Source organism: Triturus cristatus, chromosome 5_2, assembly GCF_964204655.1.
Source record: "Triturus cristatus chromosome 5_2, aTriCri1.1, whole genome shotgun sequence".
Taxonomy (NCBI): Eukaryota; Metazoa; Chordata; class Amphibia; order Caudata; family Salamandridae; genus Triturus; species Triturus cristatus.
In genome coordinates, this window is record NC_140588.1 from 1,086,375,896 (window position 1) to 1,086,447,984 (window position 72,089).

Sequence of the window (72,089 nt, forward strand, 5' to 3'; positions counted from 1 at the left end):
CAAGGGCCAGTCTGGAGCAACCAGACCAGCAGTGTATTTCTTGAAGTTCGTCGCCAAGATGGCCACTAGCCAGCGGGTCAGCAACCGGTTAGGCGCGTCGAGTGGCAAAATGCAGAAGGGCCCCACGCAGATCATGGAGATGCTGGAGGGCTCACCTTTGGTGCAGATGCTGCTCGGGTGTTGGGCTTCTCAGATCCCAAAGCACAACTTGGAGGGAGCCTCGGTTGTTGTGCTTCCAGCTTGTCGTCGTCGTTCCAAGATGGCTGGCTCCACGTGTCTCGGTGCCTCCACGGGTCTCCTCTTTTCAGGGACTGTGGATCGGGCGGTGAGAGGTCTGGAGGTCCAGGTCTTGTCAGTCTCTGGGCTCGGGCTCCGGCGGGAGGCGGCGGCAAAGCAGACGTTGATTCGCTGGATGGTGCTTGCGTTAGCAAGGTGGTCACTCCCTGACCACAGGGGAGATTTCCTTCAGTCTTCTGTGCAGCAGAATGTCGAAGTTCCTGTCTTCTTCTTAGTTTCAAGTTGATTCCAGGATGTCTGAAGTCTTAGGACACAGCTCCTACCTTTAAGCGGATTCTAGGGGCCGGACTACCTGCTAGGTCCCTCCCTATGGGTGGGACCAGGAAGGGGGGTGGTTACACCCCCAATCCTTTGTCCAGCTCGCCCCAGGCCCGGGACTGGTGTGCCCCAGGACCGGTTTGAACTGGCATGTGCACCGATGCTCCTTGTGAGCCACAGGCATGTTTGGTTTCTTTCAAGCCCTATCTGACCAATACACAAAATCCTGTCTGGGGTGGTGCACGCACCTCCCCTGGCAGGAAACCCTTTGTCCACACCTCCCAAGCTGGAAGGACTCCCAGCAGCAGGAGGGCAGACTTGTGTCTGTGGTGGCAGCATCCATTTTGTGGAGCGGAGGCTATGTCTGATTTTACCCGGGTTTCAGGTACTGTACATGTCGTGTCCCTCTAGAAGGGTGGAATGCTAACCCCGTCGCCAGAATTGGCGAGGGGTTAGTATTCCAATTCGTATGACACCTTACTCGACATGTTTTGATAAAGCCAAACCAAAGTTAGCATTTAACCGCGAGGTTCATAATGCACTTAAGAGTATATGGTATGACGATATCTGGAAACAGTAGAAGGAAGTTGTTCCGACCACTGCAGACAGGCTCAGCTCATGCCAGAGCACCATCTCACATGGAACCAAGCACTCTGCCTTCAGGATTGTTAAGGCCTGCTATAGGAGTGACTTATAGGTTAACATGTGTCCCATTTAAGGTTAGGTATAGGTATACTACACCTAAGTAAGAGGTGGTTACACCAACTTACCCCAGCTGAGTGATCAGCCAGTTGTGTCAAATTTGTTAGGCCAAGCCTGGGGTGGCATAATACATGCTTCAGCCCCTGGCAGGCCTTGGGTACACCAATGCCCTGGGTACCTAGTGTACACTGGTACAGGGGCTGACAGGGTGATCCACTTCCAATTGGTTATGCACCTAGGGTGCATAGTGTAAATTTAGTAGAGAGAACAGCAGGCTGGGGGTCTGATTGGCAGGCCCACAGCCTCAATATGTCAATAACCAGTGAGGCAAAAAGCAAAAATTTGGGGTGACCATAGGATAGCAGACCCTACTCTCCTACACAACCCCCCCCAAACGCAGGGACATTAAACTAGCCTTGACCAGTCTCGTCTTCATGTCCTAAGTGGAAGTACCTGGAGAGACCATCTGCATTCCCATGGTCAGTACCTGGCCGGTGCTCCACTGTAAAGTCCATCCCCTGTAGGGAAATGGACCACCTAAGCAGTTTGGGGTTTTCACCCTTCATCTGATTTAGCCACAAGAGGGGCTTATGGTCGGTCTGAATCTTGAAGTGAGTGCCAAACAAGTATGGCCTCAGCTTCTTCAGGGCCCACACCACAGCAAAGGCCTCCCTCTCAATAGCTGACCAATTCTTCTCTCTGGGGGTCAACCTTCTGCTAATAAAAGCAATGGGTTGGTCTTGACCATCTACATTAAGTTGTGACAGCACAGCTCCCACACCCAACTCAGAAGCATCTGTTTGGACAATAAACTCTTTGGAATAGTCAGGACTTTTCAGGATAGGTGCAGAGCACATGGCCTCCTTCAGGTCATCAAATGCCTTTTGACAGCTTACTGTCCACTGAACCTTTTTGGGCATCTTCTTGGATGTCAGATCATTAAGAGGAGTCACAATGGACCCATAGTTCTTAACAAACTTCCTGTAGTACCCAGTCAAGCCCAAGAAAGCTCGAACTTGAGTCTGGGTGGTTGGAGGGGACCAGTCCTTGATGGATTGTATCTTACTCTCCAGTGGTTGAACTTGGCCTCCACCTACAAGGTGGCCCAAATACACAACCTTACTCTGCCCTATCTGGCACTTGGTAGCCTTGATAGTGAGGCCTGCCCTTTGCAGAGCCTCAAGAGCCTTCTTCAGGTGGATCAGGTGATCCTCCCAGGTGGAGCTAAAGACAGCAATGTCATCAAGATATGCTGCGCAAAAGTCATCCAACCCAGTAAGGACTTGATTCACCAACCTTTGGAAGGTGGCAGGTGCATTCTTCAGACCAAAGGGCATCACCACAAACTGGTAGTGCCCACCTGGGGTTGAGAATGCTGTTTTGGCCTTAGACTCCTCAGCTAATCTGATTTGCCAATAGCCAGCTGTCAAGTCAAATGTGCTCAAAAACTTAGCAGAAGCTAGTTTGTCTATGAGCTCATCTGCCCTTGGAATAGGGTGTGCATCTGTCCTGGTGACAGCATTGAGTCCTCTGTAATCCACACAGAACCTCATCTCTCTCTTGCCATCTTTGGTGTGAGGTTTGGGGACCAGAACCACTGGGCTAGCCCAGGGGCTCTCTGAGGGTTCAATGACACCTAATTCCAGCATTTTATGTACCTCAGCCTTTATACAGTCCCTGACGTGGTCAGGTTGTCTGTAGAGCTTGTTCTTTACAGGCAGACTGTCACCAGTGTCCACCACATGGGTACACCAGTCAGTTTGGCTAGGTATTAGGGAAAACAGATGTTGAAATGATTGTAGAACTTGTCTACATTCAGTCTGCTGATGGGCAGTGAGGTTGCCTCCAAGGGTCACTCCTTCAACTGAGCCATCTTCAGGGTTCTGAGACAACAGGTCTGGGAGAGGGTCACTCTCTTCCTCCTGTCCCTCATCTGTAGCCATGAGCAAGCCCATGTCTGCCCTGTCAACATATGCTTTTAACCTGTTAACGTGGAGTACCCTGTGGGGACTCCTGGGAGTTCCTAGGTCTACCAAGTAGGTGACCTCTCCCTTCTTTTCCAGGATTGTATGGGGTCCAGACCATTTGTCTTGGAGTGCTGCTGGGGCCACTGGCTCCAACACCCATACCTTCTGTCCTGGCTGAAACTCAACCAAGACAGCCTTTTGGTCATGCCAAGCTTTCTGTAAGGCCTGGCTTGCCTCAAGGTTTTTGGATGCCTTCTCCATATACTCAGCCATCCTGGAGCGGAGACCAAGTACATAGTCCACTATGTCTTGCTTAGGCTTTTTGAGAGGTAACTCCCATCCTTCCTTCACTAAACACAGTGGGCCTCTTACAGGGTGCCCAAACAACAATTCAAAGGGGCTGTAGCCAACCCCCTTTTGTGGGACCTCTCTGTAAGCAAACAGAAGGCAGGGTAGAAGGATGTCCCATCTTCGCCTGAGCTTTTCAGGTAATCCTTTGATCATACCCTTTAGGGTCTTGTTGAATCTCTCAACAAGCCCATTGCATTGTGGGTGATAAGGAGTGGTGAACTTGTAGTTGACACCACATTCCTTCCACATAGCTGTCAAGTATCCTGACATGAAGTTGGTACCTCTGTCAGAAACTACCTCCTTAGGAAACCCCACTCTGGAGAATACTCCCAGCAGGGCCCTGGCCACAACAGGAGCTGTAGTGGTCCTAAGGGGAATTGCCTCTGGATACCTGGTGGCATGATCCACTACCACCAGTATAAATCTGTGCCCAGATGCAGTGGGAGGATCCATGGGACCCACTATATCTATTCCCACTCTTTCAAAGGGGACCCCCACCACAGGTAGTGGTATTAGGGGGGCCTTTGTTGTGCCACCTGATTTGCCACTGGCTTGGCAGGTCACACAGGAGCGACAAAACTCCTTTGTATCTTCATTCATGTGAGGCCAGTGAAAGTGAGGGACAAGCCTGTCCCAAGTCTTGTTCTGGCCTAAGTGTCCTGCTAAAGGAATATCATGGGCCAAGGTAAGAAGGAAGCCCCTAAATTGCAGAGGTATAACCAACCTCCTGGTAGCACCAGGCTTGGGGTCTCTAGCCTCTGAATAAAGGAGCCCTTCATCCCAATACACTTTATGGGTACCTTGAGCATTCCCAGCAGCCTCAGCAGCAGCCAGCTGTCTGAGGGGTTCAAGAGAGGGACAGGATAACTGAGCCTGCCTCAAGTCAGCCCTTGAAGGTCCCCCTGTCCCCAGAAACTCAACCTGATCAGGTTCAAGCTCTTCAGGGACAGTTCCTTCGGGGTCCTCTAGATCAGCTTCCTGGGAAGGTTGATCATCACTCTGAGGCAGGGGGGAAGGCACAGCCTTGACCCTCCTGTTCTTCTTCTTGGTAGGTGCTTGGTCCATTGTTCCAGGATCCAAGACCTGAGGTTCAGTGAGGCACTTTTTGGCCTGTGACCTGGTCACAGCAAGGACATGTGATGATATACCTAACATCTCTGCATGAGTCCTGTACTCCACTTCTGACCATAGAGAACTCTCTAGGTCATTGCCCAACAAACATTCTAATGGGAGGTCTGCACTAACCACAACCCTTTTGAGGCCAGTTACCCCTCCCCATGAGAAGTTGTGAAGTAGTGGCATTGCTGGCATTGGTCACCAGGTAATTCTCACCTGGTATGTACTGTCCAGGGTCCACAAAGCCTGGTGTCACCATAGTGACACTGGCACATGTGTCCCTGTAGGCTTGAGCCACTTTTTCGTTAATTAAAGGAGTCTGTCTGTACTTGCCCAGGTTACTGGGGCTCACAGTCAGGGACAAATCAATGTCCCCATCAAAGATCAAGACTGCCTGTGTCAGGGTTCTGTCTAAGTCAGAATCTCCTTCAGTTCCCATAGTGATTCCCACTACACCCTTTGTCTGGGGACCAACACTGCTAACAGTAGTACTGGGAGCAGGTGCCTTAGGGGCAACAGTGTTGGGGGCTCCACCCTTCTTACAATCACTAGTCCAGTGAGTTGTATTCTTGCAATGATTGCACCAGTGTTTCTTTTGACCTTCTTTCTTCTTTCCCTTGGATTGTTGTTGGGACCCAACCTCCTTAGCAGTAGTTTGGGGCCCTGTTGAAGACTTCTGGTCTTTAGGTTTCTGATCTCCACCCTTTTGGTCTGTTTTCTTCTGATCACCCCCTTGGCCCTGGTTCTGGTTCTTTTGCTTAACCCTGGTTCTGACCCATTTGTCTGCCTTCTTTCCCAATTCTTGGGGAGAGGTCAGATCAGAGTCAACCAAGTGTTGATGCAGTTGCTGGTTTTGACAGTTATTTAAAATCTGTTCTCTCATCATCAAATTGTACAATCCTGTATAATCAGATACCTTACTTCCCAGCAACCAACCCTCCAAAGCCTTAGTGGCACATTCAATGTATTCAGACCAGTCCTGAGTCTGTGTCTTCTGGGTGTCTCTGAACATTAACCTGTACTGTTCAGTGGTTAAGCCTAACCCATCAACTAGGACACTCTTCAGGACTCTGTAATTTCTGACATCCTCTTCTCTAGTAGTGAGGAGTCTGTCTCTGCCTCTTCCTTCAAAGGAGAGCCAGAGGATTGCTGCTCACTGGTCTTCAGGAACCTGCTGCACTTTGCAGGCTCTCTCAAGAGCAGTCATCCATTTGTGGATGTAGTCCCCACTTTTTTAGGGGGGCACAACCTTAGACAGGTTCCTATTATCAAAGACCCTATCTTTGTCCTTAGGGACAATGCTGCCACCAGTGGGTATAGACCCACTCTCTCTAGGTTGCCTAGCCTTACTCAGTTTCTCTTCCATCAGGGCTACTTCTAGCTCCTGCTTCCTGATCCTCAGCTGGGCTTCCTGCATTCTGGCCTCATGTTCCCTCCTCTGAGGGGTGGTCATCCTTTTCCTGGAGTGACCTTGAGAGCCTCTAGAGGCATGAGAAGCATTAGAGTCACCTGAGCGATTCCTTTGCCTCCCAAGCCCCTGGTTAAGTCCACTGGGGAGATCCAATGGGATGATCCCATTGTCAGTCCCCAATAGCCTTAGTTTAGCTGGGCCAAGTATAACACTTGGCACTGGGCTAGTTCTCCCTTCATCCTCACTACTTTCTGTATCCTCACCACTTTCCTCCTCTGTAGTATGATTCTCATCTAAGGGATGGCTATTGGAAAGGGGTACTTCTGTAGCATCTTCAGAAGGGGGGCCTCCTGTTCCTGTCCCTAAGGGGCCTAACTCGGAAGCTTTCTTGAGCTCTCTCTGATTTTCATCATTTTGCAAGAGTTCTCTGAGCTCAGCAGAGGTAGGGTTCTTGGGCTGTTTAAGGCCTCTAAGAGTTGCCAAATGCCTGAGCTCATTCTGATTTAGGGTAGCAAAGATGGATGGTGCCCTCTTGGGGTCACTCTCAACAGAGATGGGTACAGTGGACCCCTCTGCCCCAGCCATTGCTCTTAAGTGTGGGTGGATGTGTTGCAATCTACCTACACTTGGGTTTACCTACTAAACCTATCTAGTAGTTGTAGTCAGGGTGTGCTACTCCCTTTGCTCTACAACAACTAAGTTCAGTAGAACTTATGTATATCTAATCTTGTTTTATATGTACCTACAGGTACCTATGTGATCTTTCAATTGGTAACCAAGAGATTACAATGGTAAAACACAGCAAGCTCAAATCCAACCGCTGCTCACCAATGTGAGAAGTTGGCCTGGTATATGATGCTCACTAGTTAAAGTGATCACCTTGTACCATGCCAAGCAACCCTTATGGTGTGGTTGTAAGTCAACCTTTTCGGACTAGCTGCCCTAGTGGTAGCGTAGGCTAAGCAGTCTTTGAGGCTAAACTCGTGAAGCGTGTTAAGCCAGCTGTTTTACCAAATGCAACCCCATTTTATACCAATGAAAGGACACCACACAGATATATATTCAAAATATATATGTATTTATTTCTCAAAGTAACCCCTAGTCTCTTTATGAGCACAGGAGCACAAATCGTCAAACAAGATTACAGTAGAATACACAGAAGTTGCACTTTATATGGATAGGCCCTGGTGGCCGCTCAAACCATATACTAAAATAGTTGTATAAGTACCACAAACAGAAAAGGGAAAAGGCCTAGGGCCTCTAGAATCGCTGGGCCTACAAGGAGCTAACTTCAGTTAGTGACCAGGAGGTCCACGGGTGGCGTGTGCAGAGCAAATAGTCACACGCGTGCTCCCATAGGTTTCAATGGGTGCGTAAAAAGTACAAAGTTACTGCAAAAAGGATCTTCCGGATGGACTAGGAACTCAAGATTGGAAACACAGACACTAGAGATGATACTCTACACTTGGGCACCGGAGTGCCAACTTTACCTCACCCACAGGAAGCGGGTGCTAGGTGTCGACGTGCGTCGGGTTTCTTCTATCTGTTCCGTGGAGCCTGAAGACAAAGATGTTGCAGGTGGTCGGTCCGGGAGAGATGCGGTGGATCCAAGAGTGGATCGGAGATGTTGAAGACCTGTAAGCAGAGGGGACAGTGTTCACAGTCACTAGCCAGTGACCAGCGTGGCACCAGGTGGGTACCAGGCGATGTCGGGTGCAAACAGGAAGAAAGGTGTAGCTTGTCTCTGCAGCCACGTGGTCCCTGAAGGTCGACGACGTCCAGGAGTCGGTTCACGAGCTGTCCCACGCAGGCTCTCGCTGTCGGCGGTGTCGGCGACTTGATCGAAGCAAACAAGCCTTGGCAAAAGCAATTGTTGTGGAGAACAAGATAAGCTGATTGTTCTGACCAGCAAGGTCAGAGGGACTGCTCCTTTGGAGGGGAGCAAGGGCCAGTCTGGAGCAACCAGACCAGCAGTGTATTTCTTGAAGTTCGTCACCAAGATGGCCACTAGCCAGCGGGCCAGCAACTGGTTAGGCGCGTCAAGTGGCAAAATGCAGAAGGGCCCCACGCAGATCGTGGAGATGCTGGAGGGCTCACCTTTGGTGCAGATGCTGCTCGGGTCTTGGGCTTCTCAGATCCCAAAGCACAACTTGGAGGGAGCCTCGGTTGTTGCGCTTGCAGCTTGTCGTCGTCGTTCCAAGATGGCTGGCTCCACGTGTCTCGGTGCCTCCACGGGTCTCCTCTTTTCAGGGACTGTGGATCGGGCGGTGAGAGGTCTGGAGGTCCAGGTCTTGTCAGTCTCTGGGCTCGGGCTCCGGCGGGAGGCGGCGGCAAAGCAGACGTTGATTCGCTGGATGGTGCTTGCGTTAGCAAGGTGGTCACTCCCTGACCACAGGGGAGATTTCCTTCAGTCTTCTGTGCAGCAGAATGTCGAAGTTCCTGTCTTCTTCTTAGTTTCAAGTTGATTCCAGGATGTCTGAAGTCTTAGGACACAGCTCCTACCTTTAAGCGGATTCTAGGGGCTGGACTACCTGCTAGGTCCCTCCCTATGGGTGGGACCAGGAAGGGGGGTGGTAAATAATTTAATTACCGGGACTTAATTTGATACAGAACATAATAAAAATAGCTCAATAAATAAGAGGCAAAATCCGTGGTATTAGAGGTTCGGAATGGGCTTTATTCCAGTGGACGATTCGGAATCGTGGCCTCCAGGTTCCATCACCACGGAGGTTCAGGAAGTGAAGTACATACATTATTGATAATTAATCACTTTTATACAATAGGCATTACAGTGAAGCAAATGCGAGAGGCGTAACAATTGATAAGGAAGATAACATTATTCATGCGTAATGAAAATGGACGTGATTGGGCGTAACAAAGGAACGTCATCAGGTATGATGTCATAATGGGGTGGTTCCATGAAAGAATTTCACAATGTCAGCAGAAATACTTGGCAGAAATGCGCGCGCAGCAGCATGACGTGTGATTGACGTGCAGCTAGGGGGTGAAGGGGACTTGACATTTAGCTCTACATGTGGCGACAGATGTCTGGAGGGTCAAGTCAACCTAATCCCAAATCATATCTAACATCCTATGTTTAAAGAACTATGTTATCCAAAAGAGAGGTCTTCTTGGAGTAGAATCTTATTCTATACTGACTATACTGACTGTTAGTGCGTGTACAAGCGTCTAAGTGTCTACACTAGATGCGAGGGCAGAAGTCTTCCATGGTAATAGGGCTATGAATTACTTGTATAAAGACAGAGAAGCCGGGCCTTTGCTCGGTAGCTGGCAGAATGTTTACTTAAACTACTAGACAGGAATGCATTGGGCAGGGAGCGGAGCAGATAATTTCGAAGGTGAAATACAGTTCTTGGCAGGCAGCAAGCTGATGTCAGGCATCGTGAGCCGCGCAGAGGATGAGACAAAGTTCATGGTCACAGATGCAGGCTCGGACTGGAGCTTCAGAGACAGAAAGCAAGAAAAGCTTGATGACAGAATCAGGGCCTACTTGCCTGGACTGTAAAATGGCATAAGTGAACCATATAAAGGCGGTGGCCTTTCGTACTTAGGAATGGAATATCCGGCCCATTCATGGCGGATCTGAAAGAGGACATGTTAACGGTGGACGCACATGTATTTGCGTCTTCATAACTGGAACTGGAGGGAACATACATGTACTTGTAACATGCACATAGAACCGTTGGGGTCCAAGATAGGGGACATAACTGACCAGGAAAATCCATATTTCCACATTCCCTCCTTGTCCCCTACTTGCCCGTCAAGAGATATCAATCTTCATCAATCCATGATCTGTTCATATAGTATCATTTGTTCTTCTTTCTTCTTCCAGGATCTTGAACGAAAATCTTGATGTGGAATACACGATGTGGCACACAGACCACAAATCGCTGGTCCACATTGCAGGCATAAGCAGCAACTGAATAGTATGAGAAGGCCAATACCTAGGAAGGATAGAACTCTCCATCCCCAGGCTGATAACACGCTCCAAAACCACCCGGACCAAGTCCAAGTGCCTGGATTCTGGTGTATCTGGCTCACAATCTTATGAAGGCGGGTTATAGCTTTATATACAGATGGCGAATTTTCTGGTATGAATACGCAGCAGCTTGATCCGATGACCCTACAAGCTCCGCCCCTATCGGCCAGGATGACGTCAAGGACAAGACGATTTTGAAGCACAACAATCCGCATGGCAGACTGCTCTTCTGTTAAATTGCCTAAGGCGGAAATAGTTTCGTTCACTACTGCTTCAAGGGTTCTAGTTAATCTACGTATCAGCTTACTATTAGTAACGGTACCTATATAGGGAAAGAGACCTTTATTGAAATCTGTGTATTTTTCCCATGCTGTTTCAGTGTAATCGACTATTGGGAGATCTCTCCTTTCTCTATTGTGTACTAAATGAGTATTTCTGTGATAATCAGGAGGAGCTAGAAAAACAGGTGGCAAAAGGAATCCAATGTAGCAGGTACCATCCCAATCTAGAGGCAAACGTACATATGCCGTCTGACCACACATAAAATAGGAATGGCGGGAAGCTCTAAATGTCGACTTGCCTTGATCACTGAATTCTATTACAGTGGTGCATCTACTATGGCCCATATGTATGGAACCATTCTTTCTTACACATAATTCACCTTTTACTGGAAATACTGACATGGCGGGCAAACTTGGAGTAACTTCGGATTCGACGTTCAAGATCAAGAGATTAAGCGTAAAATTACCTAATCCATATACTTCATTTTCTAGATCAGTTCCTGTTCTTTTGGGAAGTCCCTCCTTGTTGGGGTGGCAGACTTTAAGTAAAACTAAGTTCAGATTTCCCCATACCCAGTTGTCTTGATAAACTGCAGAATTTGAATCTAAGGAATTAATTAAGCTAAACCATGCTCCACAGGAGCCGTTGTGTGTGAACGGGTATGGAAAAAGAGGTAGAATTCCTTTATAGTTCTGATAGGGAGGGAGTCGGCCACATATCCAACAATTTGTAGCATTGCTAACCTGATGGGAATGATGTAACATACTAATAAAAGTGTTATTGCGCAGCGCAAATCTGTATGACAATTCATGCGGAGGTAATTCACCAAAAGAATGTTCAGCAGTAACATTATAAACGTGTCTAGAAATAGGATAATATATGTGCAACAATATACTTGCAATAATTATTAAAAGACTTAAGAAGAACAAAATTAATAACGTCACTGTGCAATGACTACGCAATGATTTACAGTATGCATGTCGTTTCAACATTTTTCGGGTTTTTTCTCTATTCAGATCTAAGGGATACATGTCAGAGACAAATTCAACCGCTTCACCTTGGAGAGGACTTAAACAATCAAATTGCCCGACTGATTAGATCTGAGTTTTAGTTTATATTGTTCGTGACTACTTAATTCAACCAAAGGAAGTTTTGAGTCAATGGGTGAAGACACGCGAGGTGTAGTTTTTACATCCGATGGTAGTCCATAAAATTTCTTGATATGACTTGAATGTACCCAGCCTTTCCTGCCTTCGATCTTCACGGCTGTCCTTGTGGTGAGCAAGACCAATTGCGGCGACCTCCACCTAGGATCCAGCTGAGTCTTTCGATCAAAGTTCCTCACTAAAACGAGATCCCCCGGAATTACGTCATGGGGTTTCACCTCAGTGTTGTCAGGAAAAGCTGCAGCTACCTGTGAACGACAAGATTGTAGTGCAGACATCAAGGAAGCCAAATAATCTGTCAGCATATTACAGTCAATATCAGTTATTTTACGTGGTATAGGCGTCCCCCACATATTTGGTGGTCTGCCAAAGATCACCTCATACGGGGATAGCCCTGTTCGAGAGTGTGCTACCATTCTCATGTAAAAGAGTGCAACTGGTAATGCTACTACCCAGTCGACACCTTTCTCCCTGCATATTTTGGACAATCTAATTTTCAGGGTCTGATTATGTCTTTCCACGAGACCTGCTGCCTCGGGGTGTCGGACACAGTGGAATTTCCACTGGTAGCCTAACAAAAGTGAAACGTGTTTCATTAGTTCGGATGAGAACGGATGGCCGTTATCTGAGTAGACAGCACGTGGTAAACCGTATCGTGGGAAGAATTCTCGAACTAACTGTTTGGCAGTAGTCGGGGCAGTGTAATCTGAAACCGGGTATGCCTCTGTCCAACGGGAAAGAGCACAGACAACTACGAGAACATATTTGAATCCTCGACATCGTTCCATCTGGATATAATCCATCTGGAGGATTTCAAAAGGGTGATCAGGAGGCTGAAATCCACCCTGCTCTACGGGGATGCTTTTTCCTGGGTTGAACTGACAACAGATCATACAGGTACGAACTTTTTGTTTCGCTGCTGCTCGTAAATGTTTGTTGAACCAAATGTGTTGAATGCTGTCTAGCATAGCTTTCTCTCCTAGATGCGCTGGACTATGGACAGTGTTAATAATGACTTGGACCATTGAATCAGGAAGGAACCACACAGATTTTTCCTTCGTCATCCATCCTTGATCCGTTTGGATCCCTCCTAATTCAGTCCATTTCCCTATTTCGTCTGGAGTAGCATGTGTCTGTATGTCAATTACATCAAGAGTGGGATCCTTAACCATCATGCAATGTGTTGGCGTCTGGACTATTGTCTTTGTCATATCGGATGTTTGAGTTTGAGCAGTCTGTTTAGCTGTTCTGTCAGCTAGATCATTGCCTTGAGAAATGATATCAGTAATTTTCGTATGAGCTTTGCATTTCATAATCGATATTGCAATGGGTAGATGTATTGCATCTAATAAGTCATGAATGAGGGGTCTGTGCTGAATGTGGGCACCGTGAGAAGTTAAATAACCTCTCTCTCGCCACAGCACGCCGAAGTCATGTACAACTCCGAATGCATAACGTGAATCAGTGTATATGTTAACTCTTTTATTTGTGGCTTGAATACAGGCCTGTGTCAGAGCGACGAGCTCTGCTGCTTGAGCGGACAAGGTATTTATACACTTGGTTTCAATAATTTCAGTGTCTGTTGTGACTGCGTAAGCGGCCACTAACTCTCCTGTACCTGTTCTCATACATGAACCATCTACATACAACGTCAGGTCTGGATCTGACAATGGGACATCTGTCAAGTCTTGTCTGGGTTTCGTCGTTATTGTAATATATAGTATATGTAAAAGTGTGGCAGGATTCAATGTGTTACAACGTCTGATTTCTATATGTGGCTGAAACAATGTTAATTCGTAACCTGTAAGTCGCGCTATAGTCAAGTGTTGTGTTTGCGTTCGATTCACAAGAACCTCTACTGCATGTGGTACTTGTACTGTCAATGGATGTCCTAACACTATGGCATCGCTTTGTCTGATTGCTAAAGCTGTCGCTGCCACTGATTTCAGGCACGCAGGCAGAGCCTGAGCTACGGGATCTAATGTACTAGAAAAATAAGCACACGGTTTGTGTGATCCTGCTTGTTCCTGTGTGAGTACTGACAAGGCAGTACCTTCTCGTTCTGTAACAAAGAGTGTAAAATGTTTTCTGTAACATGGTGTTGCTAAAACAGGTGCTTGGCATAGAGCTTTCTTTAAGCTTTCAAAAGCTAGTGTGTGTTCCTGAGTCCAAGGGAGGACAGTCGATGTGGCTGCCTCCTGTGTTGTTAATTGAATAAGTGGTTTTGCTAAAAATGCATACTGAGGGATCCACTGCCTACAATATGAAGTGAGGCCTATGAAAGCCCGCACCTCCTTTTGTGTCTTGGGTATTGGCATATTTGCAATTAACTGAATGCGGTCGGGTGTAAGCTGCCTTCCCTCCTTGGACAGCGAGTGACCAAGGTAAATAACTCTCTGGACACAGAATTGCAGCTTAGAAGGGGACACCTTGTGCCCCTTTTTGGCTAGAAATTGTAAAACCGTCAGTGATGCTTTTTCACATTCAGGTTCGCTTCGGGCGGTGATCAGCAGATCATCGACATATTGAAGCAGAGCAGTGTTGACTGGCATGTGTATACTGTCAAGTTCTCGTTTCAGTGCTTGGCTATAGATGCTGGGGCTTTCTGTAAATCCTTGAGGTGCGCGTGTGAATTTAAAGCTACGTCCATTTAAACTAAATCCGAACAAGTATTGGCTTTCCGGATCTATTGGGACGCTAAAAAAGGCATTCTTGAGATCAATTACAGTAAAGAATGTTGCTTCGGAATCAATAGCTGTCAGTAATGAAGAGATGTCTGGAACTACGGGGTATTGTGGTACAATACATTTATTTAGTTCGCGCAGATCAATAACCAATCGATATACTGGGGGAGCCTTTGGATCAGTTCGTTTAAGAATCGGAATTATCGGTGAATTACATACATTGGAGTCGGTCTCCACAACCACTCCTTGGCCAATAAGCTCGTCAATGATTTGCAGTAAAGCCATTACAGCATCTGGGGGTAACTTGTATTGTCGCATTCGTGGTAGTACCACTCCTGCCTTTAGTGTGACTCGATATGGTGTAATGTTCATGCAACCAACATCTGTAGGGCCTTGTGCCCATAAATGTGTGGGTAAAGTCTGCAGTCGGGAATCCATATCTCGAGACACATAGTGACCTTTGAAATCACGTAAAAACAATCTTACTCCTTCCGGAGAACAACATATTATAGCTCCTAGAGCTTTCAGTGTTTTTATACCTAACAAGTTTTCTGGACATGATTTAGTAAGCAATAAATCTGTAGTTCTGGTCAAGGGTCCTATCGTAAGTGGAAGAGGCTGTGATACTTCATTAACAATAGGTTTTCCTGAAAAACCAAGGGAAATATTCTGTGAGCCTGAGAGGGGTGCCCCTGGAACTTCACTACGTTTTATAGTTGTTCGACTTGCCCCTGTATCAAGTAAAAATTTTCTATCTTGGCCTAATAATTCACTATGTATATAAGGTCCTTCTTGGTCTACAGGGACCTCGATAAGGGGTAAGTCAACTTCCCTCTCTAGGCTGGTTCATGCATATCGTTGATAATCAGGATAGTCATACTGTGCGGTCTGGTACAGCTGTCGTGTCGTGGTTTGTGTGGCAGCAGCAGGCAACGCTGGTGCGGCTGGCACAAACTGTATAGACTGTTGTGGAGCTGGCATGGCCTGTGCATGCTGCGGTGCTCCTTGTTCATTCTGATCCTGTCTAGGTGGCCGTGGTCTTTCTTTTGTAATACCTGTGGCGATATTACGCTTCAGGACTGGGCAGTCGTGTATGTAATGTCCTGGCTGTTTACAATAGTTGCATGTCCCTTTTACAGGTCCTGCTGACTCACCAGAATGTGTCGTACCCTTTTTATGTCCTTCAGCTGGAACTGTCTGAGAGACTAGCATTTTCATTTTCGTGTCTTTCATGCGTCTTTGTTCATGTTCTTGTTCTTCTCTAATTCTATTGTAATGGTACTGTAACATTTGTAACATTTGTGATGGGGTATTACCTTGCCAGGTACTCTCGAATTTTAATACTCTATTTTTCACTTGGGGCAAGGAATTTTCAACTAATTTTGTCACAAACAGATGTGGGTATGACTCGCTACTTGCTTTTATACCACTATTTATACCAAAACATTTTTCGAATCGGGCATAGAAATCACTAGTGTCTTCATCTTGCTTTTGTTTACAGGCTGAGATTGCACCCCAGTCTTCCTTTTTCGTGGTTAATAAACGTGGCAGTACCTGTACTAGTAAACCTGGTAGTGCTTTAGTTTTGTCCCCAAGCCCCGAACCTGGACCTCGGGCCTTTTCTTCATTTTCTAATGCTGTCCAATCTATCTTTTGGTCTCCTACCTCCCACTCTTTTTCCTTGAGTTTTTCATAAATGCCAGCAGGCATTAATACCTTTAATATTGTCATAATGTCGGGATAGGTATACTCTCCCATGAGTAACATGTCTTTAATTTCTCGGTGGAAACCCGCTGGGTCTTTGTCATGACTGGGTACCACTTTCTTCATTTCTAACAATTCTATTTTTGAAATGGGCGTATATACAAATACACGTTTAAACTGATTGTCCTCGCCCTTTATTGGGTGTACTTCTCGTAAGGGATTCTGTCTGTCCATGTAATACATCGGTCTTTCCTTGATGGGCAATGAAACATGTTCTGGACATACAAAAAGAATGTACTGCTTTCTGGATTCTAGTATTTCCTTAATTAACTTAGTACCTGAACCTTTCCATCTATTCGTGAGTAATTCAGTCAATATATCAGGTAAGGTACCAGGATCTGAATGTTGGCTTTTATATAGTATAAGAAGTTGTTGAATCATATAAATCCCAGCTAAACGCTGTTCATCTGGGGTGAGGTTCAAAAATGTGTGTGCTACTGTATCATCATCATATTTTCCGGGACTGTCAACCCAATGAACGGCTGACCTGGCTAATTCTTGTTCATCCATAGAATCGAGTAAATGATAACCCCTTCGTTCTCGGAGTAATTTATCAGCGGCTTGGAACGAATGCTCGGGGGACCTCATATTTATTATAGGTGTTTGGAAATTCCTGTTATTATCTGGACGTATCGGGTCAGTAAAGCATCTAGTACTATTACAAGATCTTCCTCTACCTACATAGGCTATGGTTTCTGACTGTCCTGTGGACAGTCCTGATCCTTCCTCCTCCTCGTTTTGTTCAAACTGGTCTACCGCTAATCTCTCTTCGTGTAGGCGTTCTATTTCTTTACGGATCTTTCTGCACATGGCTATTATACATTTTTGCCTATCATGTCTCCCTTCTGATATATTCTGGCTCCATCTGGTAAGAGTTTCCATTGTTTCCGGGTCTACCCCCGGTCTGTCTTGATTTCTGATCACACAATTTATGAGGAAACGTAACAGTTCCCCCTGTATCTCCACTTTCTGGTATTCCATAGCTCTGTTAATACTTTCAGAATCTCGCCCTGTTTGGACAAAATGATATATATTATCTAGATGCACAGTCATTCCTGGTAACTTCCCTAAATACACCGCGGCTCGTCTGATACGTAATGATGCCATGATCATTTCGTCCTCTTTGCCGGGCACAGGGTCATATCTACAATCTATAAGAAGTTCCTTAAGCGTGCGGGCATTTATGAGTTTGGGGGTACGTGGATGTGCTGACTCTTGAAAGGTAAGTTTATTTATTCTGGGTGGCGTAGAAAAAATGTTGGTAGCACCTCCAGTAGCCCCGTCTGGGGTATCGGGCGTGAAAGGATTCGTTGAACGCGATACAGCAACTATAGGTGTGGACGACACAGCTATAGAAGTAGCTGTAGGAACAGATGTGGAAACGGACGTGCTTGCCGGAACTTGTGTCAGGATTTGATGCTGTAAGGATACAGATACAGGATCTTGGCGTTGAACCTCCCCGGCCGACGGTCTATGTGGGGCGGGGTTAGCATACTCGGGAGCTGCGTCATCTAAATATGAGGAAAGAAAAACATCTTCTGCGGTTCTAGGATGCCCCTTAGGATGTACCTTTATTGGAAATAACGGGGGTGGCAAGTCTTTTGGTATCCCCGGAGTAGCCTTAGGTAATCCCTCGGCCAGAAGGGGATACATACCTTTCATAAGGGCATTTCTTTGTCTGTCTACTTGTTCTGATTTTACTCGTGTACCTTCTTCAATTAATAGATTTTCTCGAACTTTATTTGAATTCTCTTTACTCTTCTCTTCCTGTCTACGTGCTTTTTCTGTGCGTCTATACGATTCTTTACGCCATAATTCAATGGCGTCTTTCTGTGACTGTCTGGCTTTCCTTTTCCATAACTCTTCCTCTACTTTAACGATGCAATCTGCATCCCAGGTCCCAGCTGCGGGCCACCTCTGACTTTCTGGTAATTCCTTAGTGTAGTCTACCCATAGATCAAGAAATAATATAGCGTCTAGGCCGTGTTTATGATACATGAAGTACCCTGGAGTGTCCCTAGGAGGAATGGGAACAGCTTCTTCGAGTACCCCTTTTCTAGTTGTGATCTGTCTTAGTTTCGAAAAGAGCGGCATATTGAGAACTGGTCTGATACTTGATCTTGAACAAACTTAATACAATAAACCACGATAATGAACAGTCATTCACACCACAATATGCAGGACGTATTAATACATTTAACATTTAACATTTAATGAGCAGCGATGATGATGATGATCTAAGAAAACTTAATTACAAAACATAATTCTCGACATTTAACGGAAATTATTCTGAATTTATATACTTGATATACTAGATATACTGCTAAACAGTACAGATACACTGCTAAAACAGTGCAGACCGGATTTGTGTACCCAAACCCGTCTGGACCGGCACAACTTATGTGCACGCCAGAACGCCTCCCCAGTAATGGTACTCACCGGGTAGCTCGGAACGGAAGGCCTCGGAACGGAACTGAACTGAACTGGACCGGACTGGACTCGACTCGACAACTTCGGACACTTCAGGACATCGGAAACCTGGTGGGCCTCTGTATACCTCGGATCTTGCTCTCTCAGCTAGGCTCTGGTCGGGATACTTCGCACTTCTCACCGCCTCGTCTGGGTGTTGATCGCAGCCTCAGTCGCCCCCGCTTGACCGGAGGGAGATACAGGAAATCCTGCTGGTACGCGTTGTTGTCCGTCCAGCTGTGGCAGGAGACCGGGCCTGCAACGCACCGCCGGCGCGTGAGATGAGAAAGTGTCCCTGTTCGGGCGCCATTTATGTGGTAAATAATTTAATTACCGGGACTTAATTTGATACAGAACATAATAAAAATAGCTCAATAAATAAGAGGCAAAATCCGTGGTATTAGAGGTTCGGAATGGGCTTTATTCCAGTGGACGATTCGGAATCGTGGCCTCCAGGTTCCATCACCACGGAGGTTCAGGAAGTGAAGTACATACATTATTGATAATTAATCACTTTTATACAATAGGCATTACAGTGAAGCAAATGCGAGAGGCGTAACAATTGATAAGGAAGATAACATTATTCATGCGTAATGAAAATGGACGTGATTGGGCGTAACAAAGGAACGTCATCAGGTATGATGTCATAATGGGGTGGTTCCATGAAAGAATTTCACAATGTCAGCAGAAATACTTGGCAGAAATGCGCGCGCAGCAGCATGACGTGTGATTGACGTGCAGCTAGGGGGTGAAGGGGACTTGACATTTAGCTCTACATGTGGCGACAGATGTCTGGAGGGTCAAGTCAACCTAATCCCAAATCATATCTAACATCCTATGTTTAAAGAACTATGTTATCCAAAAGAGAGGTCTTCTTGGAGTAGAATCTTATTCTATACTGACTATACTGACTGTTAGTGCGTGTACAAGCGTCTAAGTGTCTACACTAGATGCGAGGGCAGAAGTCTTCCATGGTAATAGGGCTATGAATTACTTGTATAAAGACAGAGAAGCCGGGCCTTTGCTCGGTAGCTGGCAGAATGTTTACTTAAACTACTAGACAGGAATGCATTGGGCAGGGAGCGGAGCAGATAATTTCGAAGGTGAAATACAGTTCTTGGCAGGCAGCAAGCTGATGTCAGGCATCGTGAGCCGCGCAGAGGATGAGACAAAGTTCATGGTCACAGATGCAGGCTCGGACTGGAGCTTCAGAGACAGAAAGCAAGAAAAGCTTGATGACAGAATCAGGGCCTACTTGCCTGGACTGTAAAATGGCATAAGTGAACCATATAAAGGCGGTGGCCTTTCGTACTTAGGAATGGAATATCCGGCCCATTCATGGCGGATCTGAAAGAGGACATGTTAACGGTGGACGCACATGTATTTGCGTCTTCATAACTGGAACTGGAGGGAACATACATGTACTTGTAACATGCACATAGAACCGTTGGGGTCCAAGATAGGGGACATAACTGACCAGGAAAATCCATATTTCCACAGTTACACCCCCAATCCTTTGTCCAGCTCGCCCCAGGCCCGGGACTGGTGTGCCCCAGGACCGGTTTGAACTGGCATGTGCACCGAGGCTCCTTGTGAGCCACAGGCATGTTTGGTTTCTTTCAAGCCCTACCTGACCAATACACAAAATCCTGTCTGGGGTGGTGCACGCACCTCCCCTGGCAGGAAACCCTTTGTCCACACCTCCCAAGCTGGAAGGACCCCCAGCAGCAGGAGGGCAGACTTGTGTCTGTGGTGGCAGCATCCATTTTGTGGAGCTGAGGCTATGTCTGATTTTACCCGGGTTTCAGGTACTGTACATGTCGTGTCCCTCTAGAAGGGTGGAATGCTAACCCCGTCGCCAGAATTGGCGAGGGGTTAGTATTCCAATTCGTATGACATCTTACTCGACATGTTTTGATAAAGCCAAACCAAAGTTAGCATTTAACCGCGAGGTTCATAATGCACTTAAGAGTATATGGTATGACGATATCTGGAAACAGTAGAAGGAAGTTGTTCCGACCACTGCAGACAGGCTCAGCTCATGCCAGAGCACCATCTCACATGGAACCAAGCACTCTGCCTTCAGGATTGTTAAGGCCTGCTATAGGAGTGACTTATAGGTTAACATGTGTCCCATTTAAGGTTAGGTATAGGTATACTACACCTAAGTAAGAGGTGGTTACACCAACTTACCCCAGCTGAGTGATCAGCCAGTTGTGTCAAATTTGTTAGGCCAAGCCTGGGGTGGCATAATACATGCTTCAGCCCCTGGCAGGCCTTGGGTACACCAATGCCCTGGGTACCTAGTGTACACTGGTACAGGGGCTGACAGGGTGATCCACTTCCAATTGGTTATGCACCTAGGGTGCATAGTGTAAATTTAGTAGAGAGAACAGCAGGCTGGGGGTCTGATTGGCAGGCCCACAGCCTCAATATGTCAAAAACCAGTGAAGCAAAAAGCAAAAATTTGGGGTGACCATAGGATAGCAGACCCTACTCTAATAAAACAATCAGCATTGTTACAATTCCATAAAACACAAAGGGAGAAATCATATTATAATGATAGTGGAAACAGGTCTTATAGCGCCTTGTGGACCACCTGGAAGCTAGTTTTATAATAATAGAAGGTCTCTAGGTTTGAATGGGGAACCCCATACCTCCAAGATCAGCTTAGGTGAATCACATCACAGGATCAGTAACGCTCTCTGTGTCTGGAAAGGTTTTCTCCAAGTGCCAGTATCATGCATGCAATGTAATATTAAAGTCACCCGAGTTTCAGAGATTTGCAGCTGTGTGCGTGTTGTGTCTAGAGCGTGGGCCAATCAACCTGAATTCAATAGCATACATTGTTATTTGACCTTGAAGGCTTCTGCACACAGTGTTCAGACTAAGGTCAAGGTGTAAGTCTAGGGATGTGACAAACAGACCGTTCTCATGTGAAGAAACAGCAAGCAAGCAGTTTTACTTATAATAATAGTTACCTGTAGTGTCGTGTGCAAAAGCGGCAAAGTGGCAAGATGGCGTTTAAACTTCTAAAACGCTTATGCTAACATAGCAATGTGTGCTGGCAGAACCCTGTCTTCACTACAGTGGAGCTTCTCTTGTGCTTAGAAGAGTGCGAGGCAGCCCCATCGGGGAGCTGAGGTCTCTCACAGGGCAAAAGCTCTGTTCCCTGCAAGGCCCAAAATTACGGACAAAAGGCGTCCGTAAAAGGGATCCCCATAGACAACGGACGTGACGTCCAAATTACGGACGGTCTGTTAAATTTACGGACGTTTGGTCACCCGATGCCTGGAAGCCCTGCTTAAAGCGCCTAGGCGTGCCATTCAGAACCCTCAGTGACGCAGAGAGCACATATCACCTTGATTGTTAAGTTAGCGCTTGGAAGCCCCGTTTCAGTGGCAGCTATGCGTTTTTTCAGTCTTTATAACATGACAATGTGTCTTTGTGCCTGGGCGAAGCAGGAAGACTTGCTCCTCTGGGCTCCAGTTTTTCATTTTTGGGCCCAGCAGGACTGTGTGCCTCTTAGACCTGGGACAAGCAGTATGTGAATATTACAAACCTCAAAAGTACTGATTAGGAAGAGCTACCATAATTAAGCATGTAGCTACAAAAAAAATCAGTAAATACCCGATGCCCCATCGCGTGCTATAAATATGCTAGCACCGAAGTTAGTAAACCCAGGCGCATACCTTGAGTTGGCCATGAGCCCTACCCCAGCCGACAGGCTACCAAGCAGGGCACAATTTGGGGGTACATGAAGGTATACAGCGTCCACCCACTATTCTCACAGGGTGGACGCCGTCCCGCTGCCAAAAACTTGGGCCCCACAGAAATATGCTGAAATTGTCCCGGTGTAATTTCCAAACACCGGGACACGTTCACCAGAGCCTGTACGTTTTCTGCTTTTCATTCCCAGCAGCAACATGCAGGCAGCGAGTGAGAATTCTTTCACCTCCAGCTGATCCGAAGTTACAGGGCCATCAGGCCTCCTTATGTTTGAATAGTCTGACTGGAGGCGGCCTGGAACCTCACACTTAAATGTAAATGCCACAGTGGGGAAACAAAGGCACACAGCTTGTTATCTCTTAACAGATACTAAGAGAGGCGTGCTTTTGCCTTTGTATAGTCCTTGAATATAAGAGATGCATGCACTGTAAGAATGTCAGGTGTGTTGGTCTGTCCCAGTATTTACACAACAATTTCAATAGCACTGTATTATTTCTTTTATAGGGCTAGGCAACCCAATAGCTCTTTACATAGCATACACATTATACATTGACAATAATTCATGTACATGTGTAAATCAATGTACAAGATGAGCTACATGAGACAGGATTACAAGGTGTAGGAGTCACATGTCCTTCAAAGCTCACTGTGCTATATTACTTGGATTACAATTGATGAGCTGCAGGTAACAAAAGGATCTCTGTGTTAAAAGCAGTGACCCACTTTACTATCTACATAAAATAATAATCTGTCATCTGCATGTTACGTGATGCGCTTTGCAGGACACACATTAACCCTCTGTGCTACTTTGGTTCAAATCTGTGACTTCACAAAACACAGATTTCGCCAACAAACACGTTCACCTCCAGAGTTATCTCACCATTATTATTATTCCATGAGATTTACTTGGCACCTTTTCAGGAGATGCCATAACCCATAAAATATTTTAAAATGCAGACTTTGCAATCAATTAAGCAGAACAGATCTACTGCCATGCTTCTCCTAGTTGCCAATTTCTTTGTGACAGGGCTTAAAATAATAAACATATTAGTTGAGGCCCAGACTTTGCATTGGGATTTCGCTACTTTTTTGGCACAACCCCAATGTCAAATCTCATTTGTTAAATCTCCTAATGTGCTTAAATGTACTCATGATATAAGTATATATATAAACATGTATGAGGTCTTAATATCTGATGTCAGTTCTTGTGATGTCACATCCAGTGAGGTCACTTCCTGTTATGTCACGTGCAGTGTCACACGTCATGACATCATGCGCTGTGATGGCGAGCATTATGATTTCACTTGCATACTGCCGTACCTGGTTAGTCCCCCCACTTCTTTTTTTAGGACTTGTGCCCTGCTCCCAAGTAGTGTTGATCTGCAGCCTGCTAAGTATGATCCTGACAGTCTGACTGCTCGGCTGGATGGAACCAGAAAGTAGAGTCCTTTGACTTCAGTTCTCAAGACTGTTCTAGGTATTCTGTCTTGTACAAGAAATGTCTAGTACTATAAACAACAGTAGAGTCTCAGGAATCGTCCAATCAAAGAACTGTGTCAGGATAAACATGGTAACAAGCAATTCGTGCCAATGCGAAGTCCTTGCCATTCTAATGGTACTCCATGGCGACAGGGCAACAAGAATTGGATTATTTCAAGAGAGATGTAAGGCCCATCTTGTTAAAGATGAGCATACCTGGTGGGGCAAGTGCCCTCTGGAGCCACTCAAGCACTGCTGCCTGTTCCAGATTCACTCCAGCCACAGAGAGAGTTAATTCCTTTCATGCTGGGTTCAAATGCTCATTGTTGAAGACTGAGAGATACTAAAGTCTGAAAGAGTTCATTCCTATCATGCTGCGTTCAAACCCTCATTGGTGAAGCCTAAGAGAGTTCATTCCTATGATGCTGCGGTCAATCCCTCATTGCTGGATCCTGTACACAAGTCACCCAAGATGTAACACCAGTCTTTTAACTTTTGTCTGGTATCTACTTCTGTTAGGACAGAGAACATCTTCCCTCAAGCCATCCTCGACCCTCCTATCTCAGGCATGGTGCTGTCTACTCCAAATACTTCCTTCAAAGATTAGTGGTTTAATCTTATGAAAACATGAAAATGCCACCACTAATAAAGTGCAGAGTAAGAGATGAATTAGGCCAATGTTATAAAAGAAACGCTTGAAAGTTAGATTTTCTGTTAATGAGGAATTATTGGTAACCGAGGGAGGACATTCTGTAGTTCACACACAATGATTGACTTCACTTGCTGTGGACTTTTCTATGCTAACATCTGACCCGTCTCCACATGTGGTACTTCCGGAATCAGCGTCTGTAGCTGTCCACACTTATCAGTAGTTGGAAGAGATGTGGCGGCCTGTTTCAAAAGATAATATTATCAATAGTATTTAATCGCTGCTATGAGTGGAAGCGGCGCAGTTATCAGTCTCCATGGATTACACGGTTGGTATAAATTATTGAGCTGTATTATGTCTAAAATTCAAGAATTTCAGAATGCTTTCCACTCTGTTAGTTCAGGTATGGGAGGCTTTATTGCTCAGATTATTAGTGCATTCTATTTAGCCAGTGGCTCTTCTATCCTCATCAATGCCGCATTTATTTAAGTCCCGTGTTATAAGCATGGTTTTAGGCTCCTCCTTAATGTATATATTTATGTGGTATTTCTATAGGGCAAACCTAGTCAAAAGGCACAGAAATGGTGCCCAGGGTCAAAAACCAGCATAAAGTCTACATATGATAAGAGAAGAAGGCCTTTTATTTTTTACTGTTAACGCAGTGTGATGTAGAATTCTTTAAAGAGGAGAGTCTTCAGCACTTTCCTAAATTGACGAAGCACTGGGGTGATCTTGGTGGATATGGGATGATGTTCTGGATGCATTGATGGAAAAGGCCTGATGTCTCGTTTTACACTTCTCAGTCAGCAGTCTGATGGTGTCCTGGCTGCGGTCTGCGTAGGACCGCCAGAGATGGTGAGCTTGTCTGCATGATAAATAGGGGTTTAGACTTGATTACTCCAACGCCTACTACCTGGGGCTCCCTAATAAGACTGTGGCCAGAGTGGAGCTTCTCCAGAATACGGCTATTAGATTGGATTTTGGTCTTTGCAAGTTTGAACATGTGATGGGGGTTTGTAAACTGCAATTGACTTCAGGTCACTCTGCCTGGTACAACAGGCTTTCAATGGTGTGAGAAAGTGCCCTCTTTCTGCATGGTTGGCGCCACATTTTGCTGAGCTGCTGATGTACTTTGAGTGTGCCCTGGGCTCCTGCTAATCAGGTTTCCAGGGCCTATGTTCTTTCCCAAAAACTGCATTGAAGCCTAAACCCAATTGGAATTTCTGGCCACAGGTCAGCCCCTGGTATATGGTACCACAGGTACCCAGGGCACTGTTGGACTTGGCCCTTCTGGCTGGTTCACCCCTAAACTTTTTGCGATTATCCTAGCTTTCTCCCTATGTCGTGTAAGTGGTTTTAGGCCTCTAGGCACTTTAACACTGTGTCCCAGTGTAAAGTGCATGCGCTCTGTGTTACATTGAATGAGACTGACCTGCCCTCCCATTGGAATGCATGGGGAATGTGTGTGTCCATGGTAGTTCCTGATGCGTGGGGAGTGCAGGGTCGAGTTTGGTATGTGCGAACTCGTGAGAGTGAATGCTGCGCGATGATGTGTGCGGCGTTACGGTGTCTAGTGTAGAAGTGCCACTTCTAGACGCTGGCATAAATGTGAAGTGACTGTCTGGCTGGTGATTGGCTGGTGTGCCTGGCTCCAGGAGTCAGGATGGGTCTGCCCCAGTGGTGGATAGGGAGATTTACATCCAGATGGGTGGGAGGAGTACACCTGTGACCTGAATAGGGCTGGGCTTTCCCCACACAATTCTGGCTCCGCCCCCTGTGGTGCGACTGATGACCCAGCCTGTTCTATGAATAGGGAGAGGGGCTGAGCAAAACAAAGTGCTCAAGAACCAGTTGCATCTGGTTTGCCCCTTCCCTGCACCTTGAGACAAAGGTAACCTGTGTATAAAAAGGGGCTGCGACCCCATGTAAAGTGTTCTGCTGATCCTAACTGAAGGGGGGGCCTGCTGCTGCTGGGCGCCAGGTGGACCACCACTGGGGACTGCCTCCCTGCCTGGAGGGCCCTGTGAGCTGGCCCCTGGGCTCAGCCCTTGCCCCCCTGCCTTCCTAAAGACTTTCCCTGGACTTTGCCTTGCTGGGGAGAGCTTTCCACTTTTAACCCTGGACTGTGGACGTTTGTTTTGATTCCCTGAAAAGCGCTTTGCGTAGCGCTGTGCTTCGTGAGCAGTTCAAGAATTCCCCGAGGTGTGGAGGATTCCCCCGTGCTCCGAAGAAAAGCGTGAGCCCACCCCGCATACTAGTGCCTGTCGCGGGTGCCCACCCCGCTTATTTCTTTATTTAAATTGCAGGAGCCCACCCCACATACTTGTGCCTGTCGCGGGTGCCCACCCGCCTATTTCTTTATTTAAACCGAGAGGGAGCCCACCACGCATCGGCACCTTGAAAGCGGGTGCCCACCCCGCCTCCTGCCGCTTTAACGTAATTTCGGCGGGTGCCCACCCCGCCGTTGGGCTCGTTCTCACGGGTGCACACACCGCAGTTTTGTATCTTAAAACGGGAGCCTACCCCGTACTGGTGCCAGGAGAAAGAAGCACGAAAGCCCTGAGGGCCGCCCCGCTGCCCGCGGCGACCCGGAAGGAGTAAGGGAAGCCCTGATGAAGGGCGGGTCTCGGTGACACGCCCCCGGAAGTAGCCGGGCCTCCCGTGAGCTGGGGGAGACCCGGGTCACGGCGGAAGACAGGCGGGAGCCCACCCCGCACTAGCGAAAAGAAGAATCCAGGCGGGGCTCCTGTGAGGAAGTTGGAGCCCGCGTGGTAAAGTGCCGCCTCACCGCATGCGAAGAGCCGGAAGCCTGCCCCGCCTCCGTGTGCTGCAGGTTGAGGCCCCGGTCCCAGGGGAAGGACCGTGCGGAGAGCAGCGCACCCGGGAGCAGCCCGGGAGATCACGAGAGTGGAGCTGCTCAAAGGACCGAGCGGAGACAATGCGGGAGTCCCAGGTGAGTGGGACTCCACGTGGTTGAGGATTCTGCCCGTTCTGCCCCTTTTCTTCACAGCGGTGCCGCAGTTGCGGGCTGCAGCACCGGGGGGCATCTTGTGGTAATAGAACCCCAGTGGGGGGGTTCAGAAAGCACCGCAGTACCAGCCCCACATCTCCTCACAGTTGCGCCGCCGTTGCGGGCAACTGCATCACGGGGGCATTTTTCTTGGAGGGAGAAAGTCCCAGAGTGGGACTGCTAGGGGCGTTTCTTAAGTGGCATAGTCAGTGCCAGCGGTCTTGGGGGCATATTAGTTTCGGAGCCGGTGTGCTCCAACGTTAGGACATCGAGGTGCCCAGGCCCCATTCCTCACAGCTGCCCAGCAATTAGTGGGCAGCTGCAACGTTTAGGTTGTGACCCTGTGCGCTCTTGCTTACGCAGCCTGCGCAGCCCAGCCCTGACATTTGGGACAAAGGGCGTTTGAGCCCCTGAGAGGCCAAGTTGGCCTGGGGACAGTTTTCCTGTGTTGTGCCCTCACCTAGGGTACATGGTTCTTTTTACATGTGTACTTTAGCACCATGTGTATTGCCTGTATGCTTATTTTTTATTCCTAACTGTGTCCATGCTTAGGAGATTGTTTTCCTAGTATTGGTTGTGCTAGTGAGCTCATGGTTCCCTGCGTGATTTGCCTAAGGTGTTTAGGATTGCGTAGGGTGTACTTACCTTTTACCAGTGGTTACTGGTTGTGCGCTACATTTATTATTTGTTTAACATTTACAATTGGTGATTTGTGCTAATTCTGACAGTGGTCCATGTGGCCCTGACTTGTGTAAATAGTCCCCTGTAAATTCTGCCAGTGCCAGTTGGCACAGTGTAAATTGTGTGAATATTATCCAATGTGTTTTGGTATAATACAAAGGCTATTTTTATATATAACCTTGTGTGGAGTTTCTTTTGTGGTGGGCCTTGGATGTTGTTGCTGGGTGCACGCGCAAACGCTTTACACATTGCCTCCGGGATAAGCCTGACTGCTCGTGCCAAGTTACCAAGGGGGTGAGCAGGGGTTATCTTTGGCGTGTAACTCCCCAGCCCTGACTTAGAGTGGTGGTTTCTGCCTGGCTATGGCGCAAGCCCTAGCCAACCAGAAATCCCATTTCTAACAGGCACTGTGACCAGAGAAGGCCTCTAAGGGCTGCAGCACTTATTGTGCCACCCTTAGAGGTCCTGTACCTTGACACTCACACACTGGCTTTGCAGGCTGTGTGTCTTGGTGCAGAACAAAGTGAAGAGTCGACATGGCACACATCCCTGTGTGCCATGCCTACAACCCACTGCCCTGGCATAGATCAGTCACCCCTCTAGCTGGGTGCACTATACCAGTGGTGAGTGTACAGGTGCATGAGCCCTGTACCCCTACAGTGTCTAAGTCTATTCTTAGTCATTGTAAGTGCAGTGCTGCCATTAAGAGGATATAGTGCTGGGAGTTGTCATTATGAACTCCACAGCACCATAATGGCTACACTGAAAACTGAGGAGTTTGGCATCAAACTTCGCTGCACATTAAACCCACACTGATGCCAGTGTGGGATTTAATGTAAAATGCACACAGAGGGCATCTTAGAGATGCCCCCTGAAAACGAACCTACCACTAGTGTCCAGGTTGAGTGGCTGCTTTCAGCTGCCACCACCAGGCATGTGAAAACCCCGGAGGACCTGCCTGCCTTCAACCACAAAGACTCTGTCTCCCGTGAATACCGGATTTGTTCATCTGCAACCCCTGGCCCCGGCCGAAAACCGCCCATCCGCACCACTCTGCACCCACTGTCGACGGCCCGAGCTTGAGTGGGCAAACACCACGAGGAGGGCCCCCGGCGATTCTGACCCGAGATCCAGTGACCCCTGACCTGCCTCAAGCCTCCAGCCGACGCCTGAAACCTAAATCCGGAAGGTCCCCAAACCGCAACCAGGAGCTGGTAAGAAGATCTGACCCCAAAAGGCACCCCTGCACACGACGCCCCATGGCCTTGGGTGGCCAAACCGACGGTGCCTAACGAACCCCCAACTTCCCAACTTACCTCTCGAAGTGGTGATCGCACCCAGAAGAACTTCATCCCCAAGCCTGCAGTGCCTTTGCAAACCGGAGGTTCCCCATTGAAAACAACAGGGCGCCTGACGTCAAAACAGCACCCGGCCGCCCTAGTGCCGCTGAGGGTGCATCTTTGGTGCTACTTTGTTTCCCCATTTGCCATGAGCTAAAGTCCAGGAGCTTTGCTCCCACAACCAAGTGGCCTGCTCTTCAGCAGCCACCAACCGGAGGCCCCCTCTCTACCATAGGATAACATTGGGCCTCAGCACTTTGCACCCGGCTGCCCTAGTGCCGCTGAGGGTGTAACGAGAGTGCATCCTTGACCCTGGGGGAACCCTTGTTCTAACCCCAGAAGCTTAACTCCAAAGACCGTTTACTTACTTGGTAACCGTTAACTTAATTTCTCTCCATAGGAACCTATTGACTGTTTTTCTATGAAAAATGTTCTGTGTGTGGAGTTGATTTGTATGGAAACCTGAAAAATAACAGTTGTGCAAAACTGACTTGACTTACCTTTTCTCTAGGAAATGTCCCAGTGTGATATCTAGGCATATCACACTGAGTAGAAAAAGTAATCTAAAGAGTAATCTAAAAATTTCACACTGAGTAGAAAAAGTAATCTAAAAAGTAATCTAAAAAGTAACGCGAAAGTAACTTACCTGTACATTTTATTGCTAAATCGATACAAAGTATATGTAAGGTATTCCACAGTATTGCATTGCCAGTAATTCAAACTGTAACCATTTCAAAGTACATTTACAATTGCATTTCAAACTATATTTACTGCAAAGTATTTATCAACTTACCTGTGCCAGGCTTGCTTGGTTCTAGGAAATAAAATAACTAAAAGAATATTTTTATACAAAACAATTGGTCTGAAGTTCAGTCTTTGAGTGTGTGAATGCATTTGCTGATTCAGTGTGTACAAAAAATGTTTAACACTGTCCTCTGATACTGCCTTACTGCCCGACCACACTACCACAAATAGAGAGTAAGGTACTATCTACTTTTACCTCTGCCTACCTTTGGGTTCCACTGGACTCTGTGCACACTAAACCTCACTTTGGTATAGTATATACTGAGCCAGCTTCCTACAGATGGCATAGAAGCTACTGCCTTCAGGACTGAATTTCACAGTATCCCCTTCACGTTTCCTCCGTTTGGCCACCCATTTTATGACAACTGTTGCTCACCATTGGCAGAGCTGTGTGAGAAGGAGAGCACTTTCTGTCCTGGTTTCAAAGTTGTGGAACCACCTTCCACTCTCTCTTTGCCGTATGGCAAACCATGCCTCTTTTTGTCAAGCTTTGAGCACTCACCTGTTCCACTAGCCCAGTTCTTTTTTCATTCAGCTTAAGTAGATCAGTCCTAGTGCCAAGAAGCCCCTGGGTGAGTCTGCACGAATAAATACCTCAGTAATTCATTCACTATAGAAAAATACTAGAGACTTAAGCACTCTTACAGTTAGCCAGGACTCCAACCCTTCTTCCGTAGGTTAACGGTGGCCATAGGTCCATTTGTTATGTGTATTGTAGTGCTACAATGCAGAAGCGCTATAACAGTATTTGGAAGCATATATCACCCAGAGTAGATACTAGGATCTCCTATTTATTTTTGTGTCCCACTCCCTGATATGTAAATTAAGTACTTATTCTTTTGATTGGGCAGTGGGCTGTGAGTGGAATTCCTTGTGCCAGAGTATCTCTAACTTTCAAAGTTTCTACCATCTTTTGGAAGAAGCCTGGGGTGCATGCTTTCACTCTCCAGAAAAGTCAGGGAGTCTCTGGGTCGAGTGCAATGGTACATGTGCAAGGAAAGTCACAGAATGATGAGAGTTCAATTCTTTATTGAGTTTTTCTCATTACTGTAAGAAGAGATGCACAATAAAAATTCATGGACCAGTCGCCATTCAGGGTGAGAAAATCCACAAAGTAAAATGATAATCCAAAATCCAACTGTAAACATATCTTCCTTAGAGCAATTACTGATTGGTAACTGAAAAGGGAAAAAAGAAGAACACAACAAACAAGTAAGAAAAGGAAACATGTTAGGGGTTAACACCCACATGTTAATAGGTGGCTCTCCACTGCTTTAGGGGCTGCTAATTTGATGATTATGTGTCTATGGAAGTCGACTCTATTCCCCACTCTACAGACCTGTTTGAATAACATGTATGGTATGGCATGCTTTGAGCACCTAATTTATAAGCTAAATGACAAATTGCAGATATTTGAAGAGGTGTGGGGCTCTTTTCTTAATAATTGAAGTGCTGAGCTCAACTATTCATTTAAGCTGTCCTACTTCCTATTTTATACAGACCCCTATACTCCATTCCCTTGCCCCTTTCTCTTGAGGATTTCCAGTCTTCGACCCCCTATTGTTGAATCTGTTGGTTGTGACTAAAAGAAGAAGTGGACAGAAGGCCATCTTATCTTATTTCTTCCAATGTGGGTGTCACAGGAAGTGGCATAGGATTGGATTCAGGTTACCTACGCATCCCTTGGACAGTCACTCTGATGTTATGTTATGCTAATTGTGACTTGTAGAGCGCTTAATACCGGCAGGTCTCTAAGCGCTGTGAGAAGAGAAGCTACAGTCCCCCCGTGTGAGTGTGGCCCCTGACCGGGCAGTGTTAGGACCCCGCCTTCGGTAAAGAGGAGAGTCTTCAGTTTCTTCCTAAATGGCAAGAGGGCCTCCTCAGAGCGAAGGTGGCATGGCAACCTATTCCATAGTTGGGGGATGACGATGGAGAAAGCTCACCCTCCTTTCGTTGTATAGTTAAACCGTGGACAGGATAGTTTGCCTCCCGAGGAAGATCTTAGGGGGCGGCCGGGGACGTATTTCACCAAGCGCTCTTTGGGGCCTGTCCATACAGGGCTTTGTGGGCAATACAAAGTCCCTTGAATTTGGTCCTCTGTTTGATGGGAAGCCAGTGGGGTTTTTGCAGCAGAGGAGAAGCCCGTGTACGTCTGGGTAGTCTAAAGGTCAGCCTGGTAGCGTCATTCATTACTACCTGAAGTTTGCCTGGCAGGTTGTCCGGTAGCCCAATGTAAAGCACGTTACCATAGTCTAGGCGTGACATGCTCAAAGCTGTCACCACAGTTTGCATGGTGGAGAATGAGAGGATGGGTGATAGTTTCCTCAATTGCCGTAGTAGGCCCACACATGTCCCAAATACGGTGGATACTTGATTGGCCAGTGAGAGGTTGCCATCAATTTTAATACCCAGGCTTTTTACCACTGGAGTTGGAGACGGAGTGTCTCCGAGCTCTTGTGGCCAGAATTGGTTGGACCATGGGTTGTTGTCCGTGGTGATGGCCAAAACCTCAGTTTTGTCTGGGTGACCTTAATTGAGTTGTTTGTCATCCAATGTACAACAAATGTCAGAATGTCTTGCACACGTGCTTGGGCTTGAGGAGTGTTGTCAATTTGTAGGATGATTTGAGTGTCGTCAGTATAGTTAAACACCTGGCAGTCCATCCGGGCCAGGTCCATCAGCAACGGTCTGAGATAGATGTTGAACAACAATGGGGACAGGGCAAACCCTTGTGGGACATCACAAGTTATGGGCCCTCTGTTGGACACACAATCACCCATCTGAATTATTTGGGTGCGATCTGTCAGGAAGGAGGTAATCCATTTGTGTATCATCCCGCAGATGCCTATATCCTGGATTGTTGTCAGGAGTTGATCATGGTTGACCGTGTTGAACGCTGCCGACAGGTCTAAGAGGACCAGGATACATGGCTTCTTGCTGTCAGCTGTGAGCCTGATTTCATCCAGTACTGACAGCCTCACCAGCTCAGTGCTGTGATGGGCTCGGAAGTCAGCCTGCCCGTCACCGAGTAAGTGATGTTCTTCCATAAACATTGAAAAGGTTTTGAGAATGTGTTGTTCCAGGATTATGACCATAAAAGATGAGATAGAAGACAACTAATGAAAACTCTCCTGATGGCAGAAACTATCGTCCATTCACCATTTCAGTAGGTCAGAGAGGAGCCTTCACTGCAGGAGGTTTACCCATGGTCCTCTTGTGCTTCATTGTAGTAGAAGATTGACAGGTGACATCACAAAGCTTGGGCGACACCAAGATCCTAAGACTGGCTTGAGCCTGGCTACCTCAACAGAGGCTAAAGCGAGTCACCGATAGAAAGTCACGCTAACGGAACATGTTCATTGTGATACAGCACGGAGGTGAGTCCACCAGCCCTAGACGCTAGAGTTCACTAGAGTCTGCTTCCATAGCTGTGAGTGGAACAGGCCTAAGGCAGTACCTTGTTGGGATCCAAAAGATGTGGCCACAGATGGTATGGCCTAGGTGTGGCCTATATAGAAATGAAAAGGTGTTCCTACAGGATAGTCCCTTTTAAGATCTGATAGAGCCTGAGTTTAGTCGGACATGTGATTGCTTCTGCTGCAGCTCTAGGGCCTGTGAGAGGCAGCGGCCTGCCATTAACACCGTATTTCCTACTGATCAGTCCATCACTCTATGTGAACGCTCTTGTATGCTGTCTTAGGAGGTAAGTGAAAGCATCGCCAAGAGTCTTCAGGAGGTGCTCTACCTGTACCGTTGCATTGGTGAATCAATCAATCAATCTGTATTTGTAAAGCATAGCTTATTACCCGTGAGGGTATCCAGGCGCTGGGTTGCTGGGCTCAGTCGAAAAGCCAGGTCTGCCTCAATTCCGCCAGCGAGGGTGATACTCGGAGGTGGAGGGGAAGGCCATTCCAGGAATTGCTGGTGAGGTGGGAGAAAAATTGGCCTCTGCTGTGGCTACGGTGGATGCGCAGCTAGAGGGTGAGGGAGGCCGAGCGGAGGTCTCTGGATCGTTGGTGGAAGTTCAGGCAGTGGTTCATGTATGTTGGGCCTTGATGGTGGAGGACTTTGTAGGCGTGTCAATATCTTGATTTGGCATCTTTTCTGGACAGGGAGCCAGTGCCGGTTCCTATGATGTGGGTCTATTTCGGCGGGTTGAGCATCAGTCTGGCTGCTGAGTTTCAACCACTACTTTTTAGGTCTTGCCTGAGCCAGCGCATGCGCTGCTCTGCAAGACATTTAGTAAGTGGGTTTTCAAAGTGCTACCACAAGCTTTTGCTGGCCTCAAGCTTGCGGTTACGCGCGCAGCCGCCATCTGGCTTTTTGTCAAGGCTCATTAAACCTTACAGCGCGCAAATCACTTTAGTTTTAATGCTCCTCCACCCCTTGCTCTCTGTTCTCACTACCCCCTCCCTTCTCCCCTCCCTCCTTGTTAGTTACTTTCACTTTCGCGCGCACTTCTACTTATCTCAGGACTCCGCCCCTTTCTAAATACCTCTTCCGCCCCACACCCTCCACCCTCACTCTAAATGGAAAAGAATAGGAACTTGCTGACATCCTTCAGCTCTGACTCCCTCTCCTAAAATAGTTTATGGCCGGTGGAGCCTTTTAATCGTAGGCGCTGGAGACGGTAGATGCTGGCACGCATCTTGTGGTGAGTTATACAGTAATTAAGTTTGCAGTTAGCGCCTGTGAGGTGCCCTTAATAGTGGAGCACAGCTGCCTGCCTGCGTCCGCCCCCCTCCACCCACGTGTGTGCGTGTTTGGGAGGTGCTGTTTCCAACAGCTCTGATCTAATTCAAACGAAACTCAATCTCCGTGTGACCAACCCTGCGCCAGCGCTCTCCCACCCGCCGACAGCCCGCTCTCTCAGGCTGTGTGTGTGTTACACATTTACATTGTCAATCTGGCAGGCTACCCTCAAACAATCCTTGTGTCTAGGTTTACAATGTCAACCGGCCAGGATGCAGAGACTGCCTGCAGCAATAACACGCTCATGACCCGGGTCCCTGTCATTCATGCCCCCCTGCGACCCCGTCCCGCACTTACTTCAACAGCCTGTGTCCTGTGCCCTCGGAGTGCCGACACCAGTGATCAGTCATTTGGTTCGAAACCATTTCCCTGCGTGAATTTCACAATAGTTCCACGCATTGCGGCACCTTTATGCACGGAGTAATACAGCAGATAGCTCCCTCTCTCCAAAATATAGTGACCGATTCAGCACACAAATGCCTTACTCAGCTTAAACATTTTAAATACGGGCCTCAAGGATTTTCCTGACAGTCCATACTTTCTCTGTCCAGGTTCTAGCAGAGTCACCCTCAAAGTATTGCCGTATCTGCGCATTATCCGCCAGGAATGGTGACCTTTGGCTGTTGCATAGCTGAGGCTCACCCAGCTGTCAACAGCGCCTCGCTCCTCCCTGCGCAGCCAGACGGGGCCCGTGCGCAGCTCCTCCGGGCCAGCCGCGGTAAACTCCCCCTGAACCCCTTGCTCCTCAAGACACCCCCCTCCGTCACAAAATCAAGCAGGCGCAGCGCAGGGACACAGCAGTGGTCGTGCTTCATCCTGTCTAGGGTCCCCTGAAGTACACAGGTCGGCAGGTCAGCTTACAGTGACCTGAGGTTTGTCCCACCGTTGAGGTCTGCAGCAATGGGGTGACGGAAATGTTTCTGACAACAGATGACCCCTCATGGGTCCCCACCGAGGGTGTTTTTGTTAATGATGTGTGAAATTTGCATCATTTGTTTTTATGTAATCAAGTGACATTTTGCAACTTATCTTAAAATTCGTGAAACGCAAAACCAGTATTTAGTGCAATATTTAGCGCCTTGTTGGTTTCCTTTTTGGCACAAGAACACATTTCATGCAAAAAACATAACAGTGCAGAAAAAGCAGCCTCCCGCGTTCTAGTCAATGACGTTGTTCTCGTGCTCCAGCACTAAAGTTTTACCATGCATTATTGGGTCATGTGCTGTAATTTTGATTAACAAGCGTAATGTAAATTTCATGAAATTATGCTGGATTACTCCGTCTAATAATTTTTTATAACTAGGGCTCAAAGATCCTTCTGTTTCTGTCTCCCTGCTGTTGGTGGGGCACGAGGACGAGTGGTCTAAGATTAGGTCTATAAATCGAAGAACCCATAACACCCCTAAGATGGCTGCCAAGCTTCCTGATTTTTCTGGTATTTAGTGTATTTAGTGAATTTAAACTTCTGACTCTCCACAAAACTTTGACAAGCTACTTCAAAACTGTCACCCACCTGGCTCTCGGATCAACACTTGCTCAACTAAATTAACTCAGAAACGGGCTCTGTCTAATCCAAGTGATCTGGGATTTTACCTGCTGCCTTTCAGCCACCAATGCCATCTCATTAATAATGAAAACTGCTGCATTAAGCTTTTACTTAAGAAGCAAACTTTCCTAAATCACAGATATTTGATTCATTAATTTCCAATTTTGCAGTTACCTTTTAGGGGAACATTGCTGGAATGCACTCTAACAGCATAGCCCTGTGCAGAAATTGACAATATGTATTATTTAATGCCAATAAACCCAATGGAGAACAGGCAATTTAAAAGTTCCTTAATACACCCATTCTAATGGTGTTCCATGGGTGGTTCTTGCGTCTTGATCCTACTTCCACACATACGAAACGTGGTTAGCACGGAAGCCCTGTGGTGTGCCCGCTGCTTTTTAACTCAGATAAAAGCTCTTTGCAAGCCTCTTTTGTGGAGATTACCCCCACTCTTCTTATGTATGCATATGACGCACAGGTCATCTCAGGCCGAGAGAACATGCCACAGTTTCATCCATCATGTCATGAAGCTCTTGTATCTATCTTTTCGATAAGGTGGTGAATTGACAAACATTTTTTTAACGATCAACCTAATTCCACCGAGGTGCTGCTTGCCACCATAGAATCTTCCGACGAGAAACCCAGTCTCTGGCCCCAAGCATTGCGTTCTTGTCCACACCCTTCTAAATCAGGGCGAAACCTTGGATTACTTCTAGATCCCAAGACTGCTCTGGGGCTCTCGGATCTCCGCAGTTTAAAGTGGTCACTTGTGCCAGCGGAGGATCCTGCAGCCTGTTCTTTTAGTTCATTCTTCCTCTCACTTGCAAAATCACCCACTCTCTCTCACTCACTAACTAACTCACTCACTCACTCTCAATTACTAAATAGCTCACTCATTCTCATTAACATACTCTCACTAATAAACTCTCTCACTCTCTCACTAAGTAACTCTCACAATCTCTCACTAACTAAATTTCCAAAACACTCTCAATAACTAACTCACTCTCAAAAAGTCATTAAGTATCTCTCACTAATTTACTCTCTCGTACTTACTAAATCTCTCTCACTAACAAACTCTCTCTAGTAAACTAATTCTCTCTCACTAACTGACTCTCTATCAGTAACTCTCTCTCACTAACTAACTCTCTGTCACTAACTAACTAAGTCTCACAAAAAAAATCTCGCTAAAAAATAAAAATAACTATCGTTAAAACACTAACTCACTCTCGCAAAAACAATTATTCACTCTCACTAACTTACTATCCCACTAACTCACTCTCTTTCACTCACTAAATAACTAACTCTCTCACTCTCATTTACTCTCACTAACGGGCTCTCACTCTCAATAACTCTCTCACTCTCACTAACTAACTAACTCTCTCACTGTCACTAACTAAATGCCTCTCTCACTCTCACTAAATAACTCTATCACTCTCTCTATAACTCTCTTTCTCAATTACTGACTAACTCTCACTCTCTCACTAACTAACTAACTCTCACTAAAACACTAACTAACTCTCTCACTTACTAACTCTCTCTCACTTACTAACTCTCTCACTCAAACTAAATAACTAACAAACTAACCTTCACCGTCCTGTTTTTTATGCCCACCCAAAAAAAAATACATTAGCATAGACAATAGGTCTCGCCTTGGGGACATTATAAGTGTTTAGCCATGCAACAATTAATATTGTTGCACCAATGATATTATGCTGCATAACTAAATACTTATAAGGTCAAAAAAGCGAGACCTATTGGCTATGCCAATGCTTGTTCCTTTTGTGAGAAGCTCGCCATTAGAGAGCGTGTTTTCAAGCTGTGTATATCTCTACTCCTGCAGTCTGATGAGCGCTCTGTTGCCCTACTGCTTCTCCATGTCCCATTCCCTCTTACTGTGTGTGTTCGCCTTTGCTTCCTTCACGCGTGCACTCTATGTTGCTTTTCCACATCCTCCATTTCCAGACGAAGGTCTGTGCCCTAGGCACTGAGCTGGGGTTTTACCACGTGGCTCCTGGGCAGCCTCGGATCCTTGAGCTGTTCTCATGATGGTCCTTCCATTCAGGTGACCTTCTGTCATCTTCCCGTGACTCAGGCCCTCCGAGCACAGTCCAATCCCTCTATCAGGCAGGTAGCTCTGGCTTATTTTCTAAGTTAAGCAGCAAGACTTCTCTGCAGGCCTTCCCAGGCTCCAGCAGGCTCCCTCCGCCTCCTGTTTAACTGTCTTCCTACCTTACCAGGGTGGTTGATGAACCATGTCCTGGCGGAGAGGGGCTGTACTTCTGCCGCCCTGGTGGACAAGGCAGGCTGCCAGTGCTAACCAGAGGGTCTGCAGTTTCTGAAAGTTTGAGGGCTCCTCCAGTCCTAGTGGAGCAGTCTTGTGCTGTTGTGGCCACTTTTATGGCTTCTGGTGTGCATTCTTAGACCAGTTCTGGATGACACAGGTGTGATAAATATGTGCCTCTGTTTGCGACATGATACAGGGAATGGGGAGTGGATTTTTCACTCAAGCAGGCGAACCCTGCTTAAAGTTAAGGAACGGGTGGGCAGAGCCAAGATGCCCACCGGAATGCAGCCAGACCCGCCTGGTTCTTCTTCATGAGCTGCCATGAGGCTCCCCGCCCCACTGCATGTTTTCAGCCTGTGACGAGTGCAGTCAAAGGGGAGTGGCCTAGTGCTGCTGTGGAGGTGCAACGTCAAGGACAGTCGCAGTGTTCATGCCGTGTAATGACAAGTCCCAGATGGAAGGAGAGAACAGGCAAGAACACAACGCGTTTCACTTCTGGGGACTCCTCTTCTGAAATGGAGGACAGAGCTGCAGCACGCTGATAAAATCAAAATTAAAACTAAAATGGAATGCCCTACCATAGACAAGAAGCACCGTGATAAACTGTTAGTGACACCTGTGAGCCTGGCAAAGCTACCCTACTGAAATCAAGAAGCTGCAACCCAACCTGACCAGGGCACGTGACGGAGGGCCAGCAGTCTCTAGTGTTCCCTAGTGTTAAGAAACTTGTGGGTATAGTGCCAGCAGTCTCTAGTGTTCTCTAGTACCAAGAAACATTTGGGTATAGTGCCAGCAGTCTCTAGTGCCAAGAAGACTTTAGGTATAGTGCCAGCAGTCTCTGTTATTCTCTAGTGCCAATAAACCTTTGGATATAGTGCCAGCAGTCTCTAGTGTTCTCTAGTGCCAAGAAATCTCTGGGTTTAGTTCCAGCAGTCTCTGTTATTGCCGAATGCCAAGAAACCTTTGGGTTTAGTGCCAGCAGTCTCTAGTGTCAAGAAGACTTTAGGTATAGTGCCAGCAGTCTCTGTTATTCTCTAGTGCCAATAAACCTTTGGATATCGTGCCAGCAGTCTCTTGTGTTCTCTAGTGCCAAGAAAACTTTGGGTTTAGTGCTAGCAGTCTCTAGTGCCAGGAAACCTTAAGGTATAGGACCTGCCGTCTCTCGTGTTCTCTAGTGCCAAGAAACCTTCGGCTATAGTGCCTGCAGTCTCTTTAGTTCTCTAGTGCCAAGAAACCTTTGGGTTTAGTGCCAGCAGTCTCTAGTGTTCTCTACTGCCAAGAAACATTTGGGTATGTGCCATCAGTCTCTAGTGTTCTCTAGTGCCAAGAAACCTTTGCGTATAGTGCCAGCAGTCTATTGTGTTCTCTAGTGCCAAGAAACCTTTGGGTATAGTGCCAGCAGTCTCTAGTGTTCTCTAGTGCCAAGAAACCTTAAGGTATAGGACCAGCCGTCTCTCGTGTTCTCTAGTGCGAAGAAACCTTTGGGTATAGTGCCAGCAAACTTTGGGTTTAGTGCCAGCAGTCTCTACTGTTCTCTAGTGCCCAAAAAAATCAGGTATAGTGCCAGCAGTCTCTAGTGCCAAGAAAACTTTGGGTATACTGCCAGCAACCTTTGGTTTTAGTGCCATCAGTCTCTAGTGTTCTCTAGTGCCAAGAAACCTTTGTGTATATGTTGAACCTTAGAAGAAATCAAATGAAACTGAATCAAGCTCTACCACCAGAGTGCTGTGGAGAAGTGGCTGGGCACACCCAGAGCTAGAAAAGCCAGGGTGCTTTGTATCTCAGAGGCATTGGTGGCGTGTGGGGGATGCCCTACAGGTTTTCACACATCCGGGAGAAAACTCAAGCATTCATGGAGAGGTCCCAGTAGGAGACGGGCACCCTCTTAAAATGGATATCCTCATGGCCCCAACAGGGCGTGAAGGACGAAGTCTTGAAGGATGCAATCCTCGAGGCACAGAATGAAGAAACAAAACACAGCTGGGCACAGCCAGGCGCCTCACAAGCTCCTGACCCAACCAAAGTCCCATGGAAAAATACTTCAGTTCCAACCTCAGGGAAACAAAGGGGAAAGGGGCAAGACACCAGTTACACTAGTTCAGAATGACACCAACATCAGCTGAGCTCTTCTCAGAACTACTGCTCAGCAATCTTAACACACGCAGGAAAGGAAGCAGGCAGTCATTTGGCAGGTTAAGCAATAAGTACTAAGATTCAAGGATTCACTCTTTCAGCGGAAGAGGCTGTGACTAGCTCTGGTCCTACCAGGATACAGGCCTGGAGCAGTACACACCGAGAGAGTAAGGATGTACCAGCAAGGTGGGCACCAGAACCTGTACACACTGAGAGAGTAAGGGTGGACTAGCAAGATGGACGCCTGCTGTACACACCGAGAGAGTAAGGCTGGACCAGCAAGATGGGTGCCTGCTGTACACACCAAGAGAGTAAGGGTGGACCAGCAAGATGGGCGCCAGAACCTGTACACACCGAGATAGTAAGGGTGATCTAGAAAGGTGGGCGCCTGCTGTACACACTGAGAGAGTAAAGATGGACCAGTGAAATGGGCGCCAGTACCTGTAAACACAGAGAGATTAAGGATGGACCAGCAAGGTGGGCACCAGAACCTGGACACACCGAGAGAGTAAGGATGGACCAGCAAGGTGGGCGCCAGAACCTGTACACACCAAGAAAGTATGGGTGGACCAGCAAGGTGGCACCAGAACCTGTACACACCACGAGAGTAAGGGTGGACCAGCAAGGTGGGCGCCAGAACCTGAACACACAGAGAGAGTAAGGGTGGACCAGCAAGGTGGGCACCAGAACCTGTACACACCAAGAGAGTAAGGGTGCAACAGCAAGGTGGGCGCCAGAACCTGTACACACCGAGAGAGTAAGGGTGGACCAGCAAGGTGGGCGCCAGAACCTGTACACACCGAGAGAGTAAGGGTGGACCAGCAAAGTCGGTGCCAGAACCTGTACACACCGAGAGAGTAATGATGGACCCGCGAAATGGCCCCCAGAACCTGTAAACACCGAGAGAGTAAGGATGGACCAGCATGTGGGCACCAGAACCTGGACACGCCGTGAGAGTAAAGATGGACCAGTAAGGTGGGCGCCAGAACCTGTACACACCGAGAGAGTAAGGGTGGACCAGGAAGGTGGACGCCAGAACCTGTACACACCAAGAGAGTAAGGATGGACCAGCAAGGTGGGTGCCTGCTGTACACACCGAGAGAGTAAGGGTGGACCAGCAAGATGGGCACCAGAACCTGTGCACACAGAGAGAGTAAGGATGGAACAGCAAGGTGGGCGCCAGAACCTGTACACACTGAGAGAGTAAGGATGGACCAGCAATGTGGGTGCCAGAACCTGTACACACAGAGAGAGTAAGGATGGACCAGCACGGTGGGCGCCTGCTGTACACACCAAGAGAGTAATGGTGGACCAGCAAATTGGCTCCTGCTGTACACACCAAGAGAGTAAGGGTGGACCAGCAAAGAGGGCACCAGAACCTGTACACACGAGAGAGTAAGGGTGGACCAGCAAGGTGAGCTCCTGCTGTACACACCGAGTAAAGTAAGGATGAAATAGCAAGGTGGGCACCAGAACACGTACATACCAAGAGATTAAGAGTGGACCAGCAAGGTGGGTGCCTGCTGTACACACCGAGAGAGTAAGGATGAAACAGCAAAGTGGGCTCTAGAACCTGTACACACCGAAAGAGTAAGGATGGACCGGCAAGGTGGGCGCCAGAATCTGTACACACCGAGAGAGTAAGGGTGGACCAGGAAGGTGGACGCCAGAGCCTGTACACACCGAGAGAGTAAGGGTGGGGGGGCGTGGCCAGGCATCGAGGCAAGATGGCCGCTTAGAGCGTAGCTCAGCAGCCGGCCTCGTTCTTTCGTCTATCCTGGACTAAAATCCGACCCGTCAGACAGCCCTTCCGGTGTATTGGACCGCTTGCGGACACGAACCTGCCAACTCCGGTCCGTCTCCCACCCCGGAGACCAACGCTACAACCGCAGTAATAGCGAGGCCTTCCCTCAGCGCTCACGCCGGGTCCCACAGTGCAGCATGGGGCCGGGGACGAGCGCCAGATGCTCCGGCATGTTCCCGCGGTGGCACCGCGCCTGGGGGCGCCACCGCCTACAGTGGAGGTGTTTACGAGCAAAGGTGGATGGCGGCTCACCCGGCCCGGTTGTGAGTACCGACAGCACAATGAGGCCCCGGACGGAGTGAGGAGATCGGCGACTGGTGTTTGATGGTAGCTGAAGGTAATCAGCAGACGCCATTGCATCTTCCAGCCCGGTTGTTCCCTGCTCTCCCCCCCTCGCTGCAGGCGGTCATCAGCGGCTACAATCGCTTACTGTAGCCTTCAAGGGACTTCTGTCTCCTCCGGCATAGTGCCCTGCTGTGCCCCAAGATTTTTGAGGGGGTGGAGGCGGGGCAGCACAAACCCCGAGGCGCTATCAGTGGAGTGGAAGGGCCCACTGTGACGGGGGTGAGAAGGCCCTCTCCCACGACTCAGATATATTGCTGATATAAGGGACTTGTGGGGGTCGGGCAACATCTGGTGCCCCCACTGCCTTTGCAACCAGTGCGGAGACGGCACTTTCACCAGCGGTAAACAGACCTGGAGGGGTTCCACTGAACACTCGCGGGGGCACGTCGGCAATCTAACCATCCAGCCAGTTCTCAGCCCATCATCGTTGATGGGGGGGTCGCCAGGCTTGGGTGTCCTCGGACTGGCTAGTAGAGGACACTGTCCGGCTCACCTGAGGTCTCTGCGGGGGCAGGAAGCAGGAAACAGATGACAGTTCCCAACTTCCCTCCACCACTAGTCCCGCCCAACATTGTCAAAGCTGAACAAGTGAATGAGGGGAAGAGGGGAGACAAGGGAATGAGAAACAAGGCAGGTCCAGCGCACCTTCAGCACCTCGAGAGCCCCACTGAGATCCACAAGAAGTCCTGCAAACAGAAGGTGACGTTAGCAGACAACCAGTTTAACAGACAATACAACTAATCTGGCCCTAACAAATACACCAGTACCCCATGATCTACCTGAACTTCTCCCCTCTTCCTCGGATGTCCAAACAATGCTGTGAATAACTGAAATAATCAGGGTGATGCTCCTAAACATAAAGAGACAAGAATATTAATTATCTACGCACTCTGTGCTATAATGGATTGTATAGAAGATGTAAGTACTCATCTTACCCTCTTACAATAAGCGTAGACATGAACTGTCTTGTGGCCACAATATTCAGCCTTGGTTGTTCATAGCACAACCTATAAGGTTCACCGTTCTGCTTAAGGTAGGTTGTTCTAGTCACAACCCTCTGCACCTCTGTGACCCCTGTTTGCAGTTATTTGCCATAATCAACAAGATATGAAGGCATAAAAGAAAGGCTATTCTTTTTATACATAGAAAACATTACAACATGAATTGAAAGACACAGCAGAATGGGGGTGCGATAAGGAGTAGCGTTGTAAACGTATAAGAAGAGGCAGACGCCGCAACGCTCATGCGAGAAGCTCCTGTATTGATCACCACGAGGGCCAGTGAATCAAGGAATATGAACGTGCTACAGAATCGAGCTCCAAAGCGGCCGCGACAGGAGCTTTCATGGAGGGACAACCCCTCACAATGAACGCGAGTGCGTTACCGCCTTTCAGAAGTGAAGCTCCCACGAAGAACAATGCTTCACAAATCAGGATGTCTCTCCGACTTGAGGTAGGTAGAGTCTCTCCGAGGATTCTGAGCAGGAAGACGCGCATCCGAACGCGAGGCGTCTCCACGAACCCGCGAGACGCGGAAGGGAAACCCGGAAGTGACGATACTCCAGCAACTAGAACGCGAAGCGTCAAACGCTCCGACTCGACGCTTTTTATTGTGGCGAATGCGGTAGTCCGGACACAGCGGCGATTCCCTCTCGAGCACAGGCGTGACAGACACACCAGTGACGTAATGGAGCGCAGTAAGGTCGCAGGGACCCGTGGGCTGAAGACTATGCAATCCAATAAACTGGACTGGTACACTGTCCCTAAAGATGCTCAACAGCCCCGGTTGTCCCGAGAGGCAAACTTAGGGGGCTGGAACAATGAGGAACCGGAAATCTCATTGAAGGACGTAATGGACGCTATCACTGGTGTTAAGACCTCCCTGGACACAATGACGATCAAAGTTAATCTCATCAGGGCTGACATGGCGAAACTGAATGAGAAGGTCAAGCAAGTAGAACTTACCACTGCTAGTCTGGTAGGCGATGTTGCCCAGCTTCAGGGGGAGGTCCGAGACCTACAGGACTTCCGCAAGCTCACTGACCTTAAGCTGGACGATTACGAGGGACGCCTGCCACGCAACAATCTCCGCGTCCTTGGGGTTCTGGAAAAATCGGAGGGGCAATCCCCTGATCTCTTTGTCGAAGACCTTATTTTGAAGCATTTACAGCCCAAAGGCCTTAGTACGTTTTTTGTTATTGAACGCGCCCACAGGGTCCCGGGCGGCCGTCCCAAGCCGGGCGCTCCCCCGCGACCCATGCTGGCTAGGGTTTTGAACTATCGTGACAGAGACGTTATCCTTTAAAATTCTAGGGCGGGTGCACCCCTCCGGTATGAAAATGCGGACATTTCCTTTTTTCCGGATTTCACGCAGAGGGTACAACGGCAGCGAAGGTCATTCCTATCGGTCAAACGTGACCTCAGAGAGCAGGGCTTGAAATATTCCATGTTGTTCCCGGCATGCCTTCGGATTGAGGCGGAGGGGAGAGCGTGGTTTTCCGAACATCCAGATGCTGTGGCAGAATGGCTCGAACGCACCGCGGAGTGAGGAGTCCAGTCGATCATGACGGCGGTGGCAGTGTGGATGGTCGACCGGCCTGACGCAGGGACCAGCTTGGCAGCGGACGTCGGACTGAGTAGTTGGGGCTTGTGAGGGGGTGGGCCTGGGAGGGGGTTTCTAGTTTAGCGTTGCTGGGGTTCGTGGACTCAATTGGACCTGTGGTATTTGCTTTCATTTGGGTGTATAATTGACCTTTTCGGGGTCGGGAAACAGAGCGCTTTCCTCCCCCCCTTTTTCTCTTCTTTTTTCTCTCTTGAACCTTTTCTGGGGCGACAGGCAATCTGCAAGTTTTCAATGGGCAGTTCTAGGCCCAGAGTGCAGGGCAGCGGGGGGTGGGGGGTTGTTGGGAGGGGGAGTTTTGATGTATTTCATGTGGCATTTATTACATCAGCAACTTCTATTGCAACATTAGAGGGGGAAGTAGACACAGGCACTGCAAGTTCCGCACCTGGTATGGAGAATTTCATAACTTATTATGGCAACATGTTGGGACGGAGGGATTAAATTGTTAAGTTGGAATGTCAATGGGTTGGGTGACAAGATAAAACATAGTGTGGTCCTTCAATACATAATGCGCCAGGCCCCCTACGTTATCCTTCTTCAGGAAACTCATCTGATTGGTAATACTTGCAAGGCACTCCACAGGGGGGGTTACGTGCTGTTGACCCACGCAGGATTCACCGCAGGCTCCCGAGGGGTAGGCATACTGATGAAGAAGTCCTTCCCCCTTGTAGTGCAGGAAACCTGGACAGACGAGAGGGGGCATTACGCTGGGGTCTCAGGCATCTGGGAGGGACATCCAATTACACTTCTATCAGTTTACGTGCCTCCGGGCCTCCAAGCCGTCACATTCAGGGACCTAAGAACATTACTACTGAACATACCGGAGAGTCTGTTGCTGTTGGGGGGAGACTTAAACTCAGTGGTTTCAGGCACATTAGATCATCACCCTCCGCGTGAAATTGCTCGCTCATCTAGTTGGCTACCCGATTTTCTTGAGGCTATGGGACTGGCAGACGGTTGGCGGGCCTTTAACTCTGACACTTTACAGTACACCTTCCATTCCGGGGCACACGGGAGTCTTTCATGGATCGACTATTTTTTGATTACCGCATCTCAAATTGCCCATGTTCGGGAAATCAAACATCTTGCCTGGGGCATCTCTGATCATTCTCCGGTCTGGTTACACGTGGCTTTTGACTAGAAACAGGTGGGACGGGTAGCCCCCATTAACCGGTGGTATCTTCGGGATCCTCACATCCATAGGAAACTCCTTGTAGCTATGGACAACTACTTCATTGAGAATGAGAACACTGTGGAATCTCCGCAGATGCTATGGGAGGCCTTCAAGACGGTAATTCGGGGCCAGGCCCTCTCTTTGACTTCTGGGAAAAAGAAAGAGCGCCGGAGGGAGATGGAGGCCATGGAGGTGGAAGTCAGGCAGTTAGAACTAGACCTAGAATCAGATGTCACATCCGAGAAACTCCCCCTTCTTAAACTCAAGCAGCAGGACTATCGAGCACTGGCGCCTGACCAGGCTAAGGCCCTGGGGACAGCGGTGCAGAGGTGGCTGTATGAGGTGGGTTATAAAGCAGGGAAACTACAAGCGTGGCTGGATAAAAAGGATTGGGCAAGCAGACTAGTGCCTAAACTCCTCGAGCAAGGCGGTAGATCCATTACGGACCCGCAAGACATAGTTGATTTGTTTGCCACCCATTTTGATACAGTTTACTCTTCAGTCGCTCCTTATTCTAAAGAAGATTCCCATCAATTGCTGGCGGACATAGTACTGCCCAGATTGTCAGTGGACGACCAGAAGTTCATGGAGAGTAACTTGTCTAATGATGAAATTGCAGCAGGGATCAGGTCCCTTACATCAGGCAAGGCCTCTGGCCTTAATGGGTTGCTTTCTCTTAATGCTGCCTGAAGGATTTTAATTTTTACCTGTTTCCCGCCTTGTTGTCCTGTCCCTGCTGCTGTTGCTTTTTTCCCGTTGGAGAGCTGGGGACCTGTGCTGACCTCCTCGCGGACCGCTGACTGCCAGGACTTCAGTACCCAGAAGGCAGAGCGGTCTCGCGGGAGTTGAACTAACGTCAGGCATCCTTCATAAGACGACGGGAGCTCCCGCGGCACGGGACGCACGCGGGCGAAGCCCGGGCCAAGGGCGGGCCCGTTAGAGGTCGGAAGAGGCTGGGCTGGGCTGCCTCTCTTACATTTTAAGATTGGTGACTATTTAAGTATTTGACCCTTATCTATATATATATTAGCTGGTGATACACTGATTGTTATTAATTAACAGATATTGCTCCTGGTTGGATTTGCTAAAATGAGCTTACGCGAGGGAGGGAGCAAAACAATGCATCCCAGTGGGGGAATCATGGGTACTTTAGATAAATTCATTATTAGAGCCAATTCGGTTTTAGCACACGAAATAGCTCTGACTGAACGACGTCTTTCCCTTGATTTCCCACAAGGCAAACGATCTTCATTGAAAGGGCTGAAGTTTGTACAAACACCGGAACCAGCGCATGCATCGACTATCGATACTGATCATCATGAACCTGTAATAGGTGTGACTCAATTGTCTCTGTCTCCTTAGATTCCTTTGGACTTATCTATAATAACTGAGACTACAACTAGTCCGCAGGTTACGGAGGCTATTAATGAATGTATAGAATGTAACACTTCTAAAGGTGTTGCCACGAGATCAGCATTTAAACTTAATCCTCCCAATGCAGGGCTGGCATTACAAAAACCTGCTAAAAGGAAGAGGGGCGGGGTGCAAATGCAGAAAAATGCAAAAAAACAAATGCCCATTGGGAATGGAGGGACATCTTCTTCTTTATTAATAACTACCCCGCATGTAAAATTGGTAGGTGCTGTCCCTAATCATGATGTATATGGTAACTTGCCCCCTGAAGCCATCGAGGCATTACTAGTTAAAATTGAGGCTTTAATGTCGACTTGTCTGAGCCCAATTACGGAGAGGCTTGAGGATAGATTAACACACTTTGAATCACAAATTGTCCCTAATTTTTGTATTATGAGGGACATTTTGGGAAAACTTGAAGGGCTCAAACTACCTGATGAGAAAGGCCCAACTGAACAGATTCTGTCTAAATCTATTGTTGTTAACCCTGCATTACTAAATGTAACCCCTGTATCACTGGTTTCGAGAGGTCAGGTGGAAATCGTCCCTGCTGAAGATATAGACTGCAGAGGAGGTGGGGGGAGTGGGAGAATTAGGTAATATGTCTTGTGAACTTGCGGAATGCATTCCTAATATGCCCGGGGAGGAGGGACCCAGGGGATGGGGGGATAGATCCACTCAACAACAAATTATACGGGGGTCACTAGGAAAACAACGTGCGAATGGCACTCAGGGAGATGGGAATTCAAATACGCGTAAGTCCCAGGCGCGCAGCTCAGACCTGAAGAGACCGGGGATTTTACATCTTCCCCCAGCCGCAGCGCCCCTGGTAGTGGTCTTAACAAATGTTCCAACTCTACAGGAGGGGAACAAGGAAACTGAAGAACAGTTAATGGCAAAGTCATTGTATTGGGTCACTGAGCAACTTAAGACAGAGGGGATATTAGGCTATGACAATGATACTCAAATGATCATGGCTAGACGTGTCACATGGGTGGGATATCTTAAAAAGGAACTACAGGGTGATTGTGTTGTAATTAATTTCAATAATACGCAGGTAGTTAGACTTTTTTTGGAGAGTTTAGGGGGCAGAAACCTAGGAAACTATTTGGGGAATATTCCACTTTTGTCTTTAGGGTTTTTCTATAGGCCATTCCAATATTTACCGCCAGTGAGAGGGAATCGATCTGCCCTAAATAGACCATTAGATGGTTTTGTTGATTTTAACCATGTTAACAGGTTTGCTCCTCTGTCAGGGTTAGATACTTGTGATTGACAGTTTACCGATGCTATGCGGGTGGTGGAGCATCCTGTCATACACACAATTTATCTACCAATGACCACACCATTTAACAGCGAAGATACCCAAGAGGGAAATTTAATTATTGTTGGTGAAGTAAATTTGACTCCTTTACTGATAACATCTGACCCTATGTCGACGCCTCAAATAAGCGATAATACTTTGGGTACAAGTATTGGAGCAACGTTGAATGGTAGTGATAGTGATAAATGAGCTGGGAACTGTAGCTTTATGTTTTGGAATATCGCTGGCTTAAATGGTATATGGGTAGAATTCATACAGAAGTTTGATCTAATAAGTTTACAGGAAACATGGGCTATCGATCCGATTCGTATTAATGGATACAAAACCTTGCATACACCAGCTGTAACCTCCCTACATGGTAGGGCTAAGGGAGGGCTGTGTACCTATGTTTCCAATTTAGTAACCTTTAAAAATATCAACATGATGTTTGAGGATTGTTATTACCAGATTATTAGACTTAGGGTAAATGATGGCGGCATTAATACTGGTAAATTACTATAACAATATCCCACGAAATTTACTTGATGATATTGTGAAGGCCATAGGTTGTCACCTACAAAAATGACAGGAAGTTGAGAAGAAAGATCTGATTGTAGTGTGGGGGGCGATTTTAACATCTCTCCTTGTTATTATGCTGATACAAGGAATTGTGGAATTACTTATGACAAGGAGATGACTCTTCCTCACTTTTCACATACAAAATATGGTGACAGCTTAAATGATTTCATATTTCAATTTGATTTGGGCATTGCTAATACCCTAATTACTCCCCCTGTTTCTTTTCCCCCCACATTTAATGGGTGTGGTACACTGTCTACAATAGACTTTATACTCGTTCCCAATAGGTATTGCTCACGTATTAAAGGTTTTATAAACCACCAGATAGTATTGAGCGACCATTATGCCCAGAGTGTGGATATCCTGCTCTTTAATGATGGGAAGAGAAGGACCAATGGTTGTAATATCAGAACAGAAAATATATTATTAACCAGACAAAATGGCTACTCCCTTAGTTAGGATAAGGTGGAACCAAAAAATTTCATGGCTAACATTGTAAAAAAATTGCTATCCTAGCATCATGGTATGCTTGGATGAGCTTACACCCCCAAAAGGTATTGTGGATAATTTCATACTCATTATAGATTATATAAAGAAAGCTCTTACTGTTCACACAAATAAAAGGAAAATGATCAAAATTAAAGGGTGGTTTGACTCGAAATGTACGAAGGCCTATAGAAAGCACAAGAAAATCATACACATCGAAGTAAAGGACAGAAATATGGTTTGAGATGCCCGAAAAGAATATAAGAGTGCCCTAAAAGAGAGAAGAGATATGTTAAGATTAGAATCCTGGATATCTCTGCGCGATGCCGCGGAATCAAAAGATTCTAGTGCCTTCTGGAAGGCAGTTAATGCACCATTCCTTAGAGATAAAGAACTAGCAAAAATTGAGGTTGCAATCCCAGAGCAACAGTGGATTGAGCATGTCTCTAAGTTATATGAGGAAACGTGCTTTGAGACAAATAAAAATACAGGCTCAAAGGTGCAGCAATGCAACCTTATGAAGGATCATAATAAATTGCTCTATTTTGGTCTGAGCGAGGTAAATGTAGCTATTGCATCTAATGTGGGTGGGAAGGCAGCTGGCCCAGATGGTGTTCCTGTTGATATTTTTAAATCTAATGCCACCTTATGGGGACCGTTACTGACACAAGTGTATGTATGTATGTATGTATTTGACTCTTATTAAGCGCATCTGTCACCCCAAGGGTATCCTGGCGCTGAGACCCTATTTAAACCACCGGAAGAATGTTTATATTGCCCTAGGGAACAGATAGGTCTTAAGGTCCCTTTTGAAGGAAGTCAGATCTTGCTTACCCCTCAGCACTAGCGGAAGGGAATTCCATAATGAGGCGGCTGTGTGGCTGTGCTTAATGCAACCATCATATCTGGATTTGTCCCATCATGGTACGAAACAATTTTGGTACCAATTTTTAAAAAGGGAAATAGATCGGACCCGGCATGCTATCATCCGATATCTTTGTTGGACTCAACTATGAAAATCATGGGCCGGGTAATATTAAATAGATTGCAGGGTTGGGCAGAAGAAAGATCAGTAATTAGCGACTTGCAGTATGGCTTTCGCAAGAAGCTTGGCACAATAGAGCAAGGTCTTAATTTAGATATAATCATGAATAAATATATAAAATCAAAAATGGGAGCCTTATATTTGGCGTTTGTCGATTTATCATCGGCATTTGATTGCGTGAGGCACAATAATTTATGGCTGATTTTAGAGGAGCTGGGTCTCGAACCAGCTATGATTTCCTTTTTAAAAGAATTATATTTGGGGGCAAAGGCTAGTGTGCGATATGGTATGGGCGGGGAATGTACAGGATATTTAAAAGTTAGTCGGGGCGTGCGACAGGGTTGCGTCCTTGCCCCTTTCCTCTTCACACTTTATATAAATGATCTTGAAAAAGTACTAGTCAATGAACATATAGACTTTCCAGCGGTAGGCAAACGACCAATCCCCGCATTACTATACGCTGATGATGCGGTCCTTATGGCCCGCACACCAATAGGATTACAAAGAGCAGTGACTAGCTTTGCGAAATTTATGAAGGAAAGGTGACTCTCCATTAATTCAACGAAAACTTTTGTTATGAATTGTGGAGTGTGTAGTATTAGAACAAGAACTATTTTTATAGAGGGGAAGAGGATTGAAAGTACTAAGGTTTTTCCCTACTTAGGAATTTTATTTGATCGATCTGGGTCATGGGTGCAGGCAGTAAAATCAAGAAGATTGTTGTACATTAAAACTCTGTCTGCGCTCACGAATTTTAGCAGGAAATTAGGTAAACGCCCCACGACGGAGTTACTGAACATTTACTAAGCAAAAAGTGTTACTGTAGCCACATACGGAGCAGGTATATGGGGCTATGTAGATGTAACTTCTCTACAGCCAGCTGAAAATATATTCTTGAGATTCCTACTAATAGTTCTAAAGAGTACTTCTTCGTTTGTTTGCCGCACAGAATTAGGTCTCCTCTATTTGGAGGATATTATAAAAACCCAACCAGTTCTGTTGTGGCACAGAATATGGATTACAGAAGAAACACATTTTAATCGTAAAATCCTAGCTGATTGTGCTGGCCTAGATGGAGTGCTAAATATTAGCTGGCTCTCTTATGTCAAAATGTTTTTATGCAATGTAGGACACCGAAGTTTTTACGATGAACCACTCACTATGATAGGATATACCAGGAAAGAATTTAAGAATGATTGCCTGCAATATCTGACTGAAAGGAGACTTAGTGCAGAGTCGAGTAAGGTAACAGTACCTTACTCTAACGACTTTCTTAATGCAGCCATTTTTACGCCTGATAACCAATGAGTATGATAGATTCTTATTGATCTGTTTTCGACTGGGGACCCTGTATAGATTATTAAGTTTTCCTATTATTAATGATTGTTCAAAGTTGTTATGTTAATGCCCGTGTGATGACACCTCTGATCAGTCGACTATTCATGTTCTGTTTTTCTGTAAATTTTATTCTCTACAAAGAAAAAGGTGGATAATCCCAGTTGTAAAAACATTTGGATTGAGGCTATGTCGTCCAGCTTTTTTGGCTTTACAACAGCTGGACACAGTATTTGCTGTTGCCTCTGTTACCGCTTTTAAAAAAAAGTGTTTTTAAGCATAGGAAAACGATTATTACATGATATCTTGATAATGAATAGTTGTATATAAAAATGGAATTTATTGTAATTTCTTATCTTGTACAGAATGTTTTATAAGAATTTTTACTCTGTGCTTTTATGGTTATTAAGATCTAACCGAATAAAGTAATTTTTGATTTGATTTGATTTGATTTGATTGGATTGGGCAAGCAGACTAGTGCCGGAACTCCTCGAGCAAGGCGGTAGATCCATTACGAACCCGCAAGACATAGTTGATTTGTTTGCCGCCCATTTTGATACAGTTTACTCTTCAGTCGCTCCTTATTCTAAAGGAGATTCCCATCAATTGCTGGCGGACATAGTACTGCCCAGATTGTCAGTGGACGACCAGAAGTTAATGGAGAGTAACTTGCCTAACGATGAAATAGCAGCAGCGATCAGGTCCCTTACATCAGGCAAGGCCTCTGGCCTTAATGGATTGCCGATCAAACTTTACAAACTTAAACCAGACAGATTGGCCCCGCACCTAAAGGCTATGTATGAGGACTCTAGAGACACGGGGGGCCTACCTCTAGACCAAAGGATGGCCACAATTGTGACTATCCATAAGGAGGAAAACCCCAAAACTGATTGCAAATCATATAGACTGATTTCCCTATTAAACGCAGAACCCAAGATTCTGGCCAAACTCTTGGCCAACCGGCTTTTAACGGTGGTTGAGACCCTAGTTCATCCGGATCAGTCTGGTTTTATCCCGCAACGCAATACTGCACTTAACTTGCGCAGGGTGTACGGTGTATTGGGCAGAGCGGCCTCTCTCCTGGAGCCGGCAGTCATAGTCTCCTTAGATGCAGCCATGGCCTTTGACACCGTTGAATGGCCATATTTGTGGGCGGTGTTGGAGAAAATGGGATTTGGCCCGAAATATATACAATGGGTGCAGCTATTATATTCTAAACCCCTGGCCCAGGTCGTGGTCAACAACAAAAAATCGTCCACCTTTGAGCTGGGAAGAAGGACCCGGCAGGGATGCCCCCTATCCCCTAATTTGTTTGCCTTGGTGTAGGAAAGTGGCTCTATATATACTGTTCCCAAATAGGTACAGTGTGTATAGAGTCCACAGTCCCCAGAGGTTTGGCAGAGGCTAAAGTCAGATATAACCTTAATCTCTAAAGTGGTAGTTTGGTCGAGCAGTAAGGCAGTATCAGAGGACAGTGTAAAGCATTTGTTGTATACACTCAGTCAGCAAATGGTCTCACACACTCAAGAACTGAACTCTAGGCCAATGGTTTGTATAAAAAATATATGGTTGTTTTATTTTAGAACCAACAATAGGTATCAAAAATATACTTTCTCAGAATGCGATGCTTTTGTTATATACTTTGCAAAAGACAATTGACTTGGAATGCAATACTAACAGTTTGTTGCAATAGGCAACACAATTTCAAACACAATAATACATTGAGCTCAATGGGAATTTTTAGTTATATGCAATTGATTACTTTCAGGATTACTTTTCTAACTCCAGGACTGGATCCTAGATTCAGTCCTGGGACAGTTCTTGGAAACAAGTGAATAAATACTTTTTAGTTACTGTTGTGATTTTTAAGCAATACTTTGCTATTTCAAAAGTTGACACTTAGAAACTTTTTCTAATCAAATTACCAATGTTATCCTATGGAAGGAAATTCACTTAGCAGGTAAGTGGGGTTACGGTTACTTTTTCCAGGTCAGTGTTGGATCCTAGATCCAGCACTAGTCTACCACCTGTAAGCAGTTGAGAAACTGCGTTTAAGTTACACAGGCGATTTTTAAGGAATATTTATAAGTTTGCAAAATCGACACTTAGAAGAAATTTCACAGAAAAACAGTCAATGGTTTCCTATGGGAGAAAATTCAAGATACGGGTAAAGTATGTTCTCGTTACTTTTGTAATCCAGTGCTGGGCTCCTAGGCTCAGCACTGGGGCATCTATCTAAAACAGGTAAGTAATTATGTTTTCACAGTTGGTACGATTTTTAAAGAATGTTTGTAGTTTGCAAAAATCGACAGAAGAAATTTCACAGAAAAACAGTCAATGGTTTCCTATGGGAGAAAATTGAGTTAGTGGTAAGTACGGTAATGAGTACTTTTCAGGGTCAGTGCTGGGCACCAAGATCCAGCACTGGGATCTCTCCTAATAGCAGGTGAGTATTTCCGTTTTCGTTACTCGGTTGATTTTAGGTGAATATTTTAAAGTTTAGAAACTCCACACTTAGAAGAAATTTCAGAAGAAGCGAGTCAATGTTACCCTATGGAAGAAAAGTGAGTTATCGGCTTTTGGGTAAGTACTCGACTGGCAGAGTTAAGGTCCTGGGCACAGACTCAGGGGTCTCCAAGGGTCAGGTAAGTACAGTTGTTACACCCTCAGCGGTACAGGGGCAGCCGGGTGCAAAGTGAGTTAGGCCCAATGTTATCCTATAGGAGGCGGGGGGCCTTGGTTGGTGGCTGCTGACTAGCAGGCCACGCGGCTGTGGGAGCTGGGCTCCTGGTCACTTGCTCAGGGCAAATGGGGAAGTAGGTAGGATTAGAAGTTGCACTGCCAGGGCCACTCGGGCGGCTGGATGCAGGGTGCTTTTGAGCCTTCGGGCGCTCAATGGATTGTAATGGGAAAGCTCAAGGACGAACAAAGGCTGCAAGCTCGGGGACGAAGATTCTTCAGGTGTGCCCACCACTTCGAGAGGTAAGCTGGGTAGTTGGAGGATAGGTAGGTACCTAGGAGTCAAGCACAGGGGGCCGCAGGGCGCCGGGTGCAGGGGTGCCTTTTGCTGTCGGGAAATCTTACCCTCTGTTGATCGCGGTAGGGGGGTCCCTGGTTCTGAGGATGAAGGCGTCGTTAGGAGCGTCGAGGTGGGTCCTTGGGTGCCGGATTCGGGGTCACAGTCGCCGGGAGGACGTCCTCAGGGTTTTTGTCCACTCCAGCACAGGCCAGGCTTGGCGGGTGCAGAGTGTGCAAGGCTCGCGGTTCCGGGCTGGTGCCAGGGGTTAGATACTTGCTTTGAGCAGAGCCACTGCTCGTGGGAGTCCCAGATGCTCAGAGTCTCAAGGCAGTCAGGTCCTCCGGGGTTTGTGAGGTTGTTGGCCACGGGAGGTGCCGGGATTCAACAGGAGCTGGTTCGAGGGTCGACAGGCCGGTAGGGCTGGGGCCAAAGCAGTTGGTGTCTTCCTCTTCTTAGCAGCTGCACGGCAAGTCTTCTTGATCTTCTTTGATGTTTTAGAATCTGGAATCTAAGGAAGGAAGGTTCAGGGTGCCCCCAAATACTAAATTTAGGGGCGTTACAGGTAGGTAAAGGGCAGGGACCACTGGGTCCCTGTCCTGGGGTGGGTACACCCCCTATCTTGCCACTCTCCTGTGGGAGGGGGGCAGTGGCCTAGTCCTGATTGGGTAGGGCTCCCCATCTTCAAGATGGCGAGGGCCCGGAGATGTGCTTCACCTCGCCTCCCCCACCTGAGGGGTGGGGTTGGCAGGGCTGGCACATCCCCTGTCCTTACTTGGAGTTTCCGGCCAGTCTTCCCGCCAGAGTGGGGGTCAGAACCAGTGGGGGCCAGTTGCTGAGTACAGCAAGTGGCCTGGAGAAGCTCACAAAGGCGGCATGCCTTTGAAGCTTCCCCTTGCCCATCCTGGGGAAGGAGACCTAGAACCCTGCCCAGGATGTGCATTGTTGCAGGCCCAGGAGAGCGGGGGCTCTTCACCCAGGGGTCCAGCAACATGTCTGCTGGGTTGCAGCCTAGCAGCCTCTCAGACAAGACGTGGATTGTAGGTTAGGTTTCAGGTGGCATCTCTAAGATGCCCTCTGTAGTGCATTGTACATTAAATCCCACACTGGCATCAGTGCGGGTTTAATGTTTGATACCAAACTTCTCAGTCTTTAGTGTTGCCATCATGGTGCTGTGGAGTTCGTGTTTGATGAGCTCCCAACACCATATACTCTTGAATGGCAGCACTGCACTTACAGTACCCAAGAATGGACCTGGGTACTGTAGGGACACAGGGCTCATGCTCCTGTGCCCACACCACTGGCATAGGGCACCCAGCTAGAGGGGTGGCTGATGTTTGCCAGGGCAGTGCAGGTTGTGGGCATGGCACACAGGGATGTGTGCCATGTCGACTCTCTGTTTTGTCTTGTACCCAGACACTCAGCCTGCAAGGGCAGTGTGTTTGTGTTAGGGTACAGGGCCTCTAAGGGTGGCACAATAAGTGCTGCAGCCCTTAGAGGCCTTCCCTGGTCACAAGGCCCAGGGTACCTAGGGTACCATTTACCAGGAGCTGACATGTGGCCAGGGTTTGCCAATTTGGGTTTTAGGTTTTAGGTAAGGAACATAGGCCATGGGCACCTGATTGGCAGGAGTCCAGGGCACACTCAGTCAAAGTACATTCAGCAATTCAGCAAAAAGTGGGGGCATACCATGCAAGAAAGATGGCACTTTCTCACACTTGGCACTGGAACCCTTGGCGGCTTGGGTACACAAAGACCCCATGATTTGGGGCAAGCGCTGGTCATCGGAATGGGAGGACCGTATCTCCCTTTACGCTGACGATATCCTCCTTTATTTCACCTACCCGAGGTGATCCCTGATTGTGGTCTTAGATATCCTCACAATCTTAAATTATACGCAATGGGAACATTGTCCGATGCCAATGCTAGGCAGCTCCAGCACATTAGTGAACAAATTTGCATATTTTACTGATTTCAGTGTTTCACGACCTGCCGCCTTTTCTGGCCGCGGAGTCTGCCTCGAAGGTTAGGCTGACACACACTAAATTATTGTATTCCAAATCCTTTATGGATGATTTGGCGGTCAGGGCTTATGATCTGTGGAAAGCTACTATTGATCTTAAATCTGTTTGGGGTTCTAAACCGTGGCAGGTACAAGGAACAGAAGTTTTGCATCGTGCCTGCCTCATCCCGAACCACATATTATTTTTGAATTCTACTATTTTTCAGACCACCTGCTTTGGATTGGCTACTTCTAAAAAGCTGAATTCCCCCTCTGTCCCAGATCTGGGTGCTTATCCAAATTGGGATAATCATACAGATCTGTCCCTTGATGCATTGCAGTCATACATTACTATTACATCCTTCAATATTTCCAAATTACATTCGGAAGGATGGTTAACTTGGCAGACAAGTTCAGATTCCTGTCAACATCGTTTTCTGGGTCTGCAACCTGGGTGTACGCAGGTTCGCGTAGACCCCCGTTTTGAATCTTCTCATTCTGTTACTACCTACTCTGTGGGGACGTTATGCCAATCTTGGCTGCAACATTCCACCTTGGCCTCTGTTAAACTTCATTTATCTAAATTGCATGACAAAATAGATTTGAATGATTTTGTTAAGGGTCCTGTGGGTGGCAGGTCCAAAAGGTGGGTGTATGCTGTTTATAACGATGTTTGGAAATTATCGCAAATTGAAGCAGCTTCCAGATTGAGGGCCATTGATCAAGCCAATTTGGAAAAAGTATTAGCTGTTATCGATAATAGCATTAACACCCTTTCTTCCAGAATTTACACATTAGATAATATTGTTTCGTCTGTTGTTGATATTGTGCAGGATGATATGTCTGTTTTGTATCATGGTAAAAATCAATTACATTCTATAATGCAGTTTGCATGGACTTTGCAAACGTTAAAGGCTGGGAAAGTCCCCTGGGACTACATGAATACATCGTCTTTATTCCTTCCCTTTAATCTGACTGCGAAACAACAATTCATGTCCATGAAAGATGAAACATACTCATTACTGCATATTGAGAAGTTAGAACCTTTACCTTTCTCTGTGGCCGAATCGAACTCTGCTGTGTGGCTTATCCACGGTTTGATCAACTTGCCGTTTCCATTGATTAAGTTCAGTTTGTATATGAAACATTATGCCCTAGGCAAATATGAACCATTGGGTACTGCTTTCATGCATGAGGTTTGGTCACTCCCATTTACATACAGGTGCATGAGAGAAGGTAAAGAAGTTTATTTGAAAGGTGAGGAATGCACTTCCACACCTGATCACTCTGTAGTCTGTAGGCACATCCAATTGCATGGCGCGTGCAATGTGCAAGCGCCTAATTTAGCATGCGTCCTGAAAGGGATTCCAGTGCCAGCTATTACACCCTCTTTCACGTTGCTAGCTAACGGTAGTTACTTGCTTTTAAATAACGAGGCTTGCTGCGGGATGCTAGTGGGGATACCCTACATTGTGACTGTATCACAGATAGTAGTCTGCTGTAAAAATGTCCTTTTTCCACCCCCGCATGGGCGGCTGGATGTATCCATCTGGCCTTCCATTCCAACCTTGAAAGCAGAGTTCAACAAGATGAGCAGAATAAGGGCTCTATTGTCTCAAAGAGAAGTCGCTCTGACTTCATCCCGTGAAACATTTGTCCTTCACGTAGCAAACACCCGCACAGAGGTGCATGCGCTTTTAAATACTGATCTCCCACTGCATTTTGGTGCCCTGATTCAAACTACATTCAATGCCTCGTCCACAACTGGCTTGGCGCATTTTTTCAAAATTGTGGGCTCCGGCCTCGTGACCTCCTTCCAAACTATTTTTGGTGTGATACCGGCATTTTTTCATTCTATTTTTTCCAGCGTCTTTGGCGGGCTCCCGTTGATTCTCGCCCTCACGGCTGGTGTGCTGTTGTTGGTCAGCTTACTGCGCAATGGCTGCACAATTTGTGTCACACGACAGCCTATCCAGGCTGCTCCATCTTCGTAACCGGATGCTTGAATATTATGGAACATTACCACTGGCAACCCTGAGCATAGCCTATGGATTGTCCTTCCGGTTTTCCTATTTTACTTGCGTACAACCTGTTTTTCATTGCCTAGATTGTCCTTTCGAATGGGCTCTGGATTTGTGCTTGTCAAACTCGGTGTCTCCTGCTCCGGAATATGATCGACTGATGAGTCCCTTAGTGGCACATGAGTTGGACTGTTCTGGTGTCAGGATCATGGCCCGTGGAGCGGCACATGGAGTCCTAGGGAATTGGGACATCTGTACGGCAGCATATGACTTCTTGGCAAGAAGTTATCTTGAAGATCACGCCAGTTGTCCTCTGATTGTGCTAGAGGCCCCAGTTGTCGAGGAACATGTATGTTCGTTTACCTTGTTAGACTGGATGGCGGAAACATTTACAGAACGTTCTAATGACTTCCTCTTGGAAGCTGTCGCTACTTACTGTGCTTACACGTTGATGGATTAACTTGGATGTCGCCCAAACTTTCCTTGTACGACCCAGACATTTTTTTTTTTGATTCGGTATTTGGGCTCGCTGAGCCTTTGCAAGATGTTACATGGTTTTTTATTTCCTTTTTTTCCCTTCGTTTTTTCTTTTTGCGTTTTTTTTCTTTTCAAACTTTCACTCCCCTTTATTTGGATTTCCAATACATGCACTTGGTTCCGCTCTGTCGAACTTGAACTCTGCGTTCTTTTAATTGTATCCCTAATAGTTCGTGGTCCGATCAAGGGAGGGTGTAATGGAGGCAGCGTTTTAGATAGATACATTGCTATGTTAGCATAAGCGCCTTAGGTGTTAGAAACGCCATCTTGCCACTTTTGCTGCTTTTGCACACAACACTGCAGGTACATGTTATTATTTGAAAACTGCTTGCTTGCCTTTTCTTCACATGAGAACTGTCTGTTGTTCACATCCCTAGACGTGCACTGCGACCTTGGTCTGAACATTGTGTGCAGAAACAGTCTGAGCCACCAAACAATGTATGTTTTTGAGTTCAGGTTGATCGGCCCACGCTCTAGCCATAACACGCACACAGTTGCAAATATCTGAAAGTCAAGAGCCTTTAATATTGCAGTTTGCATGCATTAGATACACATTCTGGAGAATAACTTTTCCGGGCGCAGAGCAAAGCTGATCCTGTGATGTGATTCACCTAAGCTGATATTTACGGTATGGAGTTCCCCATTCAAACCTAGAGACCTTCTCTTAGTATAATAATACTAGCTCACTAGTGAAGGGAGGGTGGTTGTATTCCACTGTCATTTGTAATATGATTTCTCCCTTCATTTTCTATGGTATTGTAACAATGCTGATGGTTTTAATTTTAATCATTTGTCTGCTTATGTTAACCAAAGTACTGCATCTTAGGACACGTAGTTTATAAAATAAACATTTTAAACTTTACAGTGTCTCTGATTACTCTTGTTGTGGACTGATATGAGAATAATAATGAACAGGTATTTCTGATTCCCACCATTCCTGAGAGTACTCTAAGTCGCCTGTTCTGGGTTGTCTATACATTGGGACCTCCGAGAGAATACGGATAACGAATGGGACACTGATGCTAGTCGAATTGGGGTTCTGGGTACTGAGGTGAGTTTTTGGTACACCGCAATTCACCGAGGTCCTGGTTTCCTGCGCATAGTTCTGTGCATGAGCAGAATCCCTGCAACAGTAGAAACTCTGGTTACTCCATAAACTGGAGCAAGTCCCTCTTGTTGGTAGTGGCAGGGGAGCCACCGATCCCACCGCGGGACTGTCCTATACAAATATGCAAAGATGGATTTACATATCTGGGAATCTATCTCTCCCTGGACTCCTCCCTCCGCTATGCCCATAACCTGCACCCCCCCCTTGCTCAGGCTACGTAAAGATATCGACAGATGGAAATCGCTCCCCCTTTCCCTGTTAGGGAAGGCGGCCCTTTTTAAAATGATGTCTCTTCCCAGGTTTTTGTATGCCCTGCAAAATTCTTTAGACCCGATACCTGCATCCTATTTTAGAGAAGTGGAGGGCCTCCTGCGAGATCTACTATGGAACGGCAAGCCACGAATCGCTCTCGGTAAGCTTTCCCTGAACTGGTATGGCGGAGGCATACGCCTTCCTAATATCAAACTGTATTACTGGGCGGCCCACCTCTCCTCTGTCCACCATTGCACTTATGGCCCACCAGGAAACCCGGGTTACAGTATGGATAGATGGCTCCTCTCTGGGGGGAACTTCAACAGAGCCCTCTACTCTAAGCCCTGGCGCTCTACACTTACAGTCCCACCAAACATACTGTACACAACTATGTGCCTTGGTTGGGGGCGGAGGCTTACACTCGCGACACCATTATGGGACTCCGAACAGTTGGGTACATTGTGGAGGAGTAAGGAGTTCGGCAAATGGGATCTCATAGGCATTTCTCGTATTGGAGACCTGTGGGGAAAATCGGACATTAAGACATTCGCCGAGTTGCAGCAACATTTCAAGTTGGCTGATTCGGAGCTCTTCCGTTCTACACAAGTCAGACACACACTCCGCACGCACCTACAACCAGGGGCCACGCCACCTGAATCCTCACCGTTAGAGGATAGAGTATTGGACGGCCATATCCCAGACAGCACCATTTCACTGATATACAAAAAACTGGTTAACAATCTGCCAGATCCCCTCTGGGCCCTTTGTGTGAAATGGTCTAGGGACGGCATTGAGATGGACGATGAGGAATGGCAGGAGGCTATCTCCTCGCCTCCTCGTAGTGGCAATACCAGCTCGTCTCCGACTTGTCCAACTAAAACTCCTACACACGGTATACGTGACAGGGCCTCAATTGGTGCGGATGCGGAGGGCTGACGGGGGAGATTGTAGATGAGGATGTGGCCAATTGGGTACCTTTATTCATATAGTTTGGTAATGCTCACTCATCCATTCATACTGGCGTAACATTCACAATATTATTAACACTGTTCTATCCACACCTCCGTATGGAGGCCCGCAGGTGTTTATTGAATATCTGGGAGCCAACAGATTTAAACGTTTGTTTGATGCAATGGGTCACTTTGGGACTACTGTTCGCTAAGAGAAACATTGCCCAGCGATGGTGAGCACCGCTTCCTCCTACGGTGGGGGATTAGGAAAGAGATTTGGATAGGGCAATGTTTCGGGAAAAAACAGTATATGTGGCCCGTGGATGTCCCAAGAAATGGACCCGAGTTTGGGGCTCGTGGAATTCCTACCGAGGAGATATATGTCAGCCTCCCCTTGTCCACAGTAATGATGACCCCCCCTTCACCCTAGACCTTCCAAAGTTTGTTTTGTACAATGTATATTACCCACTGTTCCCATGTAGCCTGATGTACTACCTTCAAAATGTGATTGTAATGCTGATGTCTGTTTATCAATAAAAAGTTTTTTTTAAAAAGAAAAAGAGAGTAAGGGTGGTCCAGCAAGGTGGGCACCAGAACCTGTACACACCGAGAGAGTAAGGGTGGACCAGCAAGGTGGGCGCCAGAACCTGTACACACAGAGAGAGTAAGGGTCGACCAGCAAGGTGGGCACCTGCTGTACACACCGAGAGAGTAAGGGTGGACCAGCAAGGTGGGCGCCAGAACCTGTACACACCGACAGAGAAAGGATGGACCAGGAAGGTGGGCGCCAGAACCTGTACACACCGAGAGAGTAAGGGTGGACCAGCAAGGTGGGCAACAGAACCTATACACACTGAAAGAGTAAGGGTGGCACCTGCTGTACACATCAAGAGAGAATGGGTGGACCAGCAAGGTGGGCGCCTGCTGTACACACAAAGAGAGTAAGGGTGGACCAGCAAGGTGGGCGCTAGAACCTGTACACATCAAGAGAGTAAGGATGGACCAGCAAGGTGGCCGCCATAACCTGTACACACCAAGAGAGTAACGGTGGACCAACAAGGTGGGCGCCTGCTGTACACACCGAGAGAGTAAGGGTGGACCAGCAAGGTGGGTACCAGAACCTGTACACACCGAGAGAGTTAGGATGGACCAGCAAGGTAGGCGCCAGCACCTGCACACACCGAGAGAGTAAGGATGGACCAGCAAGGTGGGTGCCAGAACCTGTACACACTGAGAGAGTAAGGATGGACCAGCAAGGTGGGCGCCAGAACCTGTACACACCGAGAGAGTAACGATGGACCAGCAAGGTGGGCACCTGCTGTACACACCGAGAGAGTAAGGGTGGACCAGCAAGGTGGGCGCCAGAACTTGTACATACCGAGAGAGTAAGGGTGGACCAGAAAGGTGGGCACCTGAACCTGTACACACCGAGAGAGTAAGGATGGACCAGCAAGGTGGGTACCAGAACCTGTACCCACCGAGAGAGTAAGGGTGGACCAGCAAGGTGGGCGCCAGAACCTGTACACATTGAGAGAGTAAGGATGGACCAGCAAGGTGGGCACCAGAAGCTGTACACACCGAGAGAGTAAGGATGGACCATCAAGGTGGGCACCAGAATCTGTACACACCGAGAGAGTAAGGATGGACCAGCAAGGTGGGCACCAGAACCTGTACACACCGAGAGAGTAAGGGTGGACCAGCAAGGTGGGCGCCTGCTACACACACCGAGAGAGTAAGGGTGGACCAGCAAGGTGGGCGCCTGCTGTACACACCGAGAGAGTAAGGGTGTACCAGCAAGGTGGGTGCCTGCTGTACACAAGCAAGGCTGGGAGAGAAGCGCAGTAGATTCAAGTGTGGCTAAAAGTGCTTAAAACCAAAGGGGGCTGGTAAGGACAAGCAGGGGCACGAGGAGGGAAATGGGGATGAGGGGGGCATAAAGGAAATAAAACAACAAAGCCTAGGGACACTAGAGCTGAAACAACTGGGAGGCTGGTCAGCCTTCTTGACCTCCTTATAGTGACACAGGGATATTGACTCTAAAGTTAGCCTCTATCCCAGAAGTGATCTTGTAAAGTTCTCATTCCAGATTCCACCATCCTGTTCTTCAGGGCTCCAAGGCCTGGACTCTTCTGATCTTGTAAAGCACCTTAACACTGAGGTACTTACCCTGACTTCAATCATATTCCTGACAGATGAGAGGAAATTGTTGTCCTCCATGAAAAGAGATCAAATGGCTATGCTTCACATGGGACAGTATCACCCACCAGGGGTGATCCTTTATAATTCAATTATAACGCATGTAAAATAAAACAATCATTTTATAGCCTCCCTGGTTCTTAGGGTTCCTAGGTATCCTCCGTAAGTTGATAACACTCCATAAAAAGAGAGGCGGCTTCAGCCACCCATGCAGGGTAGAGCCCTCACCCTCATGATCCACTGATGGAGGGGGCTTCAGCCACCCACGCGGGGTAGAGCCCTCACCCTCATGATCCACTGATAGAGGTGGCTTCAGCCACCCACGCGGGGTAGAGCCCTCACCCTCATGATCCACTGATAGAGGTGGCTTCAGCCACCCATGCGGGGTAGAGCCCTCGCCCTCATTATCCACTAATGGAGGTGGCCTCTGCACTCACCCTCATGATCCACTGATGGAGGCAGCTTCAGCCACCCACGCGGTGTAAAGCACTCGACCTCATGATCCACTGATAGAGGTGGCCTCTGCCACTCTCCCAGGGAAGCCACTCAGGTATGCAAGGGTACTGCTGAAAGTCCAGCTTGTGGCATGATTACTGCTGCTGCTGAAAGCGGTTGGTGCCGCTGACAGTAGCAGGAGGAGACGGCACACAGACCCCGTGCTGCAGCGGCGACAGGGGTGCACTTTTACACCTGGACCAGATTCAAGGCAGGTGGGAGGTGTCAGCCTTGATTCCAGCTTTGGAAGGATTAACACAAGACTGTTTGTTGATCCATTATGTTTGGTTTGTCATCAATTCCCTAAACGGTAAGTCATATCTAAGTGGGAATAAACTTGACGTTGTACTTATTTAATTATTTGAAGTATACAAAAAGTGATGGATGGAATGCTTGAATTAATCTCAGCCACTGGTAATTATTCAGGCCGCATCCCAATGCATATTTATTTTGCTCACCATATCACCTCAGTTTGGACCCAGCCATATGCAAATCAGTCTTGAACCTGCTCCAATTAGAACAGTCCAGCCCAAACTGCCAAGCCAGGCCTTCCCTGAACCGGAACACAAACAACCCAGAACCGGTGTTGCCCTAATTATGGGCTCATCAGCCGAGTACAGATTGGTTCCAGTGCCACCATGTAAACTGGACCCACGTCTGGGCATACCCATTCCACTTAGGGTGACACACTTAAGTATACAAAAAGTGATGGAATGCTTGGATTAATCACAGCCACTCATAATTGCTCTGGGCTGATACCCGGGCCATCTTTATTTTGCATACCATACCACCTCGAGTTGGACTCAAATCAATGTTGACCCTTCTCCAATCAGAAAAGTCTAGCCCAAACTGTCAAGCCAGGTCTTCCCTGAACCAGAACACAAACAACCTGTGACTTTTTTTGCCCTAGTTATGGACTCATCAGCTGAGTACAGCTTGGTTCTAGTGACACAGTGTGGACAGGACCCATACCTGGGTATCCCTGCCCTACTTAGGGCGACAAACTAAAGTGTACAAAAAAGTGGTCGATGGAATGCTTGAATTAATCTTAGCCACTTATAATTACTCTGGGCTGATACCTAGTCTATCGTTATTTTGCACACTAATCCACCTCAGTTTGGAAACAGCCATATGCAAATCAATCTTGTCCCTGCTTCAATGGGGACAGTCCAACCTGAACTGTCAGGCCAGGACCTCCCTGAACTGTAACACAAGCAAAACAAGGCTCAAGTGATCGCCAGTGGCTGAGTTTAATGCAAGCATTCCATCCGTCACCTTGTTCTTGCAGCTGACACTCTAAGTGTGAGAGGTATGCCTAGACCTTGGCTTTGTGCTCACTGTGGCTTTGGAACCAAGCTATACCCAATTGCTGAGACAAAATCAAGTCAAAACTGGTCTTGGGTTGATTGCGTTCTAGTTCAGGAAGGACCCAGCCTGGCAGTTATGGTTGGAATGTTCCTACTGGAGAAGGATCAAGACTGATTTTCATACAGCTTTGTCCAAACAGGTGGCATGGTGGGAGAGAAAATGATGGACTGGAATGCAGCCTGAAAAATTACCAGTGGCTGAGATTAATTCAAGTTTACCATCCATCACTTTTTGTATACGTTAGTGTTTCTCCATAAGTGGGAAGGGTATGTTCAGACCTGGGTGCCGTGCACACGGTTTCACTGGAACCAAGATATACCTAGCTGATGAGCCCTAAATGTAAATGTATGTGTCTTGTAAAGCGCACTGCTGCCCTGAGGCGTCGTGGCGCTGTAGACCGCTGGGGAACCCGTCCTGGCTATCCCTGTGAGATGGTCCCTCCTGGGTATCTCCAAGGTGAAACCAGGCATCCCCGGCGAATGTGGGGGGCCGTTGTGGAGATGAGGCAAGCTAATGCCCAGAGTTGCCGAGTGTGTTCCTGGTTAGAGTAGGTACTGAGGCGAGAATTATCGAGTCCGTTTTGACCCTGGTCCACGACCCTGCCGCGTCGGGAATTGAACCCTGGTCCCTGGCCGATTCTCTGCTTGCGGATCTGCCGCCTCTAACCAGTGAGCCACACCTCTCCACTCCACTCCACTCAGCCCTAAGTAGAACAAAGTAGAACAAAAACAAAACCGGTCCTGGGTTGCTTGTGTTCTGCATGTTCTCAGGGAGGATCTATCATAGCAGTTTGGGCAGGACCGTTCCCAATGGAGCAGGGTCAAGGATGATTTCCATATGGCTAGGTCCAAACTGAGGTGATGTGGTGTGCAAAATAACACCTGTCTGGGATGCGGCCCTGTGTAATTACCAGTGGCCGAGATTACGTCGGCATCCCTTCAGCATCTCAGCATCTCAGCGCCCTCTGCATTCTTCTTACCCACTGTGAAGACGCCATCTGGGCCGGGCTGCTTTAAAGGAGAAAAGTTCACTGAGGACCCTAAGACTGCTGACTACGCCTGGTAAACTGTCCCCTGGACCTGGGTGGCCCCGGTGACTGGCCCCAAGCCATTGTGGCTAGTCCAATATGTTTTAGCCCGTTGGCTACTAACTGCTTGTTCTGATTTATTGCATCCAATAGATTGAAGTGAAAGGAGTTTACTTACCTTTGAAAAATCATATCTCTGGTTCCGCTCGATAGATTTTTGGTGTTTTGATATCTAAAATAAGATAAAAATACACTCTATTTTTACAACTTGGTGTCAGTTGTTTATTGTATTGTGTAATATCTGTTTTGGTACTTGTAAATGCTTTACACTTGTTCCTTTAGCTAAGCTTGACTGCTCAGAGCCATAGCTTCCCAGGACGCGGCTGAGAATCTTGTTAAAGTACTTAAGTGGACCTAATAAGGGAATGTGACATAATTAATAATGGTAGGCATTACTTTTCTAATTCTCTCTAGCGTAATTATTTGTAATTACTGCAAAATTACTCGTAATTATGTGTAATTACATTGGAAGGGTAATCCAGCATTTAATGGTATTTTCTTAGTGCAAAAACCACCCTCATGTCTAAAATGGGTCCTAGGATGCATTTTGTATTAAGAAAACAGCTCTAAAGGCTACAGGGCATGAACAGCAGCAGCCAGCAGCCTCTTTCTCTCTCTAGTCTGTTGTTTCTGTGCTCCTGTGGTAGGATGTCTGCCCCAAATTATGCGTCATTCCTCAAGCTGACGTAATTGGGTACATTTTGGTAATTTTGCATCACAAGAATAATGCGTATTTACTGAAATTACTCCGTTTACTCCAGCGTAATTAAAATTCCACCCAGGCCTAATTATTACAAGGTGAGGTCTCCCAACCACACCACACGATAATCCACGTTCCTACACCGCCTTGTTAGGGACACTCCCCTTTTCCTTATGTCCCATTTGGTTGTGCGGTAGCAGCAGGTACTGGACGTCAGTGCAGGGCGCAGTACATTAGCAGTCAGACAGACGCTGCTAGCGCCTCAGTAAGGGTCACATGACCACTTCTCTCCCAGAAGAAGCTCTGTGATACTAACAGTTCGCTGTTCATGTTTTTTCCCCTCAGAGAATCAAGAGTTCTTGGTAAACCCAGACAGCGCCATTAAACATCTCCTGGACTATGTGAAGGAGAAAGTGGGGCTTCCCAGAGAAGGTAGGTGAGTTACAGAGTTGGGCCTGCCATACTAACGGGTGGGGGAGGGGCCTAGTGCCTGGTGGGCAGGGGAGCAGCTTTGTTAGCAAGATTCAGGGGTGTAAGTCTGAGATTTGCCACAAACACAGCAGCACGCCCCACTCAAAAAGATTGCACAACGAAAAAAGGGGGCACTGGAAGGGGAGAAAAGCACCTCAAGCTTGTCCCAGCATCTGTGTGTTGAGCAAAAGGACTTTCAGAAAAGTTGGGAATAAATAGGTGGATGTGTTGAGTACATGCCTTGGAAACTGTCATTTGCTGCCACTTACAGGCTCTCATCTCACTGAGTCAGGTCAAAAAGCTGAGTGCCTCCGGCTGTGGTCTTTGTATTATCTGCATGATTAGCTTTGTTTGTTTAATGCACCTGCTGCACTTGTGTGTGTCTGTGTGCGTGTGTGTGTGAGAGAGAGTTTGTACTTGCTTGTTTTTTTCTCATGGGAAGGCATCCCTGGGTGTTAGTCACAAGGAGAGTCTAAAGGGAGCGTCTGAACGGCCAGTTTTGCACGTCTCCCTAAAACACAATTTTAGCTCAAAAAGGTACACAAGGTCTAAATATAGATGAGAAATTAGGGTTCTTTTTTTGTCCGGAACATTACAAAGCTGAATCCCTATTAAACCTGGATCTGGCCGAGATCTTTTAAAACTTGGAGCCCACTTCGATGTAGCGCTCTCCTTGCATATGTTGCGCTCCTGCTGAGTGGCTCATCCTATACTCTAGTACAGCCTGTAGAACCCCTTGGCGTAGCGCTTTCCTTGCTTATGCTGTGCTCCTGCCGAGTGGCTCATCCTATACTCTAGGACATCCTGTAGAACCCCTTGGCGTAGCGCTTTCCTTGCTTATGTTGCGCTCCTACCGAGTGGCTCATCCTATACTCTAGGACATCCTGTAGAACCCCTTGGCGTGCGCTTTCCTTGCACATGTTGCGCTCCTGTTGAGCGGCTCATCCTATACTCTAGGACATCCTGTAGAACCCCTTGGCATGCGCTTTCCTTGCACATGTTGCGCTCCTGTCGAGCGGCTCATCCTATACTCTAGGACAGCCTGTAGATTATGTGGCTGAAATTATTCATCCACACTACACATTCTTATAAGTGTCAGCATATACCGTTGCGTTTATTCTGTTGCGAGATTTTCATTATTTCTCTTCTTTTCTCAATTATTCATAGTCCTGTTTCTAGTTTGCAATAATAAGGCTTGAGTTGAGATCTGGCACCCGGCTCCTCAATGTAAGGAATGTTATACCAAACAAACACTCAATATGATGCACTAGAGGTTTACACAAGTACCATGTATGTTACACTTAAGATACACAAAATGCACCAGAGTGAATTTAAATTTTTATTTCCTCTTCGAACCGTATGTTTCTGCACGATTACATTATTTCAGGTGACTACGACGGTGGGCTCTTCCTACAACTTCTGTGGGTCACTGTCAGTATTCATTTTATTTAAACCTATACACACTTACGCTCCAATACTTGGCAGAGTGACAATATACAATTACAGCCCTGAAGGATGCCTAGGACCTCTTCTAAGGTCATGAGCCAGGCAGAAACATGATGACACCTCTCATATTAGGTTGCATTCCACCACTGTCTCAGGAGCCTTGAGGGCACCCGAATAAAGTCTTTGTTCAGCCCACCACGAGGTAGTTTTAACCCTTCATATCACATACCTTGCCCTCTGCGTTCCTCGTCTACACCACTAACTTGCATATGACCTTCATTATAAAACAAACAAACACCTCAAAAGCTCCTTCCTTGTTTAAGGGAGTAGCAGCCCGCACCAGGGACCATTGGTCCTGCTGTGAGGAGGGACCCGATGATGAAGCATGCCACCTACCGGTGCGTGAGTGTTACTCTTCTTAAACAATGGACTTGCCAAACATACAGAGACGCCCCCTCCTTATTCCCTCCTTTCTGGAGGTGGATTTAACCCCTTCCATGGTCATGACGGAGCGGTTCCGTCATGAGCAACGGTGGGCGTGTGCTCATGACGGAACCGCTCCGTCATGGCACCCCCCCGTGGGGGAAGCGCTGGCGCTCCCCCATGGGCAGTCCATCTACACCCCCAAGCAGGGATGGCAGTGGAAGAGTTTCCGCTGCCACCCCCGACCCCCCCACCCCTCGGCGATCCTGTGACATCAGCGCGCACAGCGCGCACCGACATCACCAGGAAGCGATGGACGCCTGGAAGCCATTTGCTTCCAGGCGTCCACAGAGGAAACAGGTATGTTTCCATGCTCCGGTGGGGCGGAGGTGGCAGATCTTCACACATTGAGGAATCGGGGGAGAGGAAAGAGTGTTTTCTCTCCCCTGATGTCTCAATGCAGGGCATTCCTGCTGCACAATCGCGCACAGTGTCGCGATCGTGCAGCAGGAATTCCCCCACTAGACACCAGGGAGTGTGTTAAAATTTAAATGGAAGCGACCGCTTGGGCAAGGGTCACTTCCTTATGGGCCAAAATATTTGTAAGACTTTTCTGCCCCCTCTGGAGACAGATCGCCTGCATTTGTGGGCGTTTCTGGCCCCAGGGGTGGCAGAAAAGCCCACTAGAGCCAGGGATTTAAAAAATAAATAAAATGGAAGCGACCCCTTGGGCAAGGGTCGCTTCCAGGGGACATATTTTTTTTAATGTGTATTGGGCAGATCGGCCGATTTATTTGGCCTTTCTGCCCCACTTTCTGTCCCCAGGGGGGGCAGAAAGCCCCACTAGACACCAGGGAGTTATTTAAAATTAAAATGAAGCGACCCCTTGGGCAAGGGTCGCTTCCAGGGGGCAGATCTTTTTTATATGTGTATTCTGCGCCCTGGGGGCAGATCGGCCCGTTATTTTGGCCTTTCTGCCCCCAGGAGGGGGGGGGGCAGAAAATCCCACTAGACACCAGGGACTTTTTAAAATT